The sequence below is a fragment of the Anastrepha ludens genome, chromosome 4 (assembly GCF_028408465.1).
Source record: "Anastrepha ludens isolate Willacy chromosome 4, idAnaLude1.1, whole genome shotgun sequence".
Classification (NCBI taxonomy): domain Eukaryota; kingdom Metazoa; phylum Arthropoda; class Insecta; order Diptera; family Tephritidae; genus Anastrepha; species Anastrepha ludens.
The window spans coordinates 119,156,294-119,228,382 of record NC_071500.1 but is presented as its reverse complement, the minus strand read 5'-3'; the positions used below and the strand labels follow the sequence as shown (position 1 = coordinate 119,228,382).

Genomic DNA, 72,089 nt, shown 5'->3' with positions numbered 1-72,089 from the left:
TTTGGGACGTACGATACAATAGTTACATTATCCGTAAAAAAAAATTGGCTTTCTAAAACGTTCTTTTTCTTCATGTCGACAATTTCTCGTGGCAAAAAAAGCTTATTTTTCCTCACTGTACCGACTAAAGTATTTCTCCTGCGAAGTAGCTGAACGGCGAGATTGTACGTCGTAAAAAAGTTATCGCAAGTAATAGTGTGACCTCTGGGAAGGGGTTCTGATAGGGATAGAACAACACGTTCACCTAAAAATATTTGTATAGAGACGGTTTATTTATACTGTACAAATGCATTACCTTGGTTCCTTTCCGGTTGCGTATTTCTTGCCCGTCCTAAATAAACTTCCATGTTCCAGACATATTTGCTTTTTGCATCACATAGAGCACATATTTTTATGCCGTACTTTGCGGGCTTCGATGGAATGTATTGCCTGAAGATGCAACGACCACGAAAAGGTACTAACTGCTCATCTATTGTTACATTTTCATGTAAGTGATAATATGACCTGGAGCTGCCGATTCCATTGATCCCAAATGTTTCTTATTGGTGCTAATTTATCACGCTGTCTTCTCTCATCCCTGTATGCAGCGGAGTCAAATTAAGGCATCGTGATATGTTCATAAAATTTTCCAAGCTCATTGTGGCCCGAAAAATTGGTCTGCCATTATTTTCATCCCACAAATGAATTAGACTTTCATTGTGCGGTTTGTATACTCCTGCTAAGATTTGCAATCCTATGTACGCTTCCAATTCTATAAGGTCTATAATTTTCCAATTGTCTCCAAAAAACTGCAATCCTTTGATGTTGCTCATTTCTACCACTATGTTTTTTATACTTGAGGGCATGAAAATATCAAAAGAGGATTTTATATCTGTGACCATAGAAATAACACGCTTTGATGGGAGAGGACTTTGACATAAAATTTCGAGGAATTTTGCCTCTTGAAATTGGAAGTGGCTGATCATGCCATATTATGCTCTTATCTTTCGATGAAATATTTGGCAAATTGACTTCTTCTGTCGCATTGCTACCTTCAAAAACGACATCTACTTCACTTTCACTGGATGAAGTATTTGAATCGTCCGTTTCATTTTCTGCGATAGGTACAAAGTCTTCATCGCTATCACTTTCGTCGAAAATATACTCAGCATCAGAATTAATAATTTGGTGAATTTCTTCAATACTTAGTTTCTTTTCAAAAATAAAATTATAAAAATGTGTAACAGCAACATAAACATAGTAAATTAAATAACTTGACTTACTCTCTTCCTTTGGGACATTGTAGAAATATATATTTAGCAATCACTTTCTTTATAAAAACTTTGAAAAGCTCCTTACTGCGCGATAATAAATTACTAACTAAGCAAACAATCGACACTTACTCTTTGCACAGGTGCATAAAACGGGAGTTCCCCTTTTTCGAAAAGGCTATAAATTTATCGAGAATATACATATAAACATAGAGCTGTGCAAAATATACTCGATCTCCGATAACTAGCTTTCTTTGTCTGCGTTTTTGATCGAGTGATGTAATAATAAACGGCAAAATGTTTCAAAATACTAGGTGGGTCAAACTGACCCAACAACGTAATAAGTATAATGAAATTACATTTGGCATCCTCCAGCAACATAAAAAACAGATGTTATATAGGAATATGAATAAGTTCGTGCGGTTTTTTTCGAAATTTGAAACTTTATTGACGTAAAATGGTTACAAATTTAATATTCAAAATATTGTCCATCGCTTACTACTACTTTTCCCATCTTTCTGGCAATTCACGGATTCCCTTTGTGAAAAATTCGGTCGGTTTTGCCGCAATCCACGAATCGATCCATTTTTTGACTTCATCGTAATTACGGAAGTGCTGGTCAGCCAGGCCATGTTGCATCGATCGGAAGAGATAGTAATCGGATGGCGCAAGGTCTGGACTATACGGCGGGTGGGGTAGGACATCCCATTTGAGCGTTTCTAAGTATGTTTTGACCACTTGTGCAACATGTGGCCGAGCATTGTCATGTTGCAAAATAACTTTGTCGTGTCTATCGGCGTATTGCGGCCGTTTTTCTCGCAGTGCTCGGCTCAAACGCATCAATTGTCGTCGGTAGACATCCCCCGTAATCGTTTCATTCGGTTTCAGTAGCTCATAATACGCAACACCCAGCTGGTCCCACCAGATACACAGCATAACCTTCAGGCCATGAATATTCTGCGCCGACGTCGATGTTGAAGCATGGCCAGGGTATCCATACGTTGCCCGACGTTTTGGATTGTCGTAATGGACCCACTTTTCATCGCCAGTCACAATTCGATGCAAAAAACCCTTTCTTTTGTGCCGTTGAAGCAGTTGTTCGCATGCCATAAAACGGCGTTCAACGTCTCTTGGCTTCAATTCATACGGCACCCAATGGCCTACCTTTCGGATCATTCCCATGGCTTTTAAACATTTGGAAATGGTTGATTGATCAACTCCCAAAGTTTTTGCAACCTCTTCTTGCGTTTGAGCCGGATCTTGATCGAGCAATTCCTCCAATTCGGTATCCATGAACTTTGGCGGCGCACCCTCGCGTTCTTCGTCTTCCAAGCCAAAATCACCACTTTTAAAGCGTGCAAACCACTTCTGGCACGTTCGCTCAGATAGAGCATGCTCACCATAAACTTCCACCAAGATACGATGACTTTCGGCTGCTTTTTTCTTCATATTAAAATAATGAAGAAGAATTCCCCGCAAAAACACATTATTTGGCACGAAATTCGACATTTTCAAGTGTGGTAAAAATATTGTTGTTTACGCTTCAAATAAAAAACTTATACTGACGTTTGTGCCTTACGACAGTAGCTCTCCAATGAATGTTTGGAAATGTGGATCGATGGAATAATAATCAAGTTACGCCATCTGTTGTAAAACCGTACGAACTTATTCATAGTCCATTATTAATTTTCATATTTATCTATTCCTTTTACTGCACTTAACAAATAGAAGAAGAATCAATACAAAACGACTAGACTTACAGGCGAATTTCGATGAGTTTTACTGAAAATTGGGTCAAATTGACCCAAACATAGTAGAAGGGTTAAATTGTCCGCCTCAATTCTTATGAAGAAACGATACGTGAAATCTGTGGAATGTCATGTATTTGTCTATTTAAAAATGTCTAAATCAAGCTGTGCAATTTGCAGGAAAACGTGGCAGAGATTTGTTCCATGTGCTAGTGATGCGCCCTTACCCAACATTCTAAAATATGCGAGCTGAACTTGTTTCATTTATTGAAAGAGATATTTAAAATATTTAATGGCAAACAACATCAAGACGCACGCCACAATATCAATGAAACCTCTCTCAACGAACATCTCAATTAGATGGGCATCTCCCTGGGCCGACATTTCCATTACCAAGTTTTAAGTATAAATTTCGATACAAATTACTTTCCGACCGGTCTTAAGCGAACACTCTCCTCGCCGCACGCGAACAGTTATTTTTCATAAAGTTTACTCAAAAACCTCTATTGAGCGGACGCGAACTTTTTATCAAGACCCATTAATATTTCTTTTCATAAGCCTACACGATCAATAAAAATCAGGAGATTTGGTTTATACTTACTTAATTTTGCTACATATTTATTCATCGTCTATGATTATAAGTTGATGGAATGAGATCTAGATCGCAAAATATTAAACAATGTTCTATAATATTAGTTCCCATACTCTTCCACAAATAATCCCAGATATTTCCGCTTTGTGTGAATGAGCAGAGTCTTGTTAAGAGATTTCACCGCGTATACTATCAATCCATGGTTTCTCTACTGTCTCTAGAACCTCGATATATGCAGCAGATTTCACTCGAGAAGTGAAGTGGCATGACATGTCCTTTGTTGCTCACAACACCTAAAACCGTAACAGTGGTAATTGTGTTTTGATCGGATAAATAGCTGTACTTCTGTTTGCTCCGATCTAAGCTTGTGAGATATTCATGAAAAGCACCACGGATAGAAGGCTTAGATGCATTCATCTCCCTCGCAAGTGCGTTTATTGATTTGGAAGGGTTCTCGTGATCGCTTGCACTTGAAACATCTCTCGTTTGTTTTGCGTTTTGCAAGGGATTCTGCATGGCCGCCTAATGCATCCAATTCGCAACGAAAGCACTTAAGAAAGTTAGAGATTTCTAAATCAGTGTGATTTGTACGTTTAGCGACGATAACCGCGTTTCTCTTCATTCTTTGAGTTAAGTTGTAGTCCTTTATGTATTTTCTGATAAAGAGCAAAAAGAAAAATTCTAGTTTGGGGAAATTAAGGCCATTTGTATGCATGTCCTCAAATACCGTATGAACCCTGTATAATGTGAGTGAGGATTGCATTTTAGTTATTATAGTGAATATTTTCATCCCCCCGCATTCGAATATAATTTAAAATGATTGACTTAATAAGAGCAAAATTGGATATAGCAAGAAAGAGGATATACATTGGACAGATAATTTATTTCGTTGAAGTTTTTAAGAAAACCGTGGATGGTATCTAGTTTTTTTTTTTTATAAAGTTAAAATATAGTATTTAAATTCAGCGACTTGTTTGCGGAACGGGTTGAAAGTTTTAATGAATATACAAGTGCATCTATATGTATGTACAAACCAAACATTCACTTCTACAAAAAAAGCACTCATGCAGGCCATATAAATCATGTATGTATGTATGTGTATGCTTTTGTATTATTATTGGAGAGCACACGTGCATGTATTATCTCTGATTTGCATTTCACCGGTGGGAACAATGGAGAAATCAAACACGTTCACAGCATTGAAGTGCTCAGACCGACACGCTTTGAGTGATTTGAGAAAACTTGCTTGAAAGAAATTTTAAATGTCTGTGCGAGTATATACCCAATGGGAAACTGAATCGGTATTAGTAGATTAGAGTATTTGTGTCAATGAATCGAATGTAACTGCTTGCATGTCTATAAGGTCCGACTGAAATGATAGCCTTTGCGAGAATTTATGCATTTATTCATAGAAACACTTGTGAACAAAAATATAATATAATATGTAACTATGTGGAAATAAAAATGCAGTTTCTTGTATTACCATTATGCATATTACTCATTAATGGCTATTGCGCAATCATTTGCACCGAATAGCGGCATGGTCCACTGACTCCTGTCGTTTGTGCGACCAGTCCCCGGATACTCCAGCACACTTTCTTCTCAACTGTGAAGCTATAGCGTGAAAATGTTGAATCATCTCTACGAATTGCAGCCAGAAGAAAGGTAAATACGCTCAGCCCAACCCAGCTCTATCTTAAGTTGAATAAGGGAACTAGATTTGAAGGAGGTACTGTAATGAGTAGAGGGCACAAAAGAGCATGAGGTCCGCCACGAAAAGGATTGTCATAAAAAAATTATCTTCCGCTTGGAGCCGACGTACAACTTAAGGTTCCTCCATTTGTAAAACAACATCAAGAAGCCCACAACAAATGTGTGGAGACGTTCAGCCAAAAGCAACTAACAAGTGATATAAGCGCCAAATAAAGGGTTTCCCAATAAGAGGTGTTATTTTGATAAAAGATCAATGGTTTCGTTGCTTGTGTGGCACTTAGCGCCGTCTTGTTGAAAACAAACGTTGTCCAGATTCATTTTCGAAAAAGTAAAGTCCAATGACTCCGCCGGACCATAAATCGCTCCAAACAGTCACACGTTGAGGATAGAGAGGCTTTTCAACAATAACTCTTGGATTTTCTGAGCCCCAGATCCAACAATTTTGCCTGTTGACGAAGTCACCGAGGTGGAAATGGGCCTCATCACTCAAGACGATTTTTCGATAGAATTTCGGATCATTTTCATGCATTTCAGCGACCCAATCAGCAAAGACAAGGCGTTGTTGATGATCGGTTGGCTTGAGTTCTTGTTTTGCACGGGTTTTATTCTTCACATCACTAACTTGTCCCAACAGCTCGAATTTTTTCAACAATTTCTGTATTGCGGTCCGACAATGTGCTTCACGATGAGCCAAAAATGTTCGAGTTTTACGAACCGTCTCTGCCAAATTTTCACCAGTTTTATAGTGAATTTTAATAATTTCAATGTGTTGTTTAAGCGTGTATCGTTACATTTTTATTAATGGCGTAGTTTCTAATACTTGTCAAATATCAAAATATGACAGCTTCAAAGGTGACATCTACCGAAATAGCGGGCTACTCAAAATAACATCAGTTATTGGAAAACCCTTTATACAAAATAAATACTCATGCTTGATACTCTACTCCCAAACCCCTTTTAACTATACTTATAAATGGAGGCAGATTTCTTTCCATAAACATATTTCAAAGGGTAAGAAACGAAAAATGTAGTAAAAGTATAAGCAAAATTGTTAGAAGTGGTTTCTACCGTCAAGAGTCCTTCCCATCATTTCTTTTTTCAAACTATTATGTACAAATTTACTTTTTCCATAAAGTATTAGAAGTGAAGCTTTGCCCTTGAGTCTCTTCTCCTATTCCCCTTTTCTATACATATTTCTATAGATGACTTTCTTTTATAACATTTTGAAGATCAAGTTTACAAAATTGTCTTCACATAACATAAAACAGTACCAACTTTAATTTGAAAATACTTTTGCTGAGAGTTGGCAGGCAGTTTTAGGACGAAATATTTATTGGATTATTCTTGTTCAATTTATTAAATTTTATTACATAAAATCTAAAGCTTTTAAATTGCAGTGCAGTCGAATTGTCAACAATTTTTAATATAAAAAACATAATTTATGTAATATGTAGCTTTAAATGCAAATTAAATACCACTACAATTCACAATTAAGAGCAAATGACCTGGCATTATGACACTTGAAATTTTTGATGGTAAATAACTGCGTATGTAAGTACACTTGTGCTCGCATAACTAAGCCACTTCAGTTTTGTACAATATTCGCAATATTTGAAAGTTTACCCGGTATTTGGGCTTACGAAGCGAAATAGTTCCAGATTCACTGACCCTTATACTTTTGAATTACTTTATAATATACGTCTTTCGTTCGTTGCTTTCATTTGGAGGCCAAGTCATTAAATTTACATTAGCAAAGTGGAACGGGTCCAAACATTTGTTTCTTGAATACGCTCTACGCTCATTACAATTCCTGTCTATCAGTCTCGTTTGCTTTTAACTAACCTAAAGTCTTTGGAGGTAAAAAAATCAGTCCTCTCGCTTTCATGTGTTTATAACATCGGCAATGGTAGGAGGTAACGAGCGGGCAACGATTTTTTGGAAAGAATTTATTTCAATGGGCCACAGTGTAATCTTCGTTGCTCTTTCCATTTCTATGATGCTAAATGTAACACGGAGTACTGGCGCAATACTCCTTTTGTTCGAGCCTTAAGTGAATTTAATTCAATATCTAACTAAAAATTTCAACTCCGGAAATTGTATTTTTAATTATTTTATATTACATTTTTTAGGTATTTAAATCACGTTCAATAGTTATTCTACTTTTCATTGTGATTACTCTGTAAGAAGCTTGTGTTCATAGACTAGAAATAAGTTAATATTTTTTTACTAATTTTTTCCGTAAATTTTCTACAAAAATATAGTTGTTCAACCAACATACATTCTGTCAAACAAGTACCGGGAATTGTTCAATAAATGCAAACTAATTCTTTGTGCATTAAAATTTATTTTATCGCCTTCGAAATAGGATCCATTCAAAGCAATACACATATGCCAACGACTAGTTCAGTCATCAAAGCACTTTTTAAACGCATTCAGCGAATTCTCCTTAATGGCCTCTAACGACTCAAAGTGGCGTCCGCGGAGTGGCAATTTAAGTTTTGGGAAAAGGAAAAAGTCACAGGGTGCTAAATCCGGGGAATACGGTGGTTGTTCGATGATATTTGTTGAGTTTTTGGTCAAAAAAGTGGTCACAATATGAGCCTTGTAAGACGCACATTCACTCTCAAACGTCACATAACTTCCAATAATATTCTTTATTTTCCGTAGAACTATTTGCAATGAATTCCGAGCGTACAACACCATAATAATCAAAGAAAACGAGTAGCATGACTTTCACTTATGACCGAGTTTGACGTGGTTTTTTGGGTTTCGGCTCATGTGGATAGCGCCATTCAGGCGCCTGTTGACTGGTTTGCATATCCAACACATATACCCACGGCTCGTAACATGTTATGATGCGCTTAATAAACGTTGGGTTCGAATTCACTTGCTCAAGCATGTCTTCAGCCACTTTCTTCTAATGAATTTTTTGAAAGAAATTCAACTCTCTCATAACGAGTCGAGCAGCCACGCGTCTCATGCTCAATTGATGATGTAGAATGTTGCGAATTGATTCGTGAGACACGCTAAGGTCACGAGCTACCTCCTGCACACTTAAATATTGGTTTTAGAGCGCCATTTCCTTGACTTTGTCGAAGTTTTCATCCGCGGCCATATCGGGGCAAATCTTTCACGACTTCTCGGCCCTGTGCAAAAGCCTTATACCACTCGTAGACCCGTGTTTTTGATAAAGCACACTCGCCATAAGCTTTCTGCATTATTTTCCACAATTCAGCACAGGAAATCCCGTTCAAACACACAAAATTCAACACAAATTCTTTGTTCGACATTTTTATCCATAGTGAAAATCGCAGAGCACACCTGCGGTTGACTGATATATTTGAATGCCAAAAACCAGCTAATTGACAGATCACGCTCAAACTACCCGACACTGTAGAGGGCAGTTGTACCAACATTCCAGCAAAAAAAAAATAGAAATATGTATAACGCGCCCTTTTTAAATGAACAATTCCCGTTATTTTCTTGACAGATTGTACAAAGTTCACAATAACAAAATAACTCATTTGGAGAAATATGACCAAGTGAGCTGGATCATTGGATTATTTTGTTTTTTTTTTTGGAGAAAGTGTTTGCGTATCTGAAGAAGTATTAATAAAACTGTAAAAGCTCACGAACTAAATCGCATTGGCGTAAACTTACTAACAGAATGGCAAATTCAAAAAATGTTCAAAACAGCAGGGAGAATAATAATAATAATAAAATTTACTATAGACTTTGACCGTGTACTTTCTACTGGGCATATAAGGTTTAGACGCCTTGTGCACATAAATACTAGGGTAGTCGCAGTTTTTAAAATAATCCAGTTTATTAAATATTTTATAAAAACAAGAAAAGAAGCACATCCCTTGTAGATCCTTGCATTTAATAAATATTAAGTTCAATAAATACTTTCTACTCGATAAGCTGTGCTTCAGTCCACATGATCCATGTCGATATCGCTGAGAACGAAAAAACACCAACCAGACGTCGCGCCAGGCCAATAGGCATCCCCAGATGGGCCCTATAGCGAGTTTTAATAAAAGATCCTGCACAAAGTGCAAACAGTGCATGAGTTAATTCCTGCTGACCGTCAGTCGCGAGTGACTTGGAGTCAAGTTTTCCTCAATCTCAACAACGAAGAAGATGATTTTGCATCGAAAATCATCATGAGCGACAAGGCGCTTTTCCACTAAAGCGGTTACATAAATAAGCAACATCTTCATTTCTGGTCTACTATGTACAATCCACGTGTGATGTACGAAGAACCATTACTTTCACTAAACGCCCCTGTGTGTAGCGGCTTTTACACGGGAGGAATGTTGTATTTTTTTTTTTTAAGGCGTCATCGGCAATACGGTCACTGTTAATGGCGAACGCTACAGAGCCATGATAAACGACTTCTTACTGCCGGAATTAAATGAGCAAGGATTAGTTTCAATAAGACGATACAACCGCACGCACAGCCCGTGCCACCTTCTCCTGGTCGCGTAATCTTGCGTTTTGGCGATTTGACATGACCAGTAAGATCGCCCGATTTAATCATCCCAGACTTCTTTCTTTGGAGCTAAATGAAGTCGCGAGCTTATGCCAAGAAGTCTCGCAGATATTAAGGAAAATATTCGACAGGAATGCGAACAGTTATCACCGTAAATCTCGCGGAAAGTCATGGAAAATACGATAAAGCATCACAAATGTGTATCGACACTGGCGGACTCCACTTTTCGGATATCATCTTTCCCACGTAACAAGGAAAATTGCAAATGACCAAATAAAAGATTCCAAAACTCAAAGTTATTATTAATTTTTTTTATTTAGTAAAAAGGTTTTTCAAAAAGAAAATTGTATTTGAACCTTTTATTACAATTTCATGGAACAGAATATTTTAATCCATCAGCGCCCGCACAAAAAGATCGTTTTGACCTTTTCCAGTGAAGTATGAAGAAGTTATTGTAAGGTTCTTAAAGGGCTAAAATGTTAAATAAAGTTACTTCGCAAAAAAATTTCGCCAGGAATATTTTTAAACAAAATTTATAAAAGAAGAGCATAAAAGTCGAAATAAAAAGCAGTGTCCCTAAAAAGTTTCAACATTTTTTGTTTGCTTTCTAAGCAAAGTTGCTACCCGATATTTGATGATAATCATCTGCATCGAGAAAAGGAATTGGTTTGCTTCCTTAAGTGCTTATTCAGAACTTTACCTGTGTCCCAATTTGCAAAAACTACCTAACTATCACCCTAGTCCTTGTACATAACTAGACACGTATGTATGTATATAGGTAGTGATGCACTCTACTCAAGCACTAAAGAAAAGCAGCAGTAATATAATGCGGTAAAGTTTTCTTGAAAATACTTTAGCAAATATTTGAATTCGCAAGTACTTGTGTTCGTGCACAGCTTAAATTTATAACACTTTTCATTCATGCATTCCTACTAACACATACATACATATATACTTACTTAGAATGCTGGGGAAATGCAACATTACATATATAAAATAAAATGAAGGAAATCACAAACAAATGCAGATTGCAAACTTCCAGCTCAAATCCATTACAATTCAAAGCGAAAGACATTTGTAATGGGACCACATAGTTCTCGGTAAGGTATTTTATTATGTAAAATATTGGTTTGAAAAAATGTGAAAAAAACTAATTCAAAATATTAAAGCGCTTGGTATTAGTAACACAAATACTTCATTTGCGAAAACTGAAATACTTACGCACTTATATCGCATTTAAGAGATTTCCAAAGTAACTTATTATTAATATTTTTTTTTTTTTGTGAAACAGGAAACACTCGTGAGCGGAATAATTTTACTTGTACTACTAATTTCGTAACTGCCCCTGAACTGATGCAGGCAGAATTTATAATGACTCGAATTTTGTTTATTCATTTGTCATCCAATTTCACTCTGTGTTTTTTAATGTAACCTTATCTGAAAAGACACAGAAAAATCAAAGCTAAAGAAAAGTTTCTTACTAACACTGTCTCATATAATTACGTCGAGCCTGCAAAAAAAGCAGACAAAAAGTTTTGCATATATAAAAAAAAAAAAAGTGAGTTTTTGCTTTTCTCGTAATTATTCTTTTACACAAGCAAAATCTATTTTGTGTCATTCAGTTTGCTCTTTATATTTTTAATGCATTTATAGCAGCGCTTTCAATCCACGAAATACTCCTGGTACGTGATTTTGTGTAAGGCATTTCGCTCTTTCAGCGATCCGGCCTTATGGCTTTGAATTTGACGTCATAGTATTTCCTCACCAATTATGACCCTTTCGAGGAACAGAGGAGGGTCAGAGGAGGCCTTTCTCTTCCTCTGCTATCACCAGCTGATACCGCATCGAATACTTTCAGAGGCGAAGCGTTTGTATCCATTCGGACGACATGACCCAGCCAACGAAGCCGCTGGCTCTTTATCCGCTGCGCTATGGCTATGGCGCAGTATCTTTCTCTCAAACACTCCAAGCGATGCCTCATCGGATATTTTCGTCGTCCAAGTTTTTGCGCCATACATTAGGTCGGGCATGCTGAAAGCCTTGTAGAGTGTTAGTTTGATCCTCAAGAGAGGATTTTACTACTCAATTGACGGGAAATCTTTAATATATTGGAACACGCTTTGAAACGAAAAGGTTGTAATGGGGGTATAGAGGGGTGTATAAAAAACTTAAAATCTTAAAACTGAAAATCGCACCCTCCAGAGGTGTATAGTTTTTAAGTAATTTATTGTTAAAATGGTGTAATTTAACGAAAAGTTAGTGTTGCCACACATCTCAAATAAGATCGAAGTTCGCATGCAGAGACGTTCATGAAAGGTATAAATTTGCAGTATTTTCTGCTTTAATTTAGAGTTGAGAAATATTTTCGAAAATATAAAATTGAATTTTACAGGAGCGTAATAATAAGTAAAAATAAGTAAAAACACACGTGTGCGTGTATATTTAGTGAATTTAATTGAAGCGAAGAAAAATACACTCGTATATTATAATGTGCCAAACTATAGCGAAGTTCTCGAGGGCACTTTGAAGGCAAATAATTCAAAGCGCGCCAGTCGTTTCTTTCTCGTGCTAACCGGCTCCAAGTGGGCACACCAAGTGAAGCCAAGTCCTTCTCCATCTGGTCTTTCCAACGCAGAGGAAAAAGAAGGCTTCCGCATCGGATACTTTCAGAGCCGGAGCGTTTGTATCCATTCGGACAACTTGACCCAGCCAGCGTAGCCGCTAGATCTTTATTCACTGCGCTTTGTCTAGGTTGTTTTATAGCTCATACAGCTCATCGTTTCGTCGCCATCGATATTCACCGTTGTCATCGTCCACGCTTCTGCGCCGTACGTTAGGACGGGCATGATGAGAGCCTTGTAGAGTGTTATTTTCGTTCGTCAAAAGAGCACTTTACTACTCAATTGCCTAGGTAGTCCAAAGTAGCACTTACTGGCAACAGAGATTCTCCGTTGGATTTCAAGGCTGACATTGTTATCGGTATTAATGTTGGTTCTTAATTAAACGAAGTCTTTTACAACCTCGAAATTATAACTGTCTAGAGTGACGTGGGTGCCGATACTCGAGTGCGCTGACTGTTTGTTTGATGACAGGAGGTACTTCGTTTTGCCCTCGTTCACCACCAGACTCATTCGCTTTGCCTCTTTATCCAGTTGGGAGAAGGCAGAACTAACAGCACGGTTGTTAAGGCCGATGATGTCAATATCATCGGCATACGCCAACAATTATACGCTCTTATAAAAAATTGTGCCTGAGCGACTAAGTTCTGCGGCTCGCACGATCTTTTTCAGCATCAGGTTAATGAAGTCACACGACAGCGAATCACTCTGCCTGGAACCTCGTTTGGTATCAAAGGGCGCGGAGAGATGCTTTCCAATTCTGACGGCGCTACTGGTATTGAGCAACGTCATCTTACATAGCCGTATTAGTTTTGCAGGGAGACCAAATGTTTGATCTCTTTGGAACTTATCTTGACGGGATCCTTTTTTGTAGTCCTTGCTTTCTAACATATTGAACGCCCTAAAAACAAAAAATTAAAAAAATATTCATTCTTGTAGGGAGGTAAAAACAACAAAACAGGGGAGAGGCGATTTGAAAGTTTACGTTAAAATTTGTTAAAGAGGGTCAAAGTTTTCACCTTTTGCACATTCTTATGACAACTCGGCTTAAGATAGTAGATAGAATAGATATATAATATGTTCAGTAGTTGCTTGTCAAAAATAACGGGGAACATTTTTATAGGACATTTAACCCTCTAACTCCTCAATAGATGGACATTTTTCGTCTCTTTTGCGGAAAAGGGAGATATAATGGATTAAAATATACCACAAGAATATTTTTCATAAAATTCCAAGTCTCTTAATACGCCAAAGCCCAAAACTCCAGAATTCAATTATTTCATATAAGTCAAAAGCGAAAATATGTATGCATAGAATGAAATTTTACCAAACCAATTTTTTCAATACACACTAACGAAATTAACCTTTACACATTTTCAATTTCTCATATCACTTTCACACGTGAGGCATATTTAACGCACTTGTGTCATTTTAGTCGTATTTTCCAACAAATTAAATAAAGTTAATCAACTCTGATGTGATTCATAACTTTTGGCCAACAGCATTCTTTCAGGAAAGTTAGTCAGGACTATGCCCGTATAAATTCACACACGCCACTGCAACCAAGTTGTTAATACACGCGTTGAAAGACTCTCCTTATATGCACATTGCGAGATGCCAACGTGCGCGCGTTTGTGTGTGTACGCATCGAAGTTGAGTGCATGAATATAATGCGACATTAATACAAGATGAAAAGTGTGTTATACGTGACTTAAGCCATATATTGAATCAAACACGCTCAGCCTATTTATTTGCAACAAATCAGCGCAACACTGCCGCCGAAGTGCCTAGACTCTAGTTTCCTGCAACAACTACATAAATATTACGTGTATAGCGATGGCTCCTCTACCTTCTCTTTGCTGCTGCTGCGACTTATAGCCCCTATGGCTGTAGTGGTAAGTGACGCAACGAACTGTGAAATGACTTCATTATACGAAATATTGTTTTGTTAAAGCCACAGAACCAACAACAGCTCGTACGAGCTGTCTGAGGTCCGGGCGGTGGTAAAGAGGCAGTGTCGTAAATGTTGCCATAAGATTTACTTATGATTTATAGCATTTTTGCGCTTTTTTTAAGCGTTTGTAGTACGCAAGACGATATAAACACTGCAGATGCCGCATATGAGAATGGTGCAGTTTGTAAGGTAGTTTTTCTACGCTCAGTACTTATCTTTAAAGCGACCTCAGAGTACTCAAAGATGTAGAAAGCCATAAAGAATTCAATGCGCGTAGTTAAGACATTTTTTACGAGCAGGTATTTGAAGTGTGCTTCAAATATTTATGCTTTTATTTTACGAGTATGCGTATGTGTAGTTGTACATTAGGGCTGGTCACGGAAAGTTGGAGTTGGCCATTTACAAAATTAGATTTTTAAAATTTTTGGGGCACATAATAACAAGAAAATTAAAAAAAAAAAAAAATTGATCCTGGGGTCTCATAGCATTTTTCTGATTGGTTATGGCAAATAGTCAGTAACCAGTAAAATCAGTAACTTGCTGCATTTCAAGCCACCTTAAAGTTAACAATTCCCTTTTATAAGAAAATCTGAGATTTTAGGGCAGGGATTTTTAGGGATTTTAGCTTAATAGTATTTGTTCCATAAGCAAAATTGTAAAAATGTTGAGTTTTCTTACTTTAAGGTGGAACACTACTGTGATTTTTCAAAAAAAAATCGATTTGTTTTTGCATTTTCTTAAAGTAATATAGATATATTCAAAAATATGTAAAAAAATGTTAACTTAAAATCTTGAAAATTTACGAAGTTATACCCAATACAATAAGTGCAGGTAGTGATTTACAACGGCCAATGAAAACTTTAAACGCGTTTTTCTCAAAACGACTTTTCTGAACACAGTGGCCTCGATTTCTCGAAGACTTATGAACCGATTTTAATTTTTTTTCTACAATAATTTTTGTAAATTATTAAAAATTCCAAATATTAATATTTATTCAAGCCTTTCGAAAACAAAAAAATGGCAAAAACACAAACTCATTTTTCAAACCTGCATCATTTTTTTAAAAAAAGAAAGCCGCCACGTACGAAGATAGCCATTGATGTATAGATTAATTTTTTTTTTTTGGTTCTTTGCTTTCAGATGATTTTTCACTGCTGTATCGTGGCCCCCAGGGTGCACCAGTTTTTTATGACGTCATTGCATTAATATTAATAACAATTGTAATTTTTAATATTTTTAATAAAAATTTGTGTCAGTATAGTTGAATATACATATGTTAAATAAATTTGAATTTGTCCGATCCTCAAATAATCATCCTTACTTATAAAAAAAATTTATGAAAATCACTTAATTTTCACGCGTTCACAGTGGCGTTCCCCCTTAATTCATAAATATTTGGTATTTTTTAAGAGCTTGAGCAAAATTCGATTTCTCGGATGTGATCTTTTAGTGACCTTCTGTTGTTCTTTTGCAAGATCCTTTTGGCCCTTCACCGCCTTTTCTGGTATTCTGAAGTATTTGAAGCAATCGGTAGTCTATGGAATGCCATACTGCCAGCTCAGTTTTTGGGGATTCTGTGCATTTTTATGTCCTCGCCATCTTATTGTTGGACTTTTAATGAAACGTTTCGCATTTTCATGATGTATTAATGCATCCAACTAGTCATTATATCTGATTCGATATGTTCCGTCATCCAGTCGCAAGGTGACATATACGATTATTTCTCGTTGGGCATTTCCTTCAAATTTCAGTATCTGAGCAGCGTCTGCAGAGTTAAGCCTAAGCCCTCGTATGGGTCTCCTAGGACTTTGGACATTTTTATCTTTTGAGCCCTTGATAATAATCGACTAGCCGTTTGATACCAAACGAGGCTATGTCTCCTGATGTGTACACACTTCTAATTATCATCATCAGTCAGCGCTACAACCTGGGGTGGGTTGTGGCTTGCTCCACTATTCTCTTTTGGGCTGCTCTACCTTTTCGTAGAGACCATCGGATTCTCACTCCAATTGTTTTCAGATAATCTTCGACGTTATCTTTTGCGCGGTCCTCCCCTTTTTTTCTCCACCATCGGCATATAGTGCAGAATGGTTTTTTAGGCGCGAGCGCTTTCCATTCTTATGACGTATCCCAGCCATCTTGTCCTTTGCAATTTAATGAACTTCACTATATCTTCTCCGTTCATTAGACTGAGCAGTTCGGAGTTACTTAAAGTTTTGTTGTAAACAGATTCATGCAAGCATTCTGCTGTACTTTCAAAAATGTATTCATTTATATCCAAACACTGCACATGTCTTGTTTCCTCACTTCTAGACAGAACTATGTGTTTGGTTTTTTGCTGGTTCACAGCTAAACAAACTCTTTTAGCTGCCATTTCGACGTCTGTCTTCTCTCCGGGGTGCCTTTTATTTCGTGCTAGTAAATTAACACTTCTAATAATGACTGTATTTCACTTGCATACCCTGGAAGCATATTTCAAGATGGTAGTTTATATAAAAGTCCGTTGCCTGTTTAAGGAGTTTCAATGGTTTAATATTTGAAAATATCACGCCAGCATAACGTGAACGCTAGTAAAAACGTTGGAGGAGCATAGGGTAGAAAGGTTGAGGGGAGCCGCTAAGCATGTCTACGTGAGCTCTCAGCACATGGAAAATTAGCAGACGACCACAGGTTTCTCTTTGGTAACTGGGGTACAATATTTAGCATAAAAAAATGTAAATTAGTAGTAGTAGTAATTCTTTATTTATTTATAAATATTTCATCTTACATTTCAATACTTTTTACAATAATTCGTTTAAATTTATAAATACATAAAGAAAGAAATAATAAATTTGTAGCAATAACAATGTTCTCTGTCACAACTCAAAAATTAATCAAAAATTGAACTCTGCAATAAGAAAATTTCTATAGCGTAAGGCTGAGTATATAAAGCAAGTTAGTCTTTTCCAATTGTGACCATTAAGTATATCTATTACTTCTGCTTCATTTAGCTTCGCTGCGTTTAGGTATTTTATTCTGATCTCCTGCAGTACCGGACATCTTCCTAAGAAGTGCTGCATATTTTCTTCCTCGTTTAAATTGCAGAGGGTGCATATTTTCTGAGTATTTCCATACGTAGTTGCATTTAGCTTCAGTAAACCACATCTTGCTTTGAAAATTGTCGTAATATCAGCTAGCCGCATATCTTCTTTAATATATGATTCCCCTTTTGAGTAGTCTAAATGTTTATAAATTCGCTTCGCGCTTGACTGTGCTTTTTGCCTTGCCATGTTGATATCTTTTATTTTCATTTCGGTAAGAATTTAAATTTAAAAAATTTAAATTATTAGTGGCCGATTGGAAATAATTTGTGTTGTCATATTTTCTATGCAAACCTGTGGATTTTTAACGAGAAGAGCAAACTGTTCAATGAGAAAACGAAATGACAAAAAACGAGAACACTTGGAATCAAAGAGAAAGATCAAGCGATGGCGATGGCGGACAAAATTAATAGTGAGTAGATTTAAATAAATTCTGTAATAAAAGAATTCTTTAATAAAAAATTTCCATAATAAAAAAACTATTTCAATTTCATTGACCAGCTTCCACAAGGAGTTTTAGGTTTCATTTTGTTCTAACGCTGAAGGTTCTTGCTCCTTGCTGACCACTTAAACCTTGAAGAGTTAGCAAGTTATATTATATATATGTATATATTTATATATAATTGGCGCGTACACCCATTTTAGGTATTTGGCCGAGCTCCTCCTCCTATTTGTGGTGTGCGTCTTGATGTTGTTCCACAAATGGAAGGACCTACAGTTTTAAGTCGACTCCGAACGGCAGTTATTTTTATGAGGAGCTTTTTCATGGCAGAAATACACTCGGAGGTTTGTCATTGCCTGCCGAGGAGCGACCGCTATTAGAAAAATGTTTTTCTTAATTTTGATGTTTCATCGAGTGTTTCACGATCTCTCTGTGAATTGCGAATGGTAGACACGCACCAACCCATTCGGCTATGGCGGCCGCCAAGTTAGCAAGTTACCCTCCTTTTTTTCTAAACGTAGCCATGCTGCAAACTCGTTTATATGGACTAGGAAAATTCAATATATCTTTTATAAACTAATTAAATTTCAAAAAGTCCCATAACAAAACAGTTGGTAGCGTGCAGGTTCTCTTCATATACAGAATATATATCGGAGTCTATTTTCAGTAAGTAGAAGTTGAAGTTCGCCAGCCCAAGGGTTATTGTAGCTTACTTGAATCTTCTGATATTATTGACTGTTCTTAACTGAGCTTAAGATTCACCCATATTCTGATATTGGTTTCAAAAGCTAATTAGCAGAGTGTTGGTTGCAGGTTAGAGAATCTCTGATCAAAGTGCACCTGCGCCAAATGTACAGATGGCCACCGAAGCCAAAAAAATACTTATTTCGCCTTGCCTCAGTTAGATCCAACTTAAATTTATAGAGATCGGATAAAAACCACGCCCACTATTTATATGTTAATACCAAATTTACTTCGGTCCATCCCTCTACTATGACTCTTATTGACTATAAGCCTATTTGGTTCCGAAAATTTACAGTCAACCGTAAATTTAATTTTACAAAAATGTGCGTGGGTATACGAAATTCAATCCACACTAAATTCAGCGCTTCCTTGCTTATTATTCATATATTTTCTCTTAAACATTCAAGAAATGCTCCTTGTACTAGCGACGTACTTTCTTTCGAAATCCAATAACTTTCCCAGTGACGATACTGGACTCCATTTTCTGTGCGAACAACTATGACTTCTGTGAAGACGACCTAATATTCATGCATACATACATATATGTATACGAGTACAGAAGTAATGTGTGTATAACCACACTTTTTACTGCCGTGTATGCATGGGAAATGAACGATGTGAAATAAAATTCGCTTAATGTGGTGGAAATTACGTTTCACATTTTATTTGTCATTTGGTTGTACGTTCTTAGCTAGGCTTTGTTTGGGCAGTTGTTTAAAGCGGATTTACGGGAAAATTGTATTTAAAATTAAATATTTACTCAATATTTATTTACTTTTCGATTTGATTGTGCGAATAAATGCAGAAAAGTTTTATAACTGCTGAAATGCTCAATCGAAGAGTAAACAAGCTAATTTTGCATTGAAAGAATTGTATCAAATTTATTTTATTCCTTTTTTTTCAAGGCAACAATTGTTGGTGTTATTGAAGAGTTGAGATTTTATAATACATTTACGAATTTATGGTATTTACAGGCTATTTTGAGTTTGGGCTGCTGGAGAAAAATGGCTAATAGTTTCGCCTGCCACTTAGTGCTGGATCTGCGGGAATACGGTCCAAAACTCCTTCTTTTCCTTGGAGCTGCACTAAGTGTTGGCTAATCTTAATCTAACCTGCTCAAAACCCGGCGTTGGAATCAAAACTGGGTAAATGCAATTACATTACAATTACAGTTTCATTACCTAGTAATTCCTGGAAAGCCCACCATATACCAGATATTCACAATACGCCAAGCCTCGGAAAATACTCATGAAAGAAGAATAGTCCCACATCACCTTTTCGTCGACTTTAAAGCTGCATTCGACAGTACGAAAAGGAGTTACCTATATGCCGTGATGTCTGAATTTGGTATAAACAAAACATATACGGTTATACAAAATGACGTTGCTCAATACCAAAATTAGGAAGGGTCTCTCCGAGCCGTTTGATACAAACAGGGAGACTCTCTGTCGCTGGAAATGATCGAGCGAGCCGCAGAACTTAATCGCTCACGCACAAAGCGTACAATTGGCATATGCCGTTGATACTGATATCATCGACCTTAGCAACCGCGCTGTTAGTTCGGCCTTTTCCAAACTGGATAAAGAAGCAAAGCGAATGGATCTGTTGCTGAAAGAAAACAAAACTAAGTAATTCCTATCATCAAACAAATAGGGCGCACTCGCGAATGGGCACCCATGTCACTCTTGACAGTTACAATTTCGAGGTTGTAAGAGGCTTCATTTATTTAAGAACCAGCATTAACACCAATATCAATGCCAGCCTTGAAATCCACGAAGAATATCTCTTGCCAACAAGTGCTACTTTGGACTACTCCGACGAGACGTCCCCTGGAGTATTTGAGAGAATAATTCTCCGAAAGATTTTTTAGACCTTTACACGTTAACGACGGAGAGTATCGTAGGGGACGGAACAATAAGCTGTATGAGCGAATAAAGATTCAGCGGCTTCGCTGGGTGGATCATATCGTTCGAATGGATACAAACGCTCCGGCTTTGAAAGTATTCGATGCGGTACCAGCAGGTTGTAGAAGAGGAAAGTTGAGGTGGAGGAAGACTTGGCTTCCCATCGTGGGTCCAACTAGGGCTGGTTAACACGAGAAAGAAACGACTGACGGGCTTTGTTAAACGCGCCCGAAATCGCTTAAGTGATTATCACGCCAATCAAGAAGAAAAAGAAGAAGAAGAAGAATTTTGAAAGTATTTTGTAATTGGAATTAATTATTTGCTAGTAATGTAGTTTTTTTCCAAGTACTTTAGGATTAAGATTTTGGTTTTTTAATTCTTAAAAGAATCGTAAAAGTAATTGAGAAGCTAGAAGTTCATTGATGAATGTGAAATGGGAAATTTCGAATTTCGAATTTCGCCATTCAAAACTTGCAATTTTTTATGTTATTAAAGAAAGGATTGGCAAGGTACAAGTTGACCTCTCGTTCAATGGATAAAACATCCGGAGTTGTCTCGGAAATATACCTATAAAATATGCTGAAATAAGAAGCAGCTGGAGAAATCTAATTTGTTTTGCTACGAAAATAGCTACCATTTTTAGGATATTCGAATTGGACCTCAACTTTTAAATATCTTTCGTCACGAAATTAATATAACTTTAAAGTCGTAATGGTTAAAAAAGCACCCTGTATAGTATTGAAGTACATATCCATAAAATAGAACTATTCAGCCCGTTCTCTGTAAGGTAAGAATTCGGAAATACTTTCTATACGTATATTTTTTTATAAAATTTATCGATTACCAAATTAAAAGTTTACGGAGCTTGAACTACCAAGAGGTAAGGTTACCAAACTCGGTGTATGAGGACAACTAATATCGTTATTTTCCTGCTTTCCACTTTCACACTCTCTTAAATCAAATAAAGATTTCGTCCTCGCAACTCTTCAATTGAATTTTCCGACACATTTTTTGTAGTAGATTTTAGCTGTCTAACTTTAACTTAAAAGGATATGTTTGACTCGTTCTCAAAACATCTGTAATAAGAGATCGTTAAAACAGATCATAAGAGACTTAAAATGCTCGACAAAGATTTTTAGCTAATATGTTAAGTGAACACACCCCAATTGAAATTTAATGATCATCCCTTTTTTATACTTAGCTTCACTATTTAGTCCTTACAACAGCTCAATTTGGGCATTGACTGTGTTTGCAAACAAAAAGCAAACACTGCGACCCGGAAGGGCATATCCAGCAGAGTACACTCTAGTATCGCGTAGACGCCTGGAAAACAATGCCGGGATCTTTGGTCCCCAAAACTAAGATGTCCGGGCAACTCTCTACGCATTTCTCAAGCGAATCAATACGCTATTAAAATCTATGTATATACAATAAGTAGATTAACTTACAGAGGAACAACTGTAATGAATACATCGCCATTCTAAGTAACGCTAAAGCTTTAAAACTTTATCATCTTTTGAGGTAAAATCCCAACCAGTCCTATAATGCATAGAAAGATTAGACTTTGCTGAGGCGGAGATTCACATCCACCTCGTATAGATCCTGGACCAGAAAGGCATCGGTGGAAACCCTAATGCTGATAAATTGGCTAGAAATGCCCCGGCAAACAATAAATTGAGAACCCTTTTTGGCTTTGGTACAGTACACATTTGAAGAAGAGCTCAGGAGACTAGAGTACCTTGAGACCAATGCTGGAAGCGCATTTGGCACTATGTCTGGGAGTTTAAGCACTTTATAAAACTTTTTAAACGTAACTAAATGACAAACTCAGAATGCTTACAGATATTTTCGCAGCCGGCTCCGAATATATTCCACCGATTAATGTAATTTTTGTGACTGGCTTCCAGATACATCATAGCTCCTACTCCTCTAATGCAACGCCATCTCAAGAAGAGGAAGAAAAAAATTTAACTTCAATATGGCTAATGGAAAAGCACAAAGGTTTGGTTAAATAGTTGGCCAAAGAGAAGAACCAATTGGACAAAAAATCAAATTAACCCCTTGGAAAATCATTGCAAAGGAAAAAAAAAAAAATAAATAATTGGCGCGTACACTTCTGTTAGGTGTTTGGCCGAGCTCCTCCTCCTATTTGTGGTGTGCGTCTTGATGTTGTTCCACAAAAGGAAAAAGGAGAGGAAATAACAGAACTGAGAGGGCATGAACGAAAGATGGTTGAATTGCGGTTGTGTTAACCACCTAGGTGGCTAATATTAAGATTTGCTATATCAGCACGTGTAGCAAAGAATTGAGAGCCAAGATGACTTGATCTTAGTCGCATGGAAGCGAAACAACTAAAGAGAAGGGGCTGAGATGATTTTGCCTCTTCTTCCAGATAGCTAACGCAGAAACGACTTGACAGAGCCTCACAAATTTCCTGTAAGGAAATACACAAAATTTAAGAGCTCGAGCGCATCCGTGGTCAGAAGAATCGCGCAACTTTAAGTTAGGTTACGTTATAGCGTAACCTTTTTTTGGTCTTATGATGACAATTGACAAAAGTATCTATCTAAAAAACCTTTTCTGATTTTAGCAAAGGCTGGACAATTGCAGAGGAAGTGCTCAACTGTTTTTCCTCTTCCTCATCCTTACAACTTCTACAATATTCATATTCCTCGAGGAATGTCTGCCAAATAGCCAATGCCCAGTTATACAAACCACGACCTTCGAGATATACTTTCTTGAAAGGCTGAGCAGTTCCTTTGTATTTTTCTTATTTACGGCCATAACAGCCTACCTGTTACGCATATACCTTCATCTCCCCATGACCTATTGGCCTCTTGGACAATACTGTTTTAATTAATAGTTTGCTTGTGGCCATAGGTATCCCAATGGCACTTTTATCACTAAGCAGTTGAAGAGTAGTACCTTTCCTGGCTAGCTCAGCGACTTTATAATTTCCCTCAATGTCTCTGTGTCCCGGAACTCAAATAAGGCTGGCCTTTACCCACAACCTTACAAGTTTGTGTTCTTGCCCGGAGCTTGCTGAGTCGAAACCAACATTTCCTAGCCAACATTTCCAGGAGCAAGACACAGGTAGTGATGCAGATCCAAATTTTCTCCTTTCGCAGGGAGAATGGGAAAAGCACAAAAGTTCACTAGAATCCAATGTCTTACTTGTGAACTCAAGCCCAATGCGCTTGAATGAAGTTTTGTAAAGAGAAGAGATCTCAATAAATCTTCAAGTGTATGCTCATACTAATTCTTCTTCTTCTTAATTGGCGCTATAACCGCTTACGCGATTTTGGCCGAGTTTAACAAAGCACGCCAGTCGTTTCTTTCTCGTGCTAACCGGCGCCAGTTAGACACACCAAGTGAAGCCAAGTCCTTCTCCACCTGATCTTTCCAATGCAGAGGACGCCGCCCTCTTCCTCTGCTGCCATTGTGTGTATCCATTCGGACGACATGACCCAGCCAACGTAGCCGCTGGATCTTTATTCGCTGCGCTATGTCTATGTCGTCGTAAAGCTCATACAGCTCATCTTTCCATCGTCTGCGATATTCCCCGTTGCCAACGTGCAAAGGTCCAATAATCTTACGCAGAATCTTTCTCTCGAACACTCCAAGCGTCGCTTCATCGGATGTTGTCATCGTCCAAGCTTCTGCGCCTAACGACGGGCATGATGAGAGTCTTGTAGAGTGTTAGTTTTGTTCGTCGAGAGAGGACTTTACTGCTCAGTTGCCTACTTAGTCCAAAGTAGCACTTGTTGGCAAGAGAGATTCTACGTTGGATTTCAAGGCTGACATTGTTATCGGTGTTAATGCTGGTTCCTAAATAGACGAAGTCTTTTACAACCTCGAAATTATAACTGTCTACAGTGACGTGGGTGCCGATACGCGAGTACGCCGACAGTTTGTTTGAAGACAGGAGGTACTTCGTTTTGTCCTCGTTCACCACTAGACCCATTCGCTTTGCCTCTTTACTAATTAGATAGATCTTAATTTCAGGTCTTTATTCCATTTAAAAACGAGTTGCATGTATAAATGAGCATGTTTGTTCTTTCTTCTTACAGCCATAGCAAACTGAAAATGTTAAATTCTACAAATTTTCAAATTTCTTAAATGGAGCCAAGTGTTGTGCAATGTTTTGAGCCACTACTTAACCAATGAAATTTCTATCACATGAAAAAACTACCATGCACAAATATTTATACCCGCTAAAAACAAACAAAATGGAAAATAAATCATAACAAGACATCCCCCTACAAAATCTTTTTCCATTTTGGCAACTGCAACATGCCATTTTCCGCTGTCAAAATTGCACGCAAACACCAATGAGCGATAACAATAACATTCGAATATCCTGACTGTGTAAGCACATAATAGAAAAATTGTATGTATGTATGCATGTATGTGCGTCAAAATATTTTCTTACCATTTTATTTTTTTTTATTTTCTTTGAGTGCCTTTTCTGTTCCGAGCTTTAGCTATAATGCTTCGCTTGTCAGTTGATGGCATTGGCAACAACAGTGGAAAGTTATTTGTTTTTGCAAGAGCGTGGCACGCACATGTTGCAATGTGGAAGTGATTGCAAGTGAAAAAAGTGAAAAAAGTTAAAAATTGCAAAAAGCGCGATTGAAAAACTGGTAGTTGGCAGATTTAATTGACAGAATGACTTTTCGCAGTCAACTGTAAGTAAATAATGGAAATATAATTAAGAACTTATTGAGTTGAATTCAATTGAATGAGAGGAAGATTGCTTGCAAGAGCACAAAATAGTTTAATAGTTGAGAGCGTGTAATTAAAAGTTGTTTTGCAAAGTTTAAATCAATTAGATGATGGACTTAAATGGATTTTTAGAAAAATTCTTATTTGTGCAAATATTTAATTTTTTCTCAGTCGACTTACCTTCCATTTATATTACAGTTCTCGGCGCATTTAATATTAAATATTATATGCATATACAAGTACATATTTAGGCATAAAATATTTGCCACAAATTCAATATTCCAAAATAAATCGCTGCAGCGTATAAAAATATTTGTTTTCCATTCCCTTCAAGCAGAAATATATTCAAATTTCATCCCATTCGTGCAACATGCCATCTTTATGTTAGCAATGCGTCCTTACGCTGTGGGACATTGAGTGCCGTACCTTGCGCGCAGAATTTGAAACACAGGGCTTACAAGTGTGTATGTATGCATTTATAATTTACAGTACAACCGCGATAGTCCGAGCGCCCGCAACTGCAGCAGAAGCTCTATTCTTGCACATAATGAAAACTGGGACTGCAAATTTGGAGGGTGTCGGTTTTTTTCCATACAAATGGAATTAGTGTTTTTGCATTAGCAATCCAGACTTATTTGTTTTATATATTATTTTATATTATATTAATTAAATTTTCGAATTTGTCGTGTTCTGTACCGCAGTGTTTCTCAGCCTCTGCAACGTGATGACATCGTTAAAGCAAGTATTATTTTGCTCTGCCCAATCCAAGCATACACTGAGTGCTGATATTGCCTCCTCTGATGAAATTTTATTCGTATTTAGCATCACATCGTTAGTTCCTTCACCGACTGTTCGTCGTATTCATTACGGTATTTTTCATTTAAAGATGTGGGTCCCGAATGAGGTTCAACAATCCATTGCTCGATTTCACATTAGGTGACTTGCTAAAATGGTTCTGCTCCCCCAGCAAATATAACAGTTTGGAGGAAAGCACATTACCGATATTTGGCCGTCGTGGTTCTTTAACTCGCGTTTTTTGCGATGGTATGGAGCATTATCAATAAGATGAAGTGCTTTTTCAGGAAGATTTTGCGCACGAAGGAACACCTCTCGAACAAATGTTCTGTGAAACCATTCTTGAAATAAAGCCAAGGTTATCCAAGCACTTTTATTTCCTTTGCAGACAACAGACACATCCATAAACAGTTTTAATACCTTTCTTTTCCGAAAATAAGACAATATCTTACTTTCTTTTTTGGTCCAAAATACCCGACAGGGCTTATTTTGGGGAGGGCAAAAATATTAAAAACATTAAAATATAATTTAATATTAAAATATTATTTAATATTTATTTTACACAGAATACAGAAATTTAAATATTGGGTAGTCGAAAAAGTCTTTTCGTATTTTGTCAATAGATGTCGTTGGAGTAATCTATCTCCGGTGCTACCAATCACATTGTATCATATCATATGGTGTTAGAAAGGTGACATTTTAAACTTCATTTAACAAAAAAAAATTAAATTCGGAGAAGTTGAAAAAAAGTTATAGCTGTTCAAAAATGAGTGAAAATAATGAAATTTTTTATATATTTTGAAATTTTTGTATAAAAAAGGGAAGAATGCCGCGCAAGCCACCAATGAAATTTGTGAAGTTTACGGAGACGATGCTGTATCAGTTCGTGTAGCACAACAATGGTTCGCTCGCTTCCGTTCTGGAAATTTCGATGTGAAAGATGCACCTCGCTCCGGTCGACCTATCGTTGAAAATGTCGATGAAATTATGGAAAAGATTGACCAGGACCGTCACATAAGCTGCCATGACATCGCCAAGGCACTAAACATTCATCATCAAACGGTTTTGAACCATTTAAAAGAGGCTGGTTACAAAAAGAAGCTCGATGTTTGGGTACCACATGAATTGTCTGTGAAAAATTAAAGGACTGAATTAACATCTGCGATTCTTTGCTGAAACGAAATGAAATCGAACCATTTCTGAAGCGAATGGTAACAGGAGACGAAAAGTGGATCAAATACGACAATAATGTGCGAAAAAGATCATGGTGCAAGAGACGGTCGCAAAGCCAGAATTGACGCCTCGAAAGATTATGCTGTGTGTTTGGTGGGATTGGAAAGGAATCATCCACTATGAGCTGCTCCAGCCTGCTCGAACGATTTATTCTACACTTTACTGCCAACAACTGATGAGACTGAAGCAAGCAATCGAAAAAAAACAGCCAGAACTGATCAGCAGAAAGGGCGGCGTCTTCCATTAGGGCAACGCTAGGCCACACACATCTTTGATGACTCGGCAAAAACTGGGAGAGCTTGGCCGAGAAGTTTTGATGCATTCACCATATAGCCCTGACCTTTCACCATCGGACTACCATTTGTTTCGGTCAATGCAGAACTCCCTTAATGTAGTAAAGTTGGCTTCAAGAGAAGCCTGTGAAAATTACTTGTCGCAGTTTTTCGCCGAGAAACCACAAAAGTGGTTGGTAATGTCTCTAGAAGAAAACTGGCGAAAGGTGGTCGACCAAAAAAAAAAATGAGTTGAAGTTTGATTAGAAATACGAATAGACTTTTTCGACTACCCAATATATTCAATAGGGCGGCCGCCGTAGCCGAATGGGTTGGTGCGTGATTACCATTCGGGATTCACAGAGAAATCGTTGGTTCGAATCTCGGTGAAAGCAAATTTAATAAAAAAAAACATTTTTCTAATAGCGATCGCCCCTCGGCAGGCAATGGCAAACCTCCGAGTGTATTCCTGCCATGAAAAAGCTCCTCATAAAAATATCTGCCGTTCGGAGTCGGCTTGAAACTGTAGGCCCCTCCATTTGTGGAACAACATCAAGACGCACACCACAAATAGGAGGAGGAGCTCGGCCAAACACCTAACAGAAGTGTACGCGCCAATTATTTATTTTTTTTTTTTTAATATATTCAATTACAGTCATGTCATCTTCTTCTGGAACATCGTCATAAATAAAATTCTGAATTATATTATATTTTAATTTTCTTCCAAATCCATTTCCTGTTGAATCATTGGTCCGAATCTCTCATGTCTTGCGATATAGCTATCGTTAAATGAATACTTCTTGTCTAAGTAGCCTATTGGTTGTACATTGGAAACATCACAATCAGTTATTTTGTCCCATGAATTTTTTACTCAATTCACAACTTCTTGTAAGCCTGGTTTTACAAAATTACCGCGATGATTTCTCACCATTCTGTTTTCAATATATTCATTGATTTCCAACCGCAAATGATCCTTAAATGGCTTGTTTATTGCAATGTTAAATGTCTGGAGGTAACCAGTCATTCCTGCCGCAATCATTATTTCATCAATCTTATTCAATCATCCAATCAGCAAGAAAGTGTTTCATGTCTTTAGCGCGGTGAGTACTGGCTGAATCCCAAACTATCCTATTCTGACCCCTCAAAAGTGGTGGCAGCATAAGATCAGCCCACTTTTTTATAAATGCTTAGGTGCACTAGGCTTTTTCACTTTCAACGACTTAGTGCTTAAAAATGGCGATACTTTCTTGCCATCTAGACGAATCACCAAAATACAAGTAACATGTGCACTATCGTAACCGGTAGAAGGAACGTAAATTGGCGAAGAAGCCTTGTGGTGCACTGTTTTTTGAACTCCTTGGCCTAGGAATACCGCGATCTCATCCATAGCAATCATATTGGAGAGTTGGTTTTTTTTGAAAAATCGATGCCATCAACAAAAAACGTAGACGCAAGTGCACGCTTAACAACTTCATTGTCTTCCAGCTTAAACAATGTGGTTGATCTCCAACCAGTGTGTCGATGCTTTAAATTCTTCCGTGGATATATCAAATTCAATTGCTGTTTCAAGGGCAAATTTTTGAATATCAACCCTGCGCTCAACCAAAGCCATTGCTCTCCTTCCTGCAATCCATTCCTAGATGCAATCTTCCAACGCAGAAAATAGCGGCTGCCGACCTGATCCAACTCTGCGTTTATTCTCATTTCCTTGGTCCACCAATTAGTAATCGTAGTATGCATGCTATTTACGAACCATACGGAGATCCAGCATCTTCTCTTTACAGAATGCTAATGCAAAATTATTCACTTTATTTTAAAATTTAAAATTACTTATGAGTAAATAATCAGACTTACAAGACTGAAATGAATGAACGTTGTACATCTGCACTGTCGCTCAATGTAGACTGCTGCCTTATATTTTATTTTTAAGATAAATTCCAAGAATTATTTTGAAACGAACTGTAGAGCTAAACAATTAATTTCTCGCAATATTTTGTTTCAAACATTTCTCTGAAATACGAGTATTAGGAAAACTGAACATATTATTACTTATACGTAACATATCAAGAGCATTTTTTTAACGAATTCTGGGGGATGTCTTATTTTACAAAAAGTTACAAAAATCACGATAGTGCTTATTTTCAGAGGATGTCTTATTTTCGGAAAAATACGCTAAACGCAAATTCGCCGATTTCTCAATAACCATTATTTTTACTCTATGATTACCAGCAGTAGTTTTACAACCAAGGAACGTTATTTTCTCTTTACTGATCTTATGCCTCGGAGCCGAGGTTTCGTTTGAGCGCGCAAGAGCTTCCAAAATAAGCCAGAATTATCGGCATTGTATATCTGCTCTTCTGTCATACTTAATTCCATACTTGTTTTGTTAAATTTGTCCAAAAATTGGTTGATGGAGTCACTCTTATTTGATAATTTTTCTCCGCAAATTTTTAGGCATCGTATTTCTTGCCTCTACGCTTTTCCTGAATTTTGACATGTAATCACTTGGCCTTTTTATCCGAAAATAAATTAAACAACGCCTTTTCCAATTTTGGAAACTTAGAAATCTTAAGAGTTTCCCTTTTACATGGAACGGATTCAGATCGCGTAACAAACTTTTTTATGGACTCTTCATTTTTTTTTGGTACGACTTATTGAAAGCTTGTAGCTAATGCATTAATAGAAATTCCCGTATCTGATATTGTAAGCAGCGTAAATTTTCTCTTTGCGATTATGAGACCACTCCATCCAAAAGCTAACGCAAGGCTGTCATTTCGTCAGCAAATTAATTAGTCGGCACTTCCCCTAAATTCATTCATCTGACTCAATTCAAAAAATGTCATCACCAGAATGTCAGCGTCAGTACTTTCCGACTTGTATTCTCAAAAATACGACGTAAAAAAGCAAAAAAAAAAAGGCAAAATAAAAAATGTTTAAAGTATCGATGTAAAAATGTTCTAATGTCGCAAGTATTGAGTACGCAATGAAAAAAAAATTGTGTCGCAAATATCGACAGCTGTAATTTAGAGTTAAAACTATTAGTCCGGTAACATATAGCACCTAAGCTGTGTGTGTTTTTTTTTATTTGATGTCAGAACAGAACGGCCAGCAGAAGCGCTTAGAGTTCGATTACTACTCATACAATTTTTTTACAGATGGATCCAAAATGACGAAGGGAATAGGAGCTGCCCAAAAGTCCTCATGGTTCCTAATCACTGTCCCATATTTCAAGCTGAGATCTATGATATAATCAAAGGAGGAGCGTTGGAATTTACTCCCCTTTACTAATAGCTGTAATGGGTGCAACGCTATAGATCCAAAATGGACGAGCCCTGCGCAAGTAGATAAACCACAATTTACTGGGTAGTAGGGCTCAAGTGAATAGAGAGAAATGAGAGAGTGTTGATCTGCTTACTAAGACGGTTACCCGCTTTCCTAAAATGAGTACGTCGAACATTCGCGTAACAACTCTCAGTTTTAAAAACGGAATAGACGAGGAACTACCTCTAGAAGCACAGTCTACATATATGGGATACCAACATGAAAACAACCAACTTTATTCTATCACTCCCAAGGAAGGAATGTAAAATATTGATTGGAGTACTGACCGGACATTGACTCACTCCATATCATGCTGCTAAAATCACGCATTGGTCCAGAGTGACGCGTGTAACTTATACGAAGAGCAGAACTCGTTACAATTGCCTCGGATCGAACTATGGTTAACACGACTCCAGCAACACTGGAAACACTACGGACCCTTGTAGTCTATGTGAGATCTATTCAGATCAGCCAGATATAACTAACCTAATCTAAGGTGAGGCCCTTAAAATGTCCACACTTAATGAAAGGGCTATCACCCTAGTATATATACGTTTGATATTCAGTTTGTTTGCAATATTTCAGCCTAATACATAAATCAAAGCGCAATTGCGATTTTCCACCGTCAAATTACTGGCAATTTCCTATTACGCCCCACTCAATAACTCAGCACATGCATTTTTTCATATTTTGTAATTGGAATAATAATCACAAGAATGTGCCTCGCCGTACGCACACATCAGCGCATAGACTAACATACATACTAATATGAAATAGACATGAAAGCCGCTACCTGTAGCATAAATTCTATGGTAAAATGCTTCAAATACTCAGTCCGAGTGTTGTATCCGCCATGAATGGGGCTTAAAATGGGTCACTGATTTGTAGAGGAAGCAAATAAAAAGGGCTTACACAAGCAACAACTGTTTCAACTGGCAGCGCGAATATGCAGATGTTAAATTTCCATAGGCTTAGCATACTCTTAATTTACAACTACACTATTCTAGTCGCCGCTTTTAACGCTGCAACGGCAATCGAGTTGGTAAACGCGACACGCGCAGGCAATTTAACAGCGGAAGTAGGATCTGCAGCTGATGCTACTTCGACTTACGATGCGCGTATTTTCATGGAATACTTTCGCTGGCATGGAGTGCATAATATAATTTTGGTTGTCTGTCCGGAGGATGTTGGTAAGAATGTGCGCTGAAGAGGTGAGGGGAAATGTGGAAAGTGCGCTTGTAAAACACAGACAGGCGATCATAAACTTGTATTCTGTGCTGAACAAAAAAAAAAAACACTCACGCAAATATAAAAACAAACAGGAAAAAATGCATTGGCTGCGACATGGAAAAATTGCCAATATATCCAATGGAATAGACAAAACTTATTTCAATTCTCCTATCATTGCAGGTACTCGCGCCGAGCATCACAAATTGCAGTCAATTCTGCACGAATTTATTGCCAATGGTTTTTCCACGCGTATTTTCAATGGCCACGACTATGACGGTAGCGTGGACAGTCCAAACGATAAGCAAATTCAAATGAAGCCCCAACAACTCAACGCAACAACCACCTTCCCTGTGGATGCTTCAAAAGACCCAGCTGCCGTAACTTGTGCTACGTTTGGTCCGCCGCGCACTTTTCGCAGCGATAACGACACACGTCGCCCATTGCGTCTGCATCTGCCGCCATTCACCTATAAATCAGGCATCTTAATGTTGCAATTCGCCAGTGCCTGTGCGCTCAATGTGCTGCGTTGGTCTGCTGCCTCCGAGCACAACTACTTCACCACAAATCGCTTTTGGTTACTTCTCACCGATGAGCCGACAAATATTTCACTGCTGGACGATAAGGATATTTTTCTGCCACCTGATGGCGAAGTACGTATCATAGTGCGACAGCCAAAGGCACACTTCTATACGATGGTGGATGTGTATAAAGTGTCCGCAGAGAAGCCATTGCGACGAACTTCGATGGGTGTGCCACAAATGCAGGGCGTAAATGATTTGCTGCAGGCGTTGCGAAAGTTCGGTTCAGCCATTTCATATCGTCAAAACTTGGAGGGTATTACCTTTAAAACGGGGCTTGTCATCGCCTTTCCCGATTTGTTTACAAACATCGAAGACCTGTCACTGCGACATATCGACACAATTTCCAAAGTCAATAATCGACTCACAATTGAACTGGCCAACAAACTAAATATGCAGTAAGTTTGTAAATATTCACGTTGTTTGGATAAAGTGAAAAGTGCATGAGACAAAAAATATTTAATTGGATATTTGAAAAGACAAGCCAAAAATCGAATGTTTGTACCATATTTCATATATGCATTCCGCTATCACGGCTACGTATCCGATAGGGATGGTGCGTGACTACCATTCGGGAGTGCGTAGGTTCGAATATCTGTGCATGAAACTCCAAAATGATAGACAGTCTTTTCTAATAGCGGTCGCTATTCGACAAGCAATGACAAACCTCCGAGCGAATTTCTGCCATGAAAAAGCTCCTCATAAAAAATATCTGCCGTTCGGAGTCGGCTTAAAACGGTAGGGCCCTCCATTAGTGGAACAACATCAAGACGATCGCCACATTTCCCACAATTTTCAAGATGTTTTGAAGATTTTATTTGTGGCCGTTTAAGCGATTTTGAAAACCCCTTCAGTCGTTTCTTCCTAGTACTAATCGGCGTCTGTTGAACATATCAAGTGCAACTACGACCTTCTTTACCAGATCTCTCCAATGCAAATGAGGTCTTCATATTCCTAAATCTTTATTCTTCTCATCCGAGGCTTCTACACACGGAGCCATTCTCCATCCGAAATCTTTATTATGTTACTGAAATTTTGCGTTTCTGAAATATGCTGTTAAATTGAAGATTAGCGTCGTTTTAGTCGGATTTAACCCATCCTGAATATCTACCCAAACATCTTTCTGAGCGTTTTGCTATGCTTAGGTATGTCGGTTAGTGCGCTAATGCGCATGCGTCTATTGTCTATTATCCATGTGCACTGTTTAATAGACTGCGTTTAAATTGTGGTCACAGAAACTAATTGTAGTACGCAGGAAAGATTTCCCCAGCCCTATTCTTGCATATCCATAAATCATCTATGCAGACACGGTAAAATACTCAAAACGTGGATTCCAGCTATATAAATATGAATATTTCGTACAGAAAGTGCTTAATATCTCTAGACATCACACAAGACTCATATAAATATCTTCATTGACAAGGCCGTACGAACCTCTGCGGTCAATTCGCTTTATTTACGAAAGCGACGAACTTTGCTCTAACAAATGTGTCACTATCTACTACGTCTTGTTGCACAAAGAAACAGTAGTCCTTAAGCGAGCCAATGTGCGGCAAAAATTAATGCTAGTTGCCACTGATCCATGTGTAGCAGCATCAACTATTTAACAGCTAAGTCAGATATAGCAAAGATATGGGCGGCACATCCCTTGTAGAAAGCATTAACATCCTTCAAAACCGTCTTAATCATGATTCACTAATACTTCTAATATCTGCAAGGTTGATGTTAGACAGAGACGCTTATTTTCGCTCCATTTTTCCGCTAAGCAGTTACCTGTTATATCGATAAGGGCAGCCTCTGTGGTATACATATTTAGCGACTAGTTTAATCAGAGTTAATCTGCAAGGACATGTATTTATATAAATAGAACTCAAATGCATATAGTTGAAATCTTGAAAGACTTTCATTTAAATTTCTCAATTTAGACAAGGTATAACACTTTTACACATTTTATTAATTTTTTCGTTAAAAGTTTTCTATAGAGTCTAAAGCTAATCCTCCGAGCCAGAGCATTTAATCTATTCAAATATAGGCTAGGACTTCTTGCAATGCCCCCTCACTTGTTTTGAGGAAAATATTACGAATTTTCCAATGAAATTCACAGGAGATGTTGATTTCGTGCTTATTTTGCTAAAACTAGCACCAACACTATTCAGTTAATAACAGTTTTTAAGTTATTTGTTAATAAAATTTGACTTTTACCTTCACCTAATTTTGATACAATAAGTGCACTTACCACATTTATTTTAATAATTATTCAGACTACATTAACATACACACACGTTTCTAACAGTTTTTATTTATATATACCGTAAATTAACAATTTAAATTGCATTTATAACTTGCAAACTGTTGACGCGCCAGCTAAATTAACAATAACTGAAAAGCATGGCTAAATGGAGTGCTGCCAGAAGCAGAAAAAAAAATAGATTGCGATTGAAAACGAAGCAACATAGGAACATAATTTCCACACACTCTTTTTAGTTAGAATAATGAGGGAATGGGGGTTTACAACCTCTAAGGTGTATATATTGAGGTCATATAAATATATATAAATACAATATCGATAAGATTTTCGAAATATAGTACAGTTCAGCTTCACATAAAACTCCTGTGTACAGCGGAGACGGTGTTAGACTATTAAGGGTTATTTTTTTGAAGAAAAAAGTTTTATGCAAAATTTTTTAATTATTCTTTTTTATATATAGATATTTAATATATAAAAAAGAATATATATCATATATTCATAATATAGTGAAAATTTGGAATAAAAAATCGCGTCTATATGAATAGACGTAGGTATATAATATAGAAATAAACTGGAAAATTTTGTATTTTTATTCATTTATTATTATATCTTCTAAAATTGTTTATTTATAAGATGTCTGGCAACCAAAATAGGAGAATTCTTTCAATATTACAAATTTTGAAATCAAATATAGAATACCCCCTCTAGTCAGTTAGCCTGTTAGCAGAAATACTTATTCTTAAGTAATTATTGTCGATGTCTATTCTGGCCCTTAGCCGTTCAAGCTTATTTTTCCTTAGGTTCATGCTTGGACCGAATCGGATCATAAAAATGACTTTTTTGAACATTCCAATCACAGCGGCACCGATATGCTTATTTTGAATATGAAGCCAATCCATTTGCTGCAAAAATATTTATTCTTATATCGATGTATAAATATAATTTTTCGTCTCGACCACACCGGCTCTCATCGGATCTATTTTTTTTTTTCGAAACTATTAAGAGAGCAAGTGCGGTCCATTCCATTTCTGAATAGGTTCTTATTAGCTCCAATTGGTTTTTCTGTGTGTTAAAATTGCCTAGCCAAGGTTTGCTAGAGGAACAGGCAGGATCGCAACTTCTGAGTATAAACCAAATCGGACCATACGTGTGATTTCTTCAAATATCTCATCCCAACCGCCATTTAGCGGAATCACACATACTTGTAAACCTCTCCAGACATGCTCACAATAAATTACCAAGACTTCATCGCAATCCAATGATCAGCGTAAGAGTCTATGAACTACGAGCAAACAAACGTTGGCATTTATATATAACAAAATATTTTGAAACGAAATATTGTCTTTTTCTTTACAAATTATTTATTTTTATAATAATTTTTGATTCATTGTAATTTTAATAATTTCAGTTATGGTAAAAATTCCGGTTAACCTACTGTTAAATAACTAAGCCCTTTCTTCTCAAATGCATAGCTTTTAAAATCATATATTAAATTTCTCAAATAATTTACCATATACAGGTCAAATTTCCTTCCATTTATGTCACAGTTTCACTTTTTTTAATTTCATTTAGCTTCAATACCCACCAGGCGGACAACTATGGCTGGCACCAACCGAATGGCTCCTTCGACGGACTAATGGGTCGCTTTCAACGCTACGAACTCGATTTTGCGCAAATGGCAATTTTCATGCGTTTGGATCGAATCGCTTTGGTGGACTTTGTGGCAGAAACTTTTCGCATCCGAGCAGGCATAATGTTTCGCCAGCCACCACTGTCCGCTGTGGCTAATATCTTTGCCATGCCTTTCGCTCGCGATGTCTGGATATCCATACTGTTGCTCATGATCTTCACCAGTGGCATATTCATTGTGGAACTGAAGTATTCACCGCATTCGCATGAGATCGATATACTCGATTGTGTGGTCTTCGTTTGGGGTGCCATGTGTCAACAGGGTTTCTACGCCAATATCTTAAATCGTTCAGCGCGTTTCATTGTTTTCACCACGTTCGTGTCGACACTTTTCTTGTACACTTCGTTTTCGGCAAATATTGTAGCTTTATTGCAAAGCCCATCGGAGGCAATACAAACATTGAGTGATTTGGCACAGTCGCCATTAGAGATTGGCGTGCAGGATACTGTCTATAATAAAATTTATTTTAATGTGAGTAAAAGCTGCAAGCAAAATCATGTACCTACATTTTTTTTTATTTGCTACCATGAAAATTTTAGGAGTCTACTGATCCTGTCACAAATCACTTGTACCACAAGAAAATCGCACCGAAGGGTGATAATATTTTTATGCGACCCACAGTGGGCATGGAAAAAATGCGCACGGGCCTCTTTGCCTACCAAGTGGAATTGCAAGCGGGCTATCAAATTATTAGCAACACATTTAGTGAACCCGAAAAATGCGGGTTGAAGGAGTTGGAGCCTTTTCAGCTGCCAATGATCGCCATACCGACTAGGAAGAATTTCCCATACAAGGAACTCTTTCGCAGACAGTTTGTAAAATAAAATTACACCTAGTTTTCAAAATTAATTTATTTCTCTGTTCCTTACTCTTATACATATATAGAATACGTTGGCAACGCGAAGTTGGTTTGATGAACCGTGAAGAGCTCAAATGGTTTCCGCAAAAGCCTAAATGTGAAAGCGGTGTTGGCGGTTTTGTTTCGATCGGTATCACAGAATGCCGCTACGCTTTGGGTATTTTCGGATTTGGTTTACTGCTCAGCGCGCTTAGCTTTATACTGGAAATTGCGGTAAGTTGCGCATGGGCTTTGGTAAAGAAAATATGCCGTAATAAAAAGCAATAAATATCGGAAATGACATAACATCGAACCGTCAATGAATACGTACAAGATTTTATAAATTAATTTAAAATTATAAATTATTGTTGGCGTCATTATTCATATTCTTAATAAAAACTTGATCAATTAAGTTTAAAGTTGTTCTGTTAGTTTTTCTCTCTCTTATTATAGAGTACCCCACGCGGTTTCAATGTCCACTGGATGTGAAACAATAAATGTTGAAAGCAGAGATTTCCTTATAACGTTCGGCCCTCGACAGGCAAAGGCAAATCTCCTCGTACATTTCTGCCATTACAAAACGATTCTCATAAAAAACTCAGTTTCTCAGTTTTAGAACTTTTATTACATTCACTTAGCCAGTTCAACAAACAACGAATACAAAGGCGACATCTACAGTCAGATTTTTTAAACCTTGCTCATTAGTGTTGCTTGCTTTCATTTTACCCGTTCACCTTTTTATTGTTGCAGCTGTATTGCTTGTTCCCTTATGCTGCATCTTTTGGCTTTTCCCGTTGGTTAAGAAGATTTACTTTTTAGAAGTTCCGAGTTCAAATTCCAACTCAGGCAATTTTTTCATTACATTTTTTTGTTAAAATTTGATTTTTATTTAATTTCGAACTGTATAAATTAAAAAAATGTAGAATCACGCAGTATCAGCGCGCATCAATTTTAAATTGTTTGCATGCATTTACATACATAAATATGATACTTTATTTTTCGTCTCATGCTTAAATTGGAGCACACTCGTTCGAGCCCTGAACCAGTAAATTTTTGTTTTTAATATTATTTCGTAATGACAGTTTTTTTACTTAATTTTATTTTTAGAAATACTTTCTTAATATTTTGTTAAGTAATTGTCTTCCCAAGCAATCAAACTAAAAAGTTATTTCTAGCTGAACGTGTGAACACATACGAGAAATAGAAATGCGACATTCGTATAAATATTTACTCATGTATGTGCGTGTACACGTACATACGTCGATAACACAAATATCGGCAATCCAAGTACTGCAGTAACAACAACACCATACGAGAAAGCCAAGTCAGCTACCACCAATCCACTTTATACTCTCGCTCACCGCATACAAAGCAGATAGCAGCACATAGCAGAACTACAAAAAGCATGAGAAAGTGATTCAGTTTTGTTAGGTGATGTTTTGACTGGAAGGTTGGCATCTTCTGTAATCACGCTTCTGTGAAGTCGAATTGTGGAATGACCTGAGGCCGGGAGTTCTGTGTTGTGGGCCAGTTCATGTTGACGGAACGTCCGCACTAAGCCTGCCATCAATATGGGTGCCATGGAGGAGTCCACGGCATTCAGGTTGGCTAAGGAGGGATGAAACGGGCCAGGGGTGAAAACCAGCAGCCAAGAGTTCCCGTGGTAGGCAGTAGTGGGATAGCGTATCGGAGTGAAATGCCACTACCAGCCCGGCCAATATGGTTAGACCGCAATTTTTTATTATTATTATTATTTCTTTTTTTTTTTTGTATTTTTGAATTTTTACTAAATTAAACTGACAATGAAAAATCTATTTCGTCATTATCTTCAAAATTGTATTTAAATTAGTATAATTTGATTTTTTGTAGGGATTTTTTTTAAATGCGGTAGAAGGCGGTGAGTGACAAAATTCATATAGCAAATGAGAGCTGGATTTGCAGCAAACAACATTTTATTGCAATATGTATAAACCGGGATACTTCATGGAGTAATAAGTGCTTTTCAACGTCCATTAGTTTAAGCAGAGCTAAGTAATATAAATTTTAAATCTCAAATTAAGTATTATAAAATAATTCAAACTATTTTAATCCATTCATTATTTAGCAATAATAATTATGGCATTTCGAAATAACCTCACTTTTGTGCAAGGGGGTGAAAAAGTAGAATTGAAGTGCGAGGGATATATTTTCAACAGAGTACTTGTTGGCAAAAAAATATTGTTTCTAGGAATCGATTTTCCGCTTTTCAACTGTTTTCTACTCTTTACAACTGTTTTCTAGTCTTTACAACTAGTTTTTATATTTAGTTACGTAAAAAAAAGAACAAATTATAAAACTATTTCATTATTTTTCTTTTAATATGTTTTATTGATAATTAAATCAAGTTATTTGCACCGTAAAACAATTTTTTTTTTTCAACGCTTTATTAATTCATGCACTAGTTCTCAAAATGGTTACTATTAAATTCTTTCAAACCTAGATAGCGACACCTAAAATTTATTTTAAGATATTGAAATTTTCGTGAAAATCCTTACTTCGTGCACAAAGGACAACTTAAAACAAATTGTAAAATTAAATTAGTGAAGTTACGCTGATTAACAGACAATCTCAAGATTAAAACGCAAACACAAAAGCGTTCACTTTTCACAATTTTTATTACAATCGAAGATGAACTAGAATATAGTAAATATTTAATAAGTTCAAAATGACCCTTTTGTAAAAATAGAGTAAATATCTCAGTTTGGGTCCAAATGGAACAAATGTAGCAACGGTGGATATACGTACATAATTTAAATCTGTTAAGTTGAGCACTCGGCTATAATAAACAGGTCGTCTCAGTCTCCTGGAGTACATTACAAGCGGATTACACTCTACTTATTTCCCTAGCAAAACGTGGGCCGCATCACAATTTGATGACAACGGTTCTAGGGATGAAGGTTGAAGAAAAATGTTTATATGGAAATAAATCGTAATATTTAACAAAAACAAACGGCATATCTGAAAAATTCGTACGGGAGAAAAACTCGGTTAAATTAAAAATACACATATCATCACAACACAAAAAAATAAAGCCGAAAAGTTAAAAAAAAAAATAGTTTATTGTATTAAAATTTGTCCGCAATAGGTTTTTTATGGCATTGCTCCTTTGTATAATATATTTTTGTATTGTTGCCTATCATAACTATGAACTTAATTAATGGAGTTTTCTTTTATCGCAATAATGTTTAATTTATTCCACCCAGCGCCGAAGCTGTAAAATCATCTTGTTCTTCTCTATATTTGTTGTACTCTGATCAGGCGAAAGTGCGGCATTTTCTACCCACTACAGAAGATGAAGGTGAGAGTTGTTCAGCTGATTTTGTTTTTATCTTTGTACACAATTTCGTCGAAGCAGTTACACAAAACTTTAATGTTAAATTCTTAAATATTATACTTAATATATAATACGTATTATTATTAAATATATAACACGTGTAACTGTTGAGTTCTTCGGGTTTTATTCTCAAATGAAATACGCAACATCTTCACAGGGTGTATGACAATATTTAATAATCTCGACATATAAAAAGCAGAAATTATTTTTGACAAAAGAAAATAATATAAAATATGGCAGAGACCAGCAGGGCTAAAAGTCTTGTTACATGTTGTATATCGCCAACCCTAATGTTCATTTAAGAGAGTTCATGAACTCTTATCCATATTAGTCACCCTGTCAGGCAATAAAAATGCAGCACTGGCTGCCAAACATAAAATAAATGGCAACATTACAAAAACTCATTTAGACGGTTACACGCGGAAGCAAATGTCATTTCCTTTAAACGATTTGAAATTAAAAGCAAATATAATGGATCCAATAGACGTAGAAATGAGTGCTATTCATGGCGAACATTCGCCAGAATTAGATATAAACGCATCAATCGATATTAATGGAAACACAGAAGAACTGGAAGGCGCTCTAATACGTTATATAACCACTTCTAGTCGGTTTCTTTTTGTTGAACGAGAAGAAACTTGGAATGATTTTCTATTAGCAAGCAGGGATAATAGTGAAAAGTTCGGCGAGTATACAACAGAGCAGCTATGTGATCGTTTCCAGCAAAAAGTGCTGCCGAATATTTACAACTACGAACTTACGCAGCAACAAAAACAGTTATTGGATCTGTTGAAATTACACCCCGAATATGAACGTACAGCTAATGGATATATTCGCATGTCCGTTGATCGTCGCATCGGATATGAACGCCGACCGAAAGAAGGCGAGAGTTTCTTGATGGTTAGCCGTACGCATCAGCTGCGCCAACTGGCAAGTTGAGGAATAAGTATAAATTCAAAGAAAGTAATTTTATAAATGCATACACTTTTCTCGCAGATAAATGAATCTACCCTAACAATCACTGAAATGGAAGCAAATAAGGAATTTGATCTAACTAAGCCAAGACTTTCACCAACCCACACCCTACTACTACGTGTACCATACGAGCGGCAAGGCACAGGCTATAATTACCAGTTTTCAAAACAAAACGCTGCTTTAATCTCAGCTGCGCTCTCTAACGATTTCGAACTGTTTGGTCGAATGTTAATAGAACCAAGAGAACTACATAGGCGCTTAAGAATTGCAAAGCGCGATTTCGAGCAATATGGTCGCATACCTGAGAATTGTTTAGATGCCGATAAATTACTTGCAAAAATCAGAAAACTGAAGACCCTTCGAGAAGCAATAGTGAATGTATTTTCTAGTCGTTTTTAAGTTATGATAATTTATTCCATTAATATTCTGATTACATTTTTTTTAACAGATATTAATTTTTAGCACTTATTTATGGAATAAGTTAAGATTTAAATTTTAAAGAGAATATAATTTATACGGGTATTGATAACTGTTTAACAACGCCATTTAAAACCTCCGGCGTCTTGAAGCACCAATTTTTTATGTGTTTGCTCACGCTACACCAGGCCTCGCCATGTTTCGGTTCTGCGGCTACACAACGTTCTAAAACTTCCTTCTGCTGCTCTTCGGTGCCGTGCAGCAGCTCAAACTTGTAAAAATTCGCCCAAGCATCACCAAGATCGGGATCAATTTTAACCTGTACGCAATTAAATAAAATATTTGAATTATAAGAAATTACATGCAAAAAATGCATAAATAATTTTTTTTGCTTTTATTTTGCATCTACTTACGGTACGATTAAACCAATCACGGCACTTTGTGAACTTATGTTCTGACCAAAACAATTTTGAGACAGCCAAAAGCACATGTGGGTCGTGTTCACATTTCTTGAGCGCATCAACTGATTTCGTTTTGCGCTGCGGTTTCGATTCCATGAAAATCGCCTCCGCCCACAATTCTCCAGAGTTGGGGCATTCCTGTAAAGCACGCGCCACCATTGTGCTAGCAATTTCACTCAGTCCGGCACGCAGTTCAACCCGTATCGCTGCCAACCATAACGCCGCAGTTCTGGGGTTCCGCAAACGTCCACGCTCTAATATTGAACGAGCTTTAGTTAGAGTGCCCTTGCGTTCTTCCAGTGTAGCTGATAACACCCAAAGTGGTATAGATGTTGGACACCTCTTAATGCCTTGATTGTAGGTTTCCGCAGCTTCATCTAAATGGTTTTGTTGTTCTTCAATCTGTCCTTTCATCATCCACAGTTTCGGGAAGTCGGGGAATACCTTGACAGCCTCATCAAGCAGACGTAAAGCATCTGCCAAATTGTCTAAAGCCCATTCCAACCGCGCAGATTTCATCATAACACGGGGTGTTGGCGCCGACGAACGCGCCTTTGCTAGTAGACGACGCGCACGTTCGTATTCAGAATTCTCGGACTCAAGCTTGACGGCGGCTAACCAAATATCCTCAGAATTGGGGTTGGCTTGAAAAGCTAATGACAGTATGCCACGAGCAGCCGGAACATCACCAGCGAGCCACTTGGATTTGGCGCCCATTAACCAAAGCACCTCCGATTTAGGGCAATGTGCAACAGCGCGCTGGAGTAAGGCCTCCAACGATTCACGTGTGCCATGGCTTTTCTCAAAGTAAGCAGCACGCAACCAAATACTCTTCTTTGAGGGAAATACTTGAAGCGCATGCGCATAGACAGCGCGGGCACACTCGAACGCATTCTCTTTAGCACACTGTCAAAAAGAAAAGAGATCGGTGTTACTTTCGTATCAATAAATTCGTCACCTATTTCTATAACTTAATGATACTTACAAATTCAGCGTCATCGATCCATGTTTGCTTGCGATCCTCCTCCTCAACTCCTATACCAATTACAGCTTTCACTATAGCTTGGCAGCAGTGCACGGCACCAGATTTTTCAGCCTCGATGGCTTCCTGGAACCAATGCTCCCGATTGATCTCCACGCCATTGGCCGAAAGTGAAGCCAATGAACGATCAATAATTTTATCTACCATGTGCTTATTACCATTTGCTTCTTCAAGTTTTGCGGCGGTTGTCCAAATTTGGCGGTCTGTAGGTATACTTTCACGCGCTTTATTCAAGACTTTGCGTGCATTCTCGTAAGTTTCTAAACGTGCCAGCGCTAGCCACAATTCGACGCTAGTATTGCAACACTCAACAGCGCGTGATAGTAGAATACGCGCATCATCGGGATTTTCCAATTCCACAGCGGCCTTCCAAAGGCGCACGGAGTTGGGAATGTGTTCTAGCGCCTTACGAAATACACGCCGCTTCGCCTTCGTCTCCGTTTCTAAATCGGCGGCCTTAATCCATATACGCACCGACGTTGGAATGTGACGTGCCGCTTGTGCGATCACGGCCTTAGCCGTGTCTGGCGGTTGCAAGCGTGCTGCCTCCAACCATAAGTCTTCCGATTGAGGATTTATCTCGCAGCCACGCATAATAAGATTTCGGGCCATTTGTACTTTGCCAGTGACTTCTTCCAAACGGGCTGAGGCAATCCAAGCTGGCGGATGGTTAGGATTAGTTTCTCGCACACTTTTCAATAGTAAGCGCGCTTTCTTAATATCATTAATATCGCCACCGTATGTGGGTATCATGCTTTGCAAGTCGGTGAGATAACCCTTCGGATCTACAACAGTTTGCCCCGTTACAGAGTCGGATACTTGTGAAAGCTTTACATTCATGAGCGTATTACGAGCCTGACCGATCTTCCGTAAATCTAAATCGCCAGTCGGTGTAAGCATACCAGGAGTGGCTACACCTGGTACGATTGAGGCCAGGCCAGACGAGGGATCGAGTGTGGAGGCAGCTTCTCCACCAAGATTGCGTGATAGCACACTATCAGGAAGCGGTGTGAATTTCTCTGCGCGTGGATTACGTTGCTTGCGATTGCGACTGTCACCTACTTCAGGTATAGTTGACCATTCTTCAGCGGTGACGTTGGCCAGCGAACGTTTAAGATCGGAAAACTGTTGTTGGATTTTTGGTCTGAAAAAGTAGTTCATTACTCATATTAATTAACGATAACTCATATTAGAAATATAACAACAAACCTTTCTTGACGATAGCGCTCCAAATCTTCACGCATTCGACGGTCTCTGTATTCCTTACGTTTCTCATCCATGCGTTTATCAATTGAATCATAAATTTGATCAGCTTCCTCGTCATCCTTATCGTATGGGTCTTTTGAGAAAAGCGAACCGCTATAACCGCTGAATTCATCGTAGTTTGAGTCATTCAAATCTTCATCTTCCTCCTCCTCTTCTTCTTTCTTCTTGCGCTTTGCAGCCGGCGGTGCATGACGGTCATCAGACACATCGTTGGCATCGCGTGCAGGACCAATATCGGAACGGGTAGTGAAACCAGTGGCACTAAAAATACATAGATTTTATTAATTTGTTTGTTTGCTCTCCGCAGTTTGTTAGATTTCTCTCACCCTCTACCAACACCCGCAACATAACCAAGCGGCGCAGGTACGCCAAGAAAATGTTTTTTGTTGCGATTTGCAATAACCGCCGCAGTTATATTCGCCATTTTAAGGATATTTTCTCTAATCTATATGAATAAAGTAACTAAATATTTAACAGTTAAAATTATTTTCCTACTATCGCAACGTTTTCTATAAACGTTTCTGTTTACTTCAAGAATTCTATTGATGATTCTGTGTATCGTAGAGGTGCAAAACTAGCTACGGTACAATCGATAATATCGATAGTTCTGGTATTCCAAACCTATCGATGGTTTTAAAACTCTTATAATACGTTCACATATGCATTAATCAACTATAAATGCACCAAATTAATCAACCCGTTCCAATATGGCAGACAACCTTCAAAATTGACAATCAGCTATCAATACTGCTTTGAGAGGTTTTTCTTCATAGAAATTATTTTGGTGGAATATTTCGGTGTATTTGGTTTCTGTAATTATTATTAACGATATGAAGAAAATTCAGGGAGGAAGAATATATAATTTAATTGCGCATTAGTTCGTTGCTAATAATAAACAGTTGGAGGAAATCCGTATGCGGCATTTACTGAGGTTGCAAAAAATTATGGCAGCAATGCGCATGGGATACTCTATATTACATTCTATAACAAGTAATAAGAGCACAAAGCGTTTATGGACACTCGCTTTTTTCTTTAAAATGAATCCCTAATTAATAATATTTAACAAAAATTTTATTAGAATTATGTTTACAGACCTGTTTTCTTTGCCGGCATCCATTTCATTTAGTTTTTATTTTTATGTTTCTCCTTACATTCGTAATAATAATTATCGATAACACAGAAAACACAGGGTTGTATGTCGAAAAGTATCGTTATTATCTAGGATTATTTTATAATCTCAGATTTTAGGAGAGAAATATTGTATGGGAAATCGCGCTTTTGAATTACGGATTTTGAGTTAAGCGCTAACAAGTAGATTATCTACTTATGTATATGTGAACGTATTATTACTTTGGTTACTGAATTACTACCTACTTACTTCCTAAGTTAATATGCAGTAATTAGCAATAAATCCATAAACTTAATCTGCCTGCTCATATGTGGCTTATTACCTGCAAAATTTACAGTCAGCTGTCAATATTGTTTTGAAAGGTTTTTCTTAGTGGAATATTTTGGAGTCTTTGGTTTTGTTTTTCAGAAGGCATTGTTTTTTTAATTGCGCAATCGCCTGCTACAGTTGGAGGAAATCCGCAAACGACGTCTACTGAGGTTGCAAAAAATTATGGCAACAGTCTGCATCCGAAATTCGATATTACATTGTATAATAAGCAATAACAGGCCAAAGCGTCTATGGACATAGGCTGTTTTCTATAAAATGAACGCATAATTATTAATATTAAAAAAAAAATTAGTAGAACTATGTCTGCTGCTTTGTCTGCTGCTCTATGTCTGCCTGTTTTGTTTGCCAGCGGGTTGTATTTAAAAAAGAATAGTTATAATCTAGGACTATTTTATAATCTCAGATTTCAGGAGGGAAATTTTATATGGGTATTCTCGCTTTTAATTACGGATTGGGAGTTAAGCACGAAAAAGTTGATAACCTACATATACATATGTGAACGTATTATTACTTTACATAGTCAATTCCATTACTATTTTACACTATTTCTTTAAAAGTTATAAATTTTTTCGGTGTGGATGGTCCAGCTTGAGCTGACTGTGCAGGTAGTATTGATTGGACAGATTGTGCGTAGGCGTGGTTTTAAAACAAATTGCAAAATGACTAACGGTAATTGTTTGTTTGTCCTTTCCAAGGGCAATTAATTTGAAATGTACATCTTTGGAAAATGTAAAATATATGCATGGCCTGCTTTCATAGAAAAAACAAAATAGCGAGCGGCCTATGACCACATTTTCTAATTTTAGAGACTTAACAAATTTATACTATTAAAAATTGTTGGTGATAAAGTTGAAAAATAGAATTGTCTATGGATCGATCTCAACCGATTTACAAAAATTGCATCGAAACTGAAAGTCCATTTCATTTGTTATTCACACCTGCATCGAGTTTCTAATGGCTTTAGAACAACTTACAACTTTACAACAAGTAGGCTAGGTTTTTATACTGCTTCTAATTAAGAACATTTTAGAGGGCTTCGCCAATTTACTTGTAAAATTCACATGCCTACTTTTTTGCAATTTTTAATTCCAGTGTTTTATAGTGTAAAGCTTTCTCATACGAAAACAGATTTTTACCCTGCACTTGGTGAATGTATTAGAAATTGTACAACAATATCAAGACGTGCGCCACGAATAAGAGGATGGGCTCGCACAAACACCTAAAAAGGGGGTAAGCGCTAATTATATATGTAATATATGTATTAGAACTTTGCAAGAGTTCGGGAATACCCCTATGGTTTTTGTTATAGAATATTTAAAACAAGAAATTATGAAAAAGATTTATAGTGGAAAACATTTGGAATATTATGAAACAAAAAACTAAATAACGAAATGGGTGTACATATTGTAGTTCAACATTGCCATGTAAAATTAAAAAAAAAATTAAATAATTTATATTGCTGTGCAAACTATGGCCATAATTTTTGCAAAAAATTGTATTGCAATTAAATTTATTTATTTGAGACTATGATTATAAGAATCTTACAGACAAAAGAGATTATATAATGTTTTCAAGGAGCCACATATATGTATATTACCATGCACTGAGCACTGCAGGGTGGTCGTGCAGCAGAGAAAAGAAGAAATTGCAGATCAAATCAAATAAAGTTTCGTTGCACCATTTTAATTCTATTTGAATGAGAGGCATTAAACAAAAGATACATACAGTGCACTCGCGATAACTCGAACTAATTAAAACAGGCGCTGTTCGATTTATCGAATTTGTTCGACTTATCAATTGAGTGTGCTATGTTAAAAAAACAGTCATCGATATCGATTTTTCGATCGATTGTTGAAAATGGAAGCCAGTAGAAAATTTCTGTAGTATAGTTTCGTTATACGAATTACATTTTGGTCCATTGGCTGGATCAATGGTGTCACATTCGGCGGCATAAACATAGTTAAAATTAAACCATCCTCGGACTTTAATTCGATTTCGTTGGGATGTGATGGGGCATTATCAATTAGAAGAAGAGCCTTCTCAGGTAGTCCCCATCTTTCAAATATTTTCTTACCTAAATATTAGAGTCATTTAACTTGGTTAAAAAAATTGTTTTAATGAATCTGGATTTTACCTGCGGCACGAACGAATTATGAAACCAGTCTTTGAAAATCGCCGAAGTCATCCAGGCTGATTTGGAATTTTTGTACTCCACAGTTAAAATTTTTGAAAACACAAGGATTTCTTGCTTTGTCAATAACGAGAAGTTTAAGCTTATGGTTGCCGGTAGCGTTAGTGCAAGCCATAAATTGCCTTATCTTTCTTTTTTATAAGACTTATGGTGGACTTGGCTACCCCATATTCCTTCGCTAGAGAAGTAACTCTACGTCCACGTTTAATTTTGTTAAGGACTTCATCCCTCTCTTTTAATGTTAAACACTTCAACCTTTTACGATCCATTACTCACGTGCACTGATATACTACAAATGACAAATTTAAAGCAATTTGGTCAATGCAAGATGTTGTTCCCAGAAAACTAACGGGATATTAACGCCGAAATATTCATATGGACAATACACTAGTATACATATAATTTATATACATATACTATTACATATGTATCTATGTACAAAATGTACATACATGTTTGAAAAGAATGTGTGTACAAATAAATTTGTTTTTTTGTTCGAGTTATAGCGCTTTTTCATTGTTCGAGTTACAAAGAAGTCAATAGGGGGAAAAATGTGTTCGACTTAGCGGCTATTCGAGTTACCGCGAGTGCACTGTATTCGAGCTTAGAATGAACTAGGCAGTTATATACAATTTCTTTAAAATTCCTCGCGTAGCGCCTCAGAAATGCTGAAATAGCAAGTTTTACTAATGTAAACCCAAAGCCAAAGGAGAAAATTATTTTATCATAATATATCTGTCATTGGCGAATTTTTGTAACTACGCTTAGCAGTAGTACAAATAGTTTTTCGAAAACAGCGATGGATAGTCTGACAATAGTCTGCGATAGCATCGATAGTCTTTGCAGAAATTGCGAGAACTATCGATGATCAAACCATGTCTAGTACACCGTGCGTTTACTTATCTTTTGCTGCCAGGTTGTCATTAACAGCTGTTAGCTCTAGATGGGTGACATCTAGCGGGAAAGTATATGGTAAGCGAGCAGCGCGACCTCTACGAATTGGCCGGTTACGAAACAAATAACAGGAAACGAGAGAATACATAGTTTACTGTTAAGTGTGTTTAGTACAATTGAGTTTTGAAAAGTTGGTGGTTTTGAACATCGAAAATATAGGCACCATATTGAGTTTTACTCTACACAAATAATAAAAACACAACACATCTCTCAGCTCAACATTTCTCCTTTTAAATTGCTAACTATTCCTGTGTTTTTGAAATGATAAGCGAATACATAAAATTTCTTATACAAGATTTTTTCAATCACATTAAAAAATGAATAAAATGGTATAACAAAAAAAATTGGGCACCGTGAATTGATGTTGAGCTGTACATGTGTGTAGCGGGAATAAAGATGCGCTACGTTTCGTTCTCACAGCAGTCGGTTCTACGCTTCGCGATCCGGATTTATGTATATCCGGCCAAGGACTATCACTCCAGCAGCATTTCCCGTGCGTGTATGCGATATGTTTGTGCTTGTTATTTACTTATGTGTATTTGTTTCTGGGATTGCGTACCTAAATTGGTGGAAACACGGTTGGTGTGGAGCAGAGCTCGTTGTATGCAACTCACAGCAGAAGAGAGGAAATGGGCGGATAATTTTAGACCTTTAGATACTATAACTTGAGTTACTATACAGCTTCTACAACTTCTTACTCAGGAGTTATTATTTTTATTAATATAATAATATTTTTATTATAGTATTTTTATTAATAACAATAAAGGATTACACGCGGACTTGTAGAAGGGAAAGCTGCCAAAGCGAGTGTTTTTCTTGTAGTTGCATGAGAACTATAGATATCGATAACTATGGTTTAACAGTTGAGAAAAGCAAACTGTGTTGACATTTCTGTGTAGGTTATATCTTTTTAAGTTGGCAAGTATTCGTGAATCGTTCAACGCCAAAATAACGTTTGCAGAAATTTACTTTGAAAAAAATAGATCTGTTCGCGAAGTTCTCAGAACACTTGCGGCATCGGGATTTATTTCTTTCGAAATGAGGAAGGAGCTGCAGTTACGGTAAATGGCGAGCGCTATTGCGCCATGCTGACTAAATTTTTGTTTCCAAAAATTAATCCGCTAAACATCGATGACATTGTGTGGTTCAAAATTTGTACTGATTGTGTCGACCACGTAACTCGTAGTCGCAGTTGCCTTATGCTGAATATCATATTCAAAAATATGCCAAAAATTAAATGTCATGAAATTATCTACACTAGGGACGGGCAGCCGAGTGGCACGCTCGCAGCAGAGCGTGCTAGCAAAGTGCTAGATGAGGGGGCGACAAACTTACATCAGAAGGGTAAGCAATAGGCGTGTACGTATATTAATCAGTTCTAAGCAACGCATATGTGTTTGTAAAAAAGAGAGTGAAGCTTTGCCAATAGCAAAGTTACCAGATAAGGGGACTTCATTCCATGTTAGGGGATTTTGAAGTGTTGGGATTTGCTAGATCGTTCATATTAAGTAATAAAATGCTTTTGGTTTTTTTTATTGGAAACGTTTCTTTGAATATTAACATCATCTTTGCAAATTTCTATTTTATTTACTTTTTTAATTTTTTAATCAAGAAGTTTGAACATTCGCATGTCAAAGTTTCATAGTCGCTAAACTATGCGGAGAAAAATTTGTACTGACAAATCGGAGTATATTTTTCTGAATGAAAAAATTGTCTTCGTTTACATATAAGTATGTATGTATATCGTATGTTTTTATGTTAGTGCATTTTTTTTTTCTGGTCACAACAGCGAACAGTAATCTCAACCAGCCATGTTTTATTAAACATTTTATGTTGTTGAAATGGGCAATTTAGTTACCTGACATTGGTGGGAAAACATGTTTCCATTAAAAAAACAGAGGATTTTTTCAAAAAGCATTAATGAAATTATCTTAGCAGAGTGGGTATTCTTGGTGAGTACTTGGTTGCTCTCCAATTCAAATCACGTGCATATGGCAATGCGCACAGTATGACAAAGTACACAAATATTATTAGAGAAATTTGTTTGCATCCGCTCATGGATTTCGCACCATCGGTGGCAACGCAAACCACTTTTCGCCATGATACACCCATGCGTTCAGTACATTCATTAACACATTGAAATAAATCTTCACCTTTAGTCGTCCCTTTCATTGGAATAATGTTCAGAAGTTCTTCACATATATTTAGGTGAGCATCAACTCCTCGGATAAAAATCGATAATTGGGCTATGTCGGATATATCTGTACTTTTGTCAATTGCCAATGAAATCGCTCTGAATGATTCTATACGCTCTTCTAACTGCGATTCTGTAATTTCCGCCATTTCATCTACTCGTCTGCTTATAGTTCTACGAGATAAGGGGACAAAATTCCTACTGCTTTTAATATACAAGACTTCACCAATTCGCCATCCGAAAATGCACGATTCTCACGAACAAGGTTTAACGCGATTTCATAAGTTGCACGCTATGCATCTACAACGTAATCTTCGCTTTCCTAAGAAATTAAAAAAATTTTTAATAATTTGAATTTTTCCGACCTCCTGTAATTTGGCAAATGGCTTACTGCTATCGAATCGGGCTCTTCGTTTAGACTTAAGGATTTGTATAAACTAACGCAATACTTCACACACCTCAACCAAAAAGTCATTGTAACCCAACACTCCACACGCGCAACGCTTTTGAGGAAATACCAGAGCAGCGATTGGCGTTCCCGTGGGAAACGCCTACTCAGCAAAGTACTGGTCACGTTGTAAGCACACGGGCTTAGCTTTTAGTCTTAGTATTAGAATTAAAATATTTTTAAATTCAGTTATAAAGAGATTATCAACCAATAAAGACCTGTCTCGTCCGTAACAACTTTTTTTATAAACCACCACGACCGAGTAGTTTAATTTATATACTTTTCTTTTCTTCTCCTACATATTCATCATATTCACTCCTTGCAGCTCATAATGTCTCTTTATGTTAAAAACCTTACACACCACACGTTTTTCACATACAAGGCATTGTGATTCTCCGTCTACATATTTGCATAAAAAAGTTACACTCCACTTCGGATTCAAATTTAACAATGTTCTTTTATTTGAGGTCATGCGGAACCAAATGTTTTATATTTAATATTTTATTTAACTTTGTTTATTTAAATTAAAAATTAAAACAGAGTAATATATTACACATTAGAAATAAATGTATGTTTTTGTCGGCAGTTGTACACTGTGAACTTTGTTTTGACGTTCGCCGTTTCAAATTTTTAAATAGAATTTTCAGCACTTTCACTGCATCCACACCATACAAATACACTTAATATTAATGGTTTTTTATGCGACAATAATATGTAACTTACGGTCTCAAAAAATATCGTCGAAAAATGAAGAAATCACGAAAAAACTGATTTTATTTATGAAATGTCAAAACTTATGAGTAAGAGTTGCCGCAGTTGTTAAATGTGGGAATCAATTTTGGGCATTTTTGATTTTATTATTCATGATTTATATACATAAGTATATACTCTTGGTTGTTTATTTTTATTTGCAGTTGTACATATCAGAGAGTATGGGATTATTATGGGCGAAATTAGTTGTCAATCACGTCCACTTTTTATGAAAAATAAAAGAAAAAATGGTATCATTCAGTAGCTAAAAATTTTGAAACATTTGACAAACTGCGGTAGCTGAAGAGAGTTTGCAGTTTCATAAAGTAATTTGCTAAAACATTTGATTTTCTGGATTTCTTAGCTCAATATAAAAAACATCAATTTAAAAAAATATATCCGATCTCAAAAACCATTTAAGTAATCATAAGATAAGTGTGCATAATTTACAGATTCGTCAGTATATGCAGTGATCAATATTATTGAAGATTTAACTGTCATTGCTTTCCAATATGTAAGATTTTAATTTAGTCTCAAATGAAATATTTTCAGAAGCCTTAATCGTCTTTACATCAAGCAATTAAAAAACAGTATTACGCGAACTTTTGAAATGTTTTATTGCAAGTCGATTGTTGTTTATTATCTTAATTCATTATTATAATAGAAAGTGTAATATGTATATTAAATTTAGTTATTGAAGAAAAATCTACTAAAACAACCTATTTTTTAGAAATTTGTTGATATGAAGTTAAAAGTTGTAATCCCTGGTAAGAATTCATGAATAATTGCTCTCTCATTCAGGATGCAAACACAGACACAACTCGCTCAATTTTTCTGTTTCTTCCCTGTGCTTTGCTATCCCCCTTCACCTAGCACTTTTACGCACGCAGAAGCACACGCTGCTGCACAGTGCAAATGTGCTGAGTTTGCCCATCACTAATCTAAACATAAATTATAATAAAAAAATTAATCCCAACAATATTTCTGTATGGTGTTATCATTTACCCAGACTTTTGCTGAAAACTCCGAATAAAACGTTTGAATTTTTGGTGATAATTTGTTGTATTTTTTTGAACTTTGTACAAAGCTTAAAACTTGAAGTTATAACTTATAACTGTGAGTTGTAGTATGAACTATATGTTGGGTTGCAGCGGTTGCCTACTATGGCAGACATTTCATATCCAGTTCAGTAGCTAATTGGTGTGTACGCTCTTTAAGCAGATCCTGCATATCCGGTTCCAGCTTCAGTATTTCCACAGCTTCCTTCAGCAATTCCATTACTTCCTCAATCTTTTCAGATACATTTTCTGCTGTCAACAACCCTTTCGCGTGTTCACGTTTTATTTGCTCCACCAATGCTTGTTGCAGATCGAGCATCAGGTTGCCACGAAATATGCTCCAGCCACCGTCGAGCACTTCCGCCACTTCCAGCAGCTCCTGACAAAGTTCCATCTTGCGCTTCACAGCCGCGTCATTCATATCTAGTAGATATCAGATGTCCATATTTTTTTAAAGTATTGAACTACATATTTAATGAAATTAATATACCTCTTATTAGAAACCCCGGAAAATTTCCGTACAGCTGCGTTAACGCATATTTTACTTGCAGTACGTGAGTATTCTTCTCATGCAACGTGTCACGGTAGCGATGGATGAACTCTTCAAGCGCACTGGGTGACTTCTTGTTCAATGTCTCGATTTCTTTCAGGATGGCGTTGTTACCCAAATTGATCTGTTTGGCGGGTATTTCGTGTGGGCAAAGTTGGCACTTCCACACTGCACCATTGTCTAACGGATCGGTAGAAATTATCTGAAACAAATATATGTACGTATACATCTAGTAAATTCTCCAATTCCGTTACCCTTTTGACTCACCTTGCCCACTTTGCATCTGCTGCATAATATGGCGCCCGCAAATGTGCCCAATTCCTCGGGATCCTTGCAACGCGCACAGGTACATTCAAAACATTTCGCCTCCTGTATATGCTGACGGCGCATGGGTGTGCATTTCAGCGGCTGTGTATAGGAGGTCGCAATGACTTCACCCTTAGCTATATTTTGCTTCGCTATGAAGAGTATCTGCATCTGCTCGTCGAAGGTGTGGCGCGCATTCGAAACACAATCGTGTGAGATCATCGCTGCATTTAAATAGATTGCGCGCAGTTTCTGTGCTGTCGCTGTTTGGCGCACCTCGAAAGCATTGGTATCTAAGCGGGCTGCAATGCGCAACACATCATCATCGCTCCACTCACTGAAACCCATTACCGTCTTGATGAACGTAAGTAAATTAGCGCTGAGTATCTTATAGAGTGGCGTATTTATGCGTTCACTGAGATGGTCTTCCAGATTGGCGAAGCGATCAAATAAGTCTGGACTTTTATTTTGCAGTAGAATGCAGCGTAGCGGTAGAATAGCGCAGTACGCTGACTCCTTTTTACGTATCTGGTCTTTGGTGGGGTCGTAGTCGATTTTGGCATTGAATTTTCGAACTGCCATCAGTTCGCACTCATCAATATGCATCGATGAGCTTTCGCATTGCGGACCGCACATGGGCCACGAGCAGCGAGTGCACTTGTAGAAATTTGTTTGTGGCGGCACAGGTGCGGGCAATAAACGATGACATCCCAAGCAAATTGGTGCGCTGGCCACTTTGGGACCGTAGATGAACGGCTTTTCGCGCAGGAAAATTTCACCTTTTTTGATGTCGCGTGTGGCTCGCAAGTGACGACCGAGGGTGTTATTTATAGCGACCTGTAAAAGCAAGTGGGAATAGAGGATTATACACATTTAATTGCAAAAGTGGCCTATATGCCAGTAAATAACTTATAAACATATATACATATATAATTGGAGCGAACACCCTTTATGGGTCGTAATCATACGACGATAGTGCGCATGGAACGGCCTTTCGTTATTTCATTTTGTGCTGGCACCCGAATGTACACGACCAAACAAAAAAAAATCAAATCAGCCAGTCTACTGCTATCACCTTCAATAGATTCGCCTTGGCCGCAACTATAATAATTTTTTTAATAATTAAAAGATAAACAAATTAATACAATAGCGAACATATTGGCTGCATTAGCTGACGAATTTTATGACATCTAGTGTTTATTAATAATTTTGGATACTGGCTGCGTCAACTGCATTTTAAGGCGACTGTCCGATTGCTTCATTTCTTTTTTATTTATTTTACTTAGTTATTTTTGGGGGTTTTAGCACAGAAGCCCCCTTACCCCGTTAGTAAAGCCACGAATGCTGACTTCCAAGCCATCAATCGTAGGCCATTTCTTCAAATGATTCGTTCATCGCGATTTATAAGCACATACCAACATGTGTGCTTGTATGTATGTATGTATACACGTGTATGGCATCCCCACAAACTTATTCTCTCAGCCACCTGTTGCCTTAACTCGTTGTATAAACAAACTGGTAAAAATAAATATTTACTCAAGTGTTTCAATATCATTGCGTCCCGTTACATTATTCTTTCCTCTAATGCTTCTCTGTGATTTCCCGCGTGTCACGCAATGTTGGCCCCACGACCAACTGATCGGCCGACCACCTGCAACATGTCTGACTACAGGTTAATCACCTTCTTCGTAATGGCAAATTTGATTTTGTGCCAACAAAATTAAAATAATTCGGGCAAACGAAAAGGGTGATTGTACCTAAAAAAAATAGCAGACAGTTGCAATTAATTAATTTCTAATTTTAACGAGCAATTAGTTGTGCCCGATTAAACGATATTTGTTGAAAAGTAATCGCAACTAGCAGGATTTTTCGTAAATAATTTGCAAACAATCTCAGGAACTATGAGAAAAACATGCGTAAGTGTTTACTACAATATATTTTGAGTGAACGCTGATAACGCCAGCTTAAAAACAGTTAAGGAGTGTTTTTTACCCAAGGAGCGAGTCATTCAATTCTAATATAAATTTACAAAATTTACATAAATTATACATAATTCTATTTTGTCGTTTTCATCTTTAAATAACGGTTTTGGACTATAGAAAAAATGGTACATCTAAAAAATTATACATTCATATATCGCACAAAACAAGGATCGTGCATAACATACTTTTATAATTTTTTTATCATATCTACACACAGATGAGGCCAATCAATAGAAACACATTTTTAAATAAAAGTCCCAAGTTGACATAATAGATTTAAAAATTTAAAGGCAATCATAAACCTTTAGGGACTTGTAACATCCTTGACATTTTGTAACGCCCACTATGTGTATCAGCAAGCACTTGCTCTCGCAGATGAAATTAGAGAAGCTCAACAATCTATTAGAACAATGACTTTGAAACCTCGCAGTTATTTCAGTGTTAATGTCCAATTCATAGATGACTACATGCGAAACTCTTTTTCTCGTGAGAGCGCTGAAAAATGTGCATTTTTTACAATATTCGTTAGTAATGCCACACCGGAAGAAACTTTGAATGGGGGTTTTTAAACAAAAATTGGGAATTTTTAGTTTCCACAGCGCCTTTGAGGTTAGTATATAGTGCGCGGTTACCTAATAGCGTTATATCACCCGTATACATCTACATATAATAAAAACAAGCACAATCAGCATAAAATACAAAAATAAGCAAAAAATCAAAAGCATATAAATGGAATTATTCAAAACTGATATACAAATGCTATATGACAACAATAAAGTAATGAACTCGAAAATATATAAATAAATACATAAAATATTGTAATTGTTTAATATAAGAATAAAGCTAAAGCAAATAACCTTTCATTTTTTATTACTTAAAAATAGTTAAGTAATAATTAAATATGTTTGCAAAATATTTCAAACTTAAATTCAAATGGTACAGACATAAACCAACACGCAGTTTTCAATAAAATTACCTGCATGTAAAATGTATTCATATATGTACACAAGACGAATTAAAAGTAGAAGCCGAAAAGGAAAATTCTACAAACTCCCTTCAGTTTCAATGAAATTAATTTTAAGACAAATAACTATAAACATTTCAATCGCATCATTTCTCCATTCAGCAAAAACGAATTGTTTTCGTCAGTTATTTCTGGCGCGTTTCTTCTGGCAGCCCGCCATTTCGCCTACCAGCTATTCAAAATCCCATAATGTGTGAATGCTGTCCAGTTTTGAAACGAGCTCATAGGCGCGCTCTCTCTCAAAATTAAAGAGTTTCGCATCTTGTTATCTATGGTCCAATTCTCAGCCTTGCCAGTCAAATCATCTCCCGATCTGACATGATAGTCTTATGCTGAAAACAGTGAACGACGTAAACGCAGTCCCCTGTCAGCTGTTACGATCAAACTAATGAGAACCCCATGTAAATGAAAAATTCCTTCCTTCCGTATCGTAGATTTTATTTCACGATATTTAACATTCCCGTAATACCCTGTCAGCTGATTGCTCTCTCACCACACAGTGTTGCCAAGCAGTACATTTCGAAATCGTTTACAAAATAAACTTAGAAGAATTATAATTTTTATTAAAATAACTGAAAAACACTGTTGAATACTGTTAATTATAAATAAATAAACTATTTTGCATTTGTATGTTTTTGGCTTTGGTTTATTAAATAATGAAAAATTATAACTGATAACGCGGATGTGTGAAAAAGTGTGTAAGCAAAAATATCAATGGCAACATTGTGTAGATACAACCAAACATATACAAACACAAACCGATGTATTGTGTAAATATGTAATTAAAAAAACGCAGTTGTTCTCACGGGATGAGTTTTTGTGCTCGTTAGGGGCTGCGGTAAGGGACTGCGTACGGCGTTCACTGTTTTCAGCATTATGCTGCCATCCTTCTTCTACACCGGTTACCTTTGTTGAAGAAAACTGATTTTTATTTTTGAAGAAATATGGTGCGATTATGTCAAACATGTCAAACGTGCTGAACAGGAAGGCGATAAGGCTTATTAAGTAATCAAGGAAATTGCATAAAATTTAGTAAAATGGATGGTTTTAATGGATCGCCACTAAATCTGTGGACTTTCAACGAAACAACTTATAGGACTTTTGTAGTGTCTGCTTTCAGTTTAATAAATCCTGACCTTTAAAAAGTAACTTAAAATTCTTAAATTACAGTCGTGAATGATTAACATTTATAGTGGTGCGCTAAGGAATTTACTGCTTGACAGGCGAAAATCGCTTAGGGGTTAGGGGTAGTTAGAATTTTCAAAAAAACTTTTTTTTAAAATACTGTTTGAAAATTTGAATTGAATCCGACAAATACTTTTCGAGTTATATAACATTAACAAAAGCCGCTCGGGCGATCCGGAGCTCGATAGCAAAACTTTAAATGCGTTGTTCTCAAAACTATGTTTTTGGACTGGTGATCACTGTAACTTAAAAGCCGCTTGTAGATTTCAATAAAATTTATACTGTTTTTGAAAAACATAAAAAACTCGTGTATGAACGATTTTTCAAAAATTTCAATTTTTTTTAAACAATTAATTGCCAATTTTTTTCACGAAAAATTGAAAAATATTTCCTGAGGCTGCCATATTGTTAATTTTGAAAAAAGCTTCGATCAGGCCCAAGATTATCATTAATAAAATTAATTTCTCTTGTCCGATTGATTTTAGATGAATCTCTAAGGAGCCGCAAGGGACTTCTGAAGTAACGGGCTCCACAAAAACAGCTATAACTTTTAAATTAAATTAATTATTATTTTTTTTTAATTTTGCTAAAGTCAAGTTGAAACATGATAATTACCCCTAACCCCTTAGTCGAGTTTAGATGTTTTATCAAAAGGTCACCGAAATAGATTTATGATTCTTAAAAATCGGTAAAAAATGTTTAGAAAACGTGGAATTTCACGGTAATTTATTTTTTATAAAATAAAACTTGTAAGGGTTAAAATGTGATTGTCTTTCAGCATTAAATTAGTTTTAGTTTTATATAACTTTGAGCCATAAATATTTGTAAATAAGATTTCTAAATATGAGTTTTAAGTTAAAAAATATTTACTAATTACTAATATTTAATTTCATTGAAGCCAAACTTGTTATGCATAAAAAATCATCCCAAGAATATCTATCCGGTTTTTGCATAAATATTTATGGCTTAAAAGTATTTATAATATTATCGAGACTAGCAAACCCGGCCCCCTTCGCTGGGCACACTAAAATAGAATAGATACAGAAAATATGTGATTTTCATATTATTTATTTCTTTATTCTTTATTCAAGCGCTTTGGCATAAACAATATTTTTTGTTTTTCTATTTGTTTTTGAGTAAATATAAAATATAAATTGAAAATCAGGAAAAAAGAAGATTGTTTTTAAATTTCAAATCATCGCATATGAATAAACAATCGTCTTTTTCCTGATCATCCATGAATTTTTCGTTTCAATTTAATATTTAGGACTATGAATAAGTTCGTGCGGTTTTTTTTTCGAAATTTGAAACTTTATTGACGTAAGATGGTTACAAATTTAATATTCAAAATATTGTCCATCGCTTACTACTACTTTTTCCCATCTTTCTGGCAATTCACGGATTCCCTTTGTGAAAAATTCGGTCGGTTTTGCCGCAATCCACGAATCGATCCATTTTTTGACTTCATCGTAATTACGGAAGTGCTGGTCAGCCAGGCCATGTTGCATCGATCGGAAGAGATAGTAATCGGATGGCGCAAGGTCTGGACTATACGGCGGGTGGGGTAGGACATCCCATTTGAGCGTTTCTAAGTATGTTTTGACCACTTGTGCAACATGTGGCCGAGCATTGTCATGTTGCAAAATAACTTTGTCGTGTCTATCGGCGTATTGCGGCCGTTTTTCTCGCAGTGCTCGGCTCAAACGCATCAATTGTCGTCGGTAGACATCCCCCGTAATCGTTCCATTCGGTTTCAGTAGCTCATAATACACAACACCCAGCTGGTCCCACCAGATACACAGCATAACCTTCAGGCCATGAATATTCTGCGCCGACGTCGATGTTGAAGCATGGCCAGGGTATCCATACGTTGCCCGACGTTTTGGATTGTCGTAATGGACCCACTTTTCATCGCCAGTCACAATTCGATGCAAAAAACCCTTTCTTTTGTGCCGTTGAAGCAGTTGTTCGCATGCCATAAAACGGCGTTCAACGTCTCTTGGCTTCAATTCATACGGCACCCAATGGCCTACCTTTCGGATCATTCCCATGGCTTTTAAACGTTTGGAAATGGTTGATTGATCAACTCCCAAAGTTTTTGCAACCTCTTCTTGCGTTTGAGCCGGATCTTGATCGAGCAATTCCTCCAATTCGGTATCCATGAACTTTGGCGGCGCACCCTCGCGTTCTTCGTCTTCCAAGCCAAAATCACCACTTTTAAAGCGTGCAAACCACTTCTGGCACGTTCGCTCAGATAGAGCATGCTCACCATAAACTTCCACCAAGATACGATGACTTTCGGCTGCTTTTTTCTTCATATTAAAATAATGAAGAAGAATTCCCCGCAAAAACACATTATTTGGCACGAAATTCGACATTTTCAAGTGTGGTAAAAATATTGTTGTTTACGCTTCAAATAAAAAACTTATACTGACGTTTGTGCCTTACGACAGTAGCTCTCCAATGAATGTTTGGAAATGTGGATCGATGGAATAATAATCAAGTTACGCCATCTGTTGTAAAACCGCACGAACTTATTCATAGTCCATTATATGTTTTATTAAGCATTGGAGCTTTTTTAACCATTATCCATTTATATTTTTCAAAAAAAAAAAAAAAAACGAAAAAAAAAAAATTTTTCCACGAACACATAATTTCATTCGGATTTCACATTAAATTCTCAATTTCGTAAGAAATTATTCACTGTTCCAAAATCCACTCCAAAAAAATTCACAAACAATTTTTACATGTTGCACTTACGTTTTTTCCTTATGGCATCCAAATCAGAAAGAAATATTGACACATTGTAACTCACACTGTCAATTTGACAGTTCAGTTCCGCCCCAAGCGTTAAAAAGTAAGCGACATTATGGCTGGTTCAAAAGAACGCTGTACCCGTTGCCAGTGCTCCGAATTACAACCAAATTTCACGAAACCCATTTTCAATACTTACTTAACAATGTGCGTAAGTTTGGTTTAATTCGGTGCAAAGACATGGCGGGTCCACGTTTTGGCATATATTTCGAGACCCTAGTCATCAATAGGTATGAAAATTACCCCATATTAAAGCACTTATCAACAGCTTTCATTTGATACCCATATTGTACATACACAACCAAAGGTTACCCGGGTCCACGTTTTGACCTATATCTCGAGACCCCAGTCACGGAGCGGCATGAAAAATACTCTGTACTAAAGCATTCACCAACAGCTTCAATTTGATATCCATATTGAACAAACACATTCTAGGGTCCACGTTTTGACCTATATCTCGAGCCCTATTTTCAAAATGAAATATAATCCATGTTACTCGTGGATGATGTAGCTTTCGAATGGTGAAAGAATTTTTAAAATCGGTCCAGTAGTTTTTGAGCCTATTCATTACAAACAAACAAAGTTTTCCTCTTTATAATATTAGTATAGATTACTACAGCGGTCAGTATTCATTTTGGTCATTAATAGTGACTAGTAGCGATTGTCATGATTATCAGGGGATTATTTGGTAATTTCGGTATCTCGAAAGTGCCCCGTAATTAAGCGGTTTTTGGTTTCTTTCGATTTTTCAATCAAAACAACGGAGAAATGAAATTTTGAGCATTTCATACATTTTCAACACAACAGATTAATCTTACAGATTTATAAACATAAAATTCTACAAGCTTGTTAAGTCTTCAAAGTCTTTTACACCTCAAGCAGAAAATATTTGCTAATTAGCAACACGTTAGTTCTAATAAAATTAATTGAGTAAAAATGGGGCTTTTTTCTGGCAACTATTAGCGTGGTCGTAATTGTTACAAATTCCCCTGGCGCTTACACCCGTTTTGGGTGGTTGGCCGAGCTCCTCCTCCTATTTGTGGCATTTGTCTTGATGTTGTTCCACAAATGGAGGGACCTACAGTTTCAAGTCGACTCCGAACGGCAGATATTTTTATGAGGAGCTTTTTCATGGCAGAAATACACTCGGAGGTTTGCCATTGCCTGCCGAGGGGCGATCTCTATTAGAAAAATGTTTTTATTAATTTTCCTTTCACCGAGACTCGAACCAACGACCTCTCTGTGAATTCCGAATGGTAATCACGCACCAACCCATTCGGCTACGGCGGCCGTTCTCTACGTTTAGCTATATAAAATTGCGTGAAAAAAGTTTTACTCAGAAATTTCTTTGCTGGATAATACTTACTGGACTTTCATAGTCTAGACAGACGACAACCCTAATCGGGATTACCGGCGCAGTTAATTATGATTGAAAAATGTAATGTGGCAGATGGTTGTTACTCGGATTAGAGAACAGCTGATTTGCCCAGTTGGATAGTTTTGTCAGTAAAAGATAGACCGCAGGCGATAAAAACGGGATACTAAGAAATGATTACTTATTTAAAGAAATCTTAAATTGCAATTTCTCAAACTGCTCTGAAAATCAAAAGAGTTCATGTAATTTCGAAGTGTAGTGCCTACTGGGATTGCATCCAGTCTTTCTTGCTCTTTAAAAGTTTCATTATTGTTCATTCACAATAGATATTAACTGTAATTTTTCGGCAATGTTGCCATCGAAAATTCCCCTTATACGTTGAATTATGAGAATTAAGTCTAGTTGTTAATCCGCATTAGTTGCCGTGAGATAATTCCGAATTAGGCCATTAGACGAACAAACCTAATGCTTCACGAAATACAACTCCAGCTGTTATAAAAGTGTTGCAAAGGCTACAAATTCCACCAATGTTGTAAATAAAGCTTCTTGTTTCTCAAAAAAGAGATTTTTGTAATAAAAATATGTTAATCGACAAGCCCCGAAATTTTCGGCGTTAAAAAGTCTGTAATCCCGGTATTGACATCTCTAGCGACTTGGTACTGCTGTCTGAATACCGGTAAAAACAAACGGGAATAAATGTAAATTAAATTTAGGGCGCCCTATTTTAGTTTCTATCATTCCGTTTGATAGCAGAATGTTTTCATATAGAAACTTCCCTTATTTTGATGAAAATGAAATGGCTTATTTTATATTTTACTATATGACCAGTAAGGACCAGTAGGTATATGCCATTAAACTAGTCACAATGACGTCCGCATTTAGAAACTTTTACAATGTCTTTTTTTAATTTAGGTTTTTTGTTTAACTGAAAATCAATTTTATTCACCTCATAACACTTGCACTGCGCTTTATGCCCCTTCTTCCAGTGCATAACCTGATGCTCTTTGCCGCAATAGACAACATTTCTGCAACCGCCACACTTCTGCGTCGCTGCCACTCCACAAAACGCGCACTTGTCAGGATTCGCCATCATAATTTATTTTCCAAATTGACGGCACGCGAATTTATAAACGAACGCGTATTTATTTTAATGTACGAGCGTATCAAATTTATACAAACGCTCACACTACTTTAACAAAATTTTTTGAAAATTTCTGTTTGCGTAATCGCCAGTCGCGCCCCGACTGTTCGAAGAAATAAATTTGAGAATGGCCAACAGCGAAGAGAAAAATAATTTCAATAAATTTCTATTGTACAAAAGCACACATACATACATATATGCGCAGCTGCCGAAATTTCCTCTAGACGAATTTTTATGACAAAAGCAAAAAGGCAATGCAATGCGCTGCCGAGCGCATCAAGCGTGCCGAACATTGTCATTACATAGAGGCGACTTGCAAAGTGCCCAAACGATTAATGCTGATCGCGAATGAGCTTGCTAGGAGGCCCGTTGTGCAAACTTTTCAATAGCGTCAAATATATGGTAATAGCAGAGAATGTTAACCCATTAAATCCCAACCTTATATAAAACAATTTTGTTTTAAATGCGTTTATAAAACGTTTATTGAAATAGTGTAATTAAGCTCCTTAAAAAAAAAAAACACAAAAAAAAATCAAAGAAATGCATTTTTTGGGCTGTACCCAATCGAGTACAATGGGATAATATGTATATACATTGCCCGTATATGAAAATATGGAGTATTAAATAAAAATACACTTTCAAAGACTTCCTTGGTTATTAGTTCGGTTAATAGTATGGAAGTTTTTGAAACATTCTCTCTCTACGCAAAGGGCTACATTGCAAAACTCGCAAATCCATCGAATTCTTTGGTGACACTCCCTGCACCTCAGCTGATTCGATATCCTTTTGGGAAAATGGTTATATGAGGAACCAGCTATTGATGCCGTTGTCGATTGTTTTGAAGATATGTCCCGGATATTATAATTGCGTAAATAAAATCGCACAATTTCACGTTGGTATTGCAACAAGTCGCATTGACTCTTACTTGCCATTTTATAAAGCTTCCATGCGTTTACGTAAAGAAGAATCGACAAATACGATTCCAAGGTTGGAATATCATCGCGCAATATATTATCCTCTTCAATGTCCTCCTCATCTGTGTCACAGTGGGTGTTTGGCGGTATAATAGTGAAGTCGAAGTGACTACGGTCGCTTGATTCAATATAGTCGGTGGCCGCAGAAAGGTTATGAAACCTCTTTCCGTAAAATTTTTTTACATTCATTACCAAATCTACATGAAATATGCACACAAAATATATATGAATGTTCCCACTGTACCCATGCGAGTACACTAGAATTTAAACCTATCGAAATGTACTTTTCCACAACTTTTTTCGTTTTTTTGGTATAAAGTATACAAATTATATGTATTATGAATATTACAACACTGAACCTTTTCCGTGATAACTTAGATTTTGTCAAACAGAGAGCTTATTACAAACTAAACCATGAAAAGAAGAAAAATAGCAAAGGTGCACGCAAAGACAAGTGAATAACGGATAACGGGACTCAAAAAAAAGAAGGAGAAACATGTGTATTCCTTTTCGACATTGCTCTGTATTATAAAGTGGCGAGTACATTTAAAAATTTGTAAGCGTTGGCTTTTCACGTCGTTTCGAAAAAGATGCTTTTTCTGTACTCAAGCGAGTACAATGGGATCGAATGGGTTAATTGCATTAACATTCTCTGGTAATAGGCATATACATATTTGTGTGTGTGTGTGTGTGTGTATGTATGAATAATTTGCCTTCAGCTGATTGAGCAGTCCAACTGCTTGTTCTCATTGTAGTTTTTCTTTAGTTTCTATTAATACAAATCATTAGCCTTTTGGTTCACTTTGAAGAAAAAATGGCATATGGCATTTTAACAGAAAACTTTTTTTTTCTCAACATTACAACATCAACATAAGCATAACATATGTTTTATGACGTAAGAACTTCGATCCCGCTTGCCAAGTTCCTTTTTGAAATGGTTTCTAATTTATTTGATTATTTATTTATAATTAATGCATAAAAAAATATGATAAACGGAATCTAGTAGGGTTAATGAATGATATAAATAATAAAAAGACATCAAAAAATTAAGTTTGTTTTTTAATTAAGCAAAATTCAAATACTGAAAATTGGCTCTACTCATTGTATCGTAGCAACTCTGTTTTTAAAGACGACTTTAAAAGTTAAAACTGTTTTATTTAAATTTTGAACAATTGTGAGTTGTAGGTTGTGACATAAATTGTTGGAGAAATGCTGTTGGAGTTGTTTTTGTTGTAGCATCTTACACCTGCTGTTGGATTCATAGCCCTTGGATGAATATAAGTCCGGGTCATTCTGGTCACATAGAGCCGACCGTCGTGAGTATTTAGGACTGCTTCTAAACACTCAAAATTAAATACTGTGCTAATTAAGTATGTATTTATTCCTTTATATGCAGTCTCCAAACGAACGATCCAAGCTACGAACCTTTTATTAAAACACTACACTAATAAGGGTATAAACACTGATTGATGCGTAAAGTTTACATAAATATGTATGTATGTATGTAGGTACCAAATTAAAATAGATGAATAGATGAAATAGTTGTTGGTGCATACGACACAATGGCATGTCCAAACCAACTGTACATAAAGTGGCGTTACATTAGGTTTGTTCGCTATGCAAATTGGTACGAATTATCACAAGCAGCGTTTGCGGTGCCCAAAAAGCTTCCAAAGAGAATTTGAGAGAGCAAAATAACATTTTATCATGAGGGAAGTTGTAAATTCTCACTATAGAAATAGAGTTGTAAATTCTCACTATAGAATATAGATTTTGCCTTTTTTAGCTTCATTATTTACCAGAAAGCGGTGAAGAACAGGTGGACAGCTCAAATGTTCGGAATGAAGTAGTTGCTACTTCTGCTATGGCGCTATTGGATTTCTCGTTATCGCGTACATGCATGGGGAATGATTATGGTGCTACAACAACAGCGACGAAAATTTGGCTTACTTGTACTGCATTCGCGACTATACTTAAATTTATGCCAAAATAATCTAAGAAATTCCGTTAAAAAAGTATATAGAAATTCAAGAAGCTTCTTGAAGAATAATGGATAAAACTTCCGTCTTAACAGAAGTCAATCAGAAAGCCAATTTTTTTTTATGTCTTGTTGGCTATCAACTGTCTCCAAAAAAATTAATATTCATAAAAGTTTTACCGGCAGCTTTAGTCCAGAAGTTATAAAATGGCCATTATTTCTAATAAACTTCCCTCGTTTTAGGTTGCACTGATGGAACGCTCAAAGAGAGGTTGAAAATGAGTACATTGATAAAAAGGGGAATGTAACAGTTTGCTTGCAAGGAATCTGTCAACGTGAATTCATACAAGATGATATCGATTTACAAATACAACAATTTTGTTGGATATTTTTAGGTTTCAGTTGAATGAATAAATGGGTAAGAAATACAAATCAAAATCCCTTTGACATTAAGGCTACGCCATTGAAGATGATTTAGATTTTAACAAAGAAACGGTCCGCGAAAAAGCCAATGGATTTTTATGGAACGAAAACATCGCCAGAGGAAAGAACATACGAGATCCAATTTACCAAAGTTTTCAAAATCCCATAATAATCAAAACCTTTAATGAATTTCATAGTATATTATTGTACGTCTGTTCAGCTCTGTATTTAATATTTTTGAATTGTACTAAAATATACTGAACATTTAAAAAATGAGGGTTTTGTTTTTTTAAGAATGCCTATTAAAGATTCTAAGGGTGTTATAAGCGTTCTTCAGTTCATGCTTCTTTCCGGAATCAGCTTTTCCCTGACGCTTGTTTTCGTTAAAAAGTTCGTTGAATAGATTTCCGCGTTTTTCTTGCCATTCCGACTATCTATCCATTCTTTCCATCAGCTTTCAATTTGGTTCTTCCTATTCTCCTATAGCAAGCTGGCGCTAAGTCAACGTTTTCTTATAAAGGGTGATTAATTTAGAGGTATCGGATTTTAAATTGAAATAAAACAACGAAATTCGACTAATGAGCAAGATGGATGAGATCGTTGACTTTATAAGCCGACACGGAATCCCAATAGCGGTCCAAGAAACCAAGCTACACGCTAGCTCTTCCCTGATAACAAAGGACGGTATAAAGTCTATACACAAGATCACGGGCGAGACAATGGTGGTGGCCAAGCGTCCATAGTCCAACACACAGTGCAGTATCGTCTGAATGCTAAGGTATAACTATCCAGTTAGGCGATGGTGAGCTCGAAATTTTTAATATATACATACCCCCTGCCACCTGCTTCCCGGCTGGATATCATTCTGATATTGGTGCGCTCATCTGAGATGAAAACCGATTGATTGCAAGTGACTTTAATGCGCATCCCCATATTTGGCATTCAAGCCTACCAAAAGATCGTAGTGGACATTAATTGGCAGAGCAGATAGACGATTTGACATTCAGCGCTGTGAACGACGACGCCCCACCAGGGTAGTGCGCAATTGCAGCAGCTCGGCTGACATAACAATAGCTAGCGCTGGTCTGATAAATAGCATAAGTGATCTCAACTCGGAGATTCGGGAACTGGTCATCCAACACAAGCGGACCAAATGGGTTGAGCACCTGAAGACCCGTAACTTCACCACTGGTGTGAGACAAGGATAAGGCGGCGATCACCTTTAACGATTGCACTTCGTCTGACCCGAAAAGATGCGCGAGCTATTTTAGCCGGCAATTCATACTGCATCCTCCGGCCGACAGATCCAAGCGACGTGCCACCTGACGACTGCTCAAACTAACGAACAACAATGTGCCACTTCTTTCGCTTGTGATGAGGTTCAGAGGGCCATCAGCAAAACCAAATCTTCAAAAGCCTTTGGCCCTGATGGACTAAACATGCTGATGCTGAAACACCTGGGTCCATTGAGAGTGAGGTATCTCACAAGAGTTTGCAATCTGTCCTTGGCCACTCTCATTATCCCTGAAAAGTGCAAAGCAGGGAGAGTGGTCCCATAACTGAAATCTGGGAAACCCGTCAACCAAGGGAAATCTTATCGGCCGAAAACTCTACTTTCCCCAGTAGTGAAGACACTTGAAGCCCTCCCACTCTCACTCTACGGTCTACCTGCTTCCAATCCCATATCAGCATGATTTCCGACGAGTGTACAGTACCACCACAGCACTCACCGTCATAAACACCTGGATAAGCCGTGGGTGTGGGTGAAGCTCCCCCAGCTACCAATGACACATCAATTCTGACTGTTAACAATCCCAAAATTTTGGGTGTAAGCTTTGACAGTTTGCTCTCCTTCTCTGCTCACACAACCCCAATTGCCACTAAAGTCTAAAATCCCACCAATGCCCTCAAATCGCTTGCCGGTAGCACTTGGGGCAAAGACAAAGAAATGTTGCTATTGACATTTAGGGCAATTGACCGACCGGTTCTAAACTACGCTGCGCCTGTCTGGTCGCCTGGAACTAGCGATACGCAGAGAATAAAGCTCCAGACTTGCCAAAACACTGATATTTGGACAATTGGCGGGTTGCCTTCTGATCTCCCCAATACAACACCTTCACAACGAGGCTCAGATGCTCCCGAAAAAGGAGCAAACAGTTTCAGCTTGGGTGTTACCGCAGGTTTCAACTACTACTGGACCAGACAGTTTTAAGACAGACAATAAACGAAATTTATCGGGAACCCTTATCACCTTCTTAAGCTACCGGCCACCGAATGGCGTAAACGGAGTCTAATCACCACCTACAGCAGATGAAGATCCTCTGCTTCCCCGTGAGACCCGCGTAACATTGGTACTATTACGTTCCGGATATTGTAGCATGCTAAACTTCTACTTATCCAGAATTGACCCCGACATACTAAACATATGTATGTCCTGCATGTGGAGGCACCCCTACAATAACCACCTTTTTACCCTCTCATTTAACATCCCTCTCCTTTTGGACCCAACCTGTCGAAACAGCAAGTTTCCTGGGCCTACCTTTAGATGAGTTAGACGAAGACGACCGTTGATTTACACTACATTGATAGGGTTTAGTAATGCTGCCACAACAATAACAAAAACAACAACGAAAATGCAAATGCATAATTATTGGACAATCGTTATTATTTTTGTGTAGAACCATTCATGACTTTTATTTTTTAAAGATAGTCCCTTTCAAATGTTGGGCGCAACAGCGCCGTAATTCGGCCATCCGTAAACATGAATTTAGAATGGCTCGCTGGAGAACTTTGGTCGGTATCGCGTGAATAACTTTAGTAAAGTGGGCTTCCAATGCCTCAATCGAAGCTGGTTTACCCACAAAGCATTTAGACTTTACATACCCCTACAAATGAAAGTCCAAGAGAGATAAATTTTGTTTATTAAAGTAACCATTAAGTCAAAAATGGGCCTCCTCGTTGAACACCATAAATTGGCCTGAGCGCGCGATGAACACTTTTCACAGAGCGTCGTTTTTCGTAATACAATTGTACGATTTGTAAACGTTGTTGAGTCGTAAGTCTTTAAGTCTTTTAATTGAATTGTAATCAAATTATGTATTATAATACTGTTGTTGTTGTCGTTGTTGTAGCAGCATAAACATTCCCCATACATATACGGGGAATTCTGCTGAAGTGACAGTCCTAGGCCGGATATAAATCCGGGTTGTTCCGTTACGTAGATCCGACTGTCGTGGGACCGATGCATTACAATACTCGAATTAGGTGGTGCGGTCACGTAGCTTTCGTCGATTTCTCTGCCGGGGCTTTCATCAATGGCTTGTATGTTGCAGAGGAGGTATTCGGAATTAGATACTGGGCGTGTATCACCAACAAATAGAATATGTAACATTTTTTCTTTAGTGCAAAAACTTGTGAAATTATTTTAATCTATGCCTTATAAGGGCAAACTTGTATACTCCGTCCGGCTTTTGAACTTTGAAAATAGTCCGACTGCTTTTATATTATATTAACTATCAAAACTAAACAACTTTACTGCACTTGTGCGTCACTAAAAAGGTGACACTTAGAGACTTCGCTTGTATCATTCCCCATACGTATGCATTACAACTTTTTGTCCACTGATTCATTTCCGCAATCAGGGAGGAATCTAATCTCCGAATCTTTTAACATCTACTCCATATTTTTTTAACACACTTTTATTAGCTCGGGTTGTATGTATGTATGTATGTATGTAACGGAATCTTTGAGCTTAATTTTCACTGGCTTCTAAAAATCTGATCGACTTGGAATTTTGCACACCTATCAAGGACCGATGACAATGCAATAATTTGATAAAAGTTTTCCATTATCCTTATTAGGATTGCCAGGATTAATATTTTCTTTTTTTATAGTAGATCTTCTGTAGAAGAGTAAGAAAGACAGAGCTAACGCGCGGTCTGCGCATGCCTGCACTCTCCGAGTTACTCTTACTGATTTCGGGAGTCTACGACTTACTCTTTCGAATTCGAACTTGCTCGGGCACGCGGCACTGCAGTACGAATAGAAGGCTAAAACGTTTTCAGGGAAGTTGCATTCTCACTTTGTATAGACTTTACACATGCGTAGATACTACAAGTCTCATACACGCAAATTTACTCTATTCAATGTTCATATAAGATGAAATAATTTTCATATTAGATGTAATTTTGTTAATTACAATAAAATAATCAAAACAAAAATTTTGAAATTATTTTACGGAACAAAATTTTTGCAAATAAAAAAGCAATTTATCATTACC

General features: G+C 37.0%; 4 protein-coding genes across 4 annotated transcripts; 2 read left to right on the top strand and 2 right to left on the bottom strand.

The window, feature by feature from the left end:
• The first annotated feature begins 31,726 nt into the window (after window positions 1-31,726).
• LOC128860869 (uncharacterized) lies at window positions 31,727-37,846 on the top strand. The gene is made up of 5 exons (XM_054098649.1): window positions 31,727-32,076; window positions 32,297-33,092; window positions 36,515-37,103; window positions 37,172-37,443; window positions 37,518-37,846. Exons 1-5 carry the CDS (start codon window positions 31,833-31,835, stop codon window positions 37,756-37,758), a joined length of 2,142 nt encoding a protein of 713 aa, XP_053954624.1. The 5' UTR covers window positions 31,727-31,832; the 3' UTR covers window positions 37,759-37,846.
• Window positions 37,847-41,319: 3,473 nt separating this feature from the next.
• Window positions 41,320-42,226, top strand: LOC128860868 (uncharacterized). Its single transcript, XM_054098648.1, has 2 exons — window positions 41,320-41,773; window positions 41,840-42,226. Exons 1-2 carry the CDS (start codon window positions 41,336-41,338, stop codon window positions 42,215-42,217), a joined length of 816 nt encoding a protein of 271 aa, XP_053954623.1. The 5' UTR covers window positions 41,320-41,335; the 3' UTR covers window positions 42,218-42,226.
• On the bottom strand, window positions 42,214-45,564 carry LOC128860867 (pre-mRNA-processing factor 6). The gene is made up of 5 exons (XM_054098647.1): window positions 45,331-45,564; window positions 44,948-45,265; window positions 43,682-44,882; window positions 42,649-43,602; window positions 42,214-42,554 (listed from the first exon to the last, which is right to left on the bottom strand). Exons 1-5 carry the CDS (start codon window positions 45,426-45,428, stop codon window positions 42,330-42,332), a joined length of 2,796 nt encoding a protein of 931 aa, XP_053954622.1. The 5' UTR covers window positions 45,429-45,564; the 3' UTR covers window positions 42,214-42,329.
• An 8,479-nt stretch (window positions 45,565-54,043) lies between these two features.
• LOC128860865 (SET domain-containing protein SmydA-8) lies at window positions 54,044-64,576 on the bottom strand. Its single transcript, XM_054098644.1, has 4 exons — window positions 64,241-64,576; window positions 54,876-55,751; window positions 54,549-54,810; window positions 54,044-54,481 (listed from the first exon to the last, which is right to left on the bottom strand). The coding sequence occupies exons 1-4, from the start codon at window positions 64,385-64,387 to the stop codon at window positions 54,162-54,164; spliced, it is 1,605 nt and encodes a 534-aa protein (XP_053954619.1). The 5' UTR covers window positions 64,388-64,576; the 3' UTR covers window positions 54,044-54,161.
• Between the last annotated feature and the right edge of the window lie 7,513 nt (window positions 64,577-72,089).

Excerpts from the sequence above, each read along its gene's own strand:
- LOC128860865 (XM_054098644.1), bottom strand. The coding sequence starts at position 64,387 with ATGATGGCGAATCCTGACAAGTGCGCGTTTTGTGGAGTGGCAGCGACG. Across the intron at positions 54,811-54,875 it reads GCAGATGCAAAGTGGGCAAG|ATAATTTCTACCGATCCGTT; the intron begins GTGAGTCAAAAG and ends TATTTGTTTCAG. Across the intron at positions 54,482-54,548 it reads TCCGGGGTTTCTAATAAGAG|ATATGAATGACGCGGCTGTG; the intron begins GTATATTAATTT and ends GATATCTACTAG.
- LOC128860869 (XM_054098649.1), top strand. The coding sequence starts at position 31,833 with ATGCAGATGTTAAATTTCCATAGGCTTAGCATACTCTTAATTTACAAC. Across the intron at positions 33,093-36,514 it reads GCCAACAAACTAAATATGCA|CTTCAATACCCACCAGGCGG; the intron begins GTAAGTTTGTAA and ends AATTTCATTTAG. Across the intron at positions 37,104-37,171 it reads ATAATAAAATTTATTTTAAT|GAGTCTACTGATCCTGTCAC; the intron begins GTGAGTAAAAGC and ends TGAAAATTTTAG.
- LOC128860868 (XM_054098648.1), top strand. The coding sequence starts at position 41,336 with ATGAGTGCTATTCATGGCGAACATTCGCCAGAATTAGATATAAACGCA. Across the intron at positions 41,774-41,839 it reads CGCATCAGCTGCGCCAACTG|ATAAATGAATCTACCCTAAC; the intron begins GCAAGTTGAGGA and ends CTTTTCTCGCAG.
- LOC128860867 (XM_054098647.1), bottom strand. The coding sequence starts at position 45,428 with ATGGCGAATATAACTGCGGCGGTTATTGCAAATCGCAACAAAAAACAT. Across the intron at positions 44,883-44,947 it reads GAGCGCTATCGTCAAGAAAG|ACCAAAAATCCAACAACAGT; the intron begins GTTTGTTGTTAT and ends CTACTTTTTCAG. Across the intron at positions 43,603-43,681 it reads GGATCGATGACGCTGAATTT|TGTGCTAAAGAGAATGCGTT; the intron begins GTAAGTATCATT and ends TCTTTTTGACAG.